This window comes from Lathyrus oleraceus, chromosome 1 (assembly GCF_024323335.1).
Source record: "Lathyrus oleraceus cultivar Zhongwan6 chromosome 1, CAAS_Psat_ZW6_1.0, whole genome shotgun sequence".
NCBI lineage: Eukaryota > Viridiplantae > Streptophyta > Magnoliopsida > Fabales > Fabaceae > Lathyrus > Lathyrus oleraceus.
In genome coordinates, this window is record NC_066579.1 from 165,719,860 (window position 1) to 165,791,948 (window position 72,089).

The 72,089-nt window shown below is 37.1% G+C and overlaps 2 protein-coding genes across 2 annotated transcripts; both read left to right on the forward strand.

Annotated features, from left to right (window-relative positions):
- The first annotated feature begins 4,616 nt into the window (after positions 1–4,616).
- LOC127124887 (mitochondrial import receptor subunit TOM20) lies at positions 4,617–7,445 on the forward strand. Its single transcript, XM_051054176.1, has 6 exons — positions 4,617–4,825; positions 5,288–5,366; positions 5,985–6,154; positions 6,262–6,309; positions 6,520–6,609; positions 7,142–7,445. Exons 1-6 carry the CDS (start codon positions 4,727–4,729, stop codon positions 7,271–7,273), a joined length of 618 nt encoding a protein of 205 aa, XP_050910133.1. The 5' UTR covers positions 4,617–4,726; the 3' UTR covers positions 7,274–7,445.
- Positions 7,446–13,090: 5,645 nt separating this feature from the next.
- Positions 13,091–18,571, forward strand: LOC127124903 (proteasome subunit alpha type-3). The gene is made up of 10 exons (XM_051054177.1): positions 13,091–13,354; positions 13,532–13,571; positions 13,664–13,747; positions 14,381–14,454; positions 15,533–15,619; positions 15,711–15,795; positions 15,920–15,966; positions 17,008–17,073; positions 17,289–17,379; positions 18,290–18,571. The coding sequence occupies exons 1-10, from the start codon at positions 13,251–13,253 to the stop codon at positions 18,359–18,361; spliced, it is 750 nt and encodes a 249-aa protein (XP_050910134.1). The 5' UTR covers positions 13,091–13,250; the 3' UTR covers positions 18,362–18,571.
- Positions 18,572–72,089: the final 53,518 nt, after the last annotated feature.

The following is a 72,089-nucleotide window of genomic DNA, read 5'->3' on the forward strand; positions in this document are numbered from 1 at the left end:
TCCAAACTTTTGATGATCCTCCAAGCCTAATTTGATCCTCCAAGAATGGTTATGTAATATTATCCGACGAGGTGTCTTCCTCGTTAGGGACGATACGAAGACCTCACCTAGAAGAGATCATCTTGAGGGTACCACTGTTTGACGAGCCTTCGTCACGATGCGACATTCTCAAGGAGGGTCTATGACTCTAGGAACCTACAGCCGTAGACCTTACCTATGTGGTTCCTTTAATCAGAGATACCAATTATTTACCCATTATTATGACTGAACTGAATACAAAATGTACATGTGATCCTGAACGTTACATTACATTTTCCTTGCATATCAAAAGACAAAAAGGTCACGCATTCGCATTTCATCAACATGCATATCATATAAACAAACTCACTCTGTCTTTTGTCCACAACTAGCAGGCTGACTTCCCGACACCCATACTGAATCCTTGATAATTCCTGAAGGACAATAGAGTGCTTAGAACATAATCAAGTTGAGCTGAGAAAGGATATGAACAACATGAAAGGCAAGATGGACCAAATGTTGGAAGCTTTGTTAGCTCAAACGAAGAACTATCTCCAACATGCTGTTACAGAGAATTTAGGTCCCACATCATGTTTTACCGTGATGTCCAACCCAATATACGTTTTTCCACCTGACTATGCTCCTCCACGAGTAAACATTCCTACTCAGGCTTAGCTTGTATTTGTCATGGTATCTAATGAGGTCCCCATTAGGCAGGAGAACCTCATTGTTCCCATTAATGAGGAAGACCTTTGGTATGCATTCTTCATGTCAAATTCTCAGGGCGCACCCCAGATAATGCCATTGATTGATCCTGCTAATGAAAGGCGCAATGTCCTTGAGGAGAAATTCTGAGCTATGGAGGTGTATGTCACTCATGGGATTGATGCCATTGATATGTGCCTAGTGTCAGGACTGGTGATCCCTCCGAAATTTAAAATACCCTGCTTCAAGAGGTACACATGTCTTAGCTTCCTAAGGTGCCATTTGATGATGTTCTGCCAAAAAATGGCCTTCTATACCCACGATGATTGATGATTCATTATTTTTAGGATAATTTAAGTGGGGCATCATTGATTTAGTATATGGATTTAGAAAGAAGTTGTATTTAATCATAAAGGGACTTAGCCAATGCCTTTCTAGAGCAATACCAATACAATTTGGACGTGACTCCCAGTCGCATGCAGTTGCAAATCTTATCTCAAAAGAGCAACGAATCTTTCAAAGAATATGCACAATGATGGAGAGAATTGACAACTCGTGAGCAACCACCTCTCTTAGATAAATAATTGGTTGATATGTTCATATGTAATCTACAAATGTCTTATCTTGAAATAATGATAGGCAATGCGCCATCGAGATGCATCGAAAGCATGCTAAAAAGTAGAAAAATCCAATACGCCTTGAGCAGTTAGGCTAGCGAGATTGAATCCCTCAGCAGTTCCCAAGAGGAAGAGAAGGATGAAACTAATGCAATCATGGCAAGTTTCAGGTATTCTCATGGCGCACTAGCAAGACCTTATGATCCCCCATCTTTTCAGAAATCACCATTTACAGTGCCACAATATCTTTATAGGCAACCAGTAACGCCCAAAGTTCTATACCAACAATAATGGATTGCTCCTCATTCAAATCGGCGAGCCCATGGTCGTGGATATCAGAATCATTATTAGAACCAACTCATGCCTCGAAACAATATGGAAAGAAGGAATGCTCCCCTAGATCCAATTCCTATGACACATAGTCAACTTCTACCAAATCTGATTCAAAGCTCGCTGGTGGATCCCAAACCTCTCAAGTCGTTGCCACAACCATTCCCACATGGGTATGATCCCGATGTGTAATGCAACTATCATGCTGGATCAATAGGGAACTCGACTGAAGACTGCAAAGCTTTCAAAGCTAAAGTACAATAATTGATCGATAACAAGTACATAGCATTTTTAGAAGGAAACCTAGTGGTGAACGTCAACCTCTCACCCAAATGAGTTCTAAGACGTTAGAAAGTGCCTCATAAAGCCAGTGGATCAGATAGGAAGTCATCCTCGATGCTGGCAATCATTGGATTGTTTTATCATTTGCATTTGTAATTTCTCTTTCTGTTAAATGCTACTTGTTTTTAAACATTGTTGTTTTTTAATGATAATATTAATGAAGTGATCATGTATTTTATGAATCAATCATTTCGTACTCACTGGTTTTTCTTCTCTTATATAAAAAATTGCATCCATAATTCTCCACTTCACTTTCTTTATCAAATTGTTGTTTTGACAAAGATTGGAGGGAGGACGACAAAAACAAAATACTCAAATTGCTAATGGTATACTTTCAGATAAAACTTTGTTGACGATGTAAGGCATTGTTTCGAATCCTCAAACACTTAAGAGATGAGGAGTTAGTCCCTAGTCAACCACTTCAAACCTAGAAGTAGATGTTTCTTTCGGATCTAAAAAACCTTACGTTTAACCTGGGGCAAGGTAGTTTGTTTAGTTATTCTGACTACGCATTTGAATTATAGGAGAATATATCCCATCTAGGGATCAATCACATGCTATTCTTCGCACATGTCCTGAAGTGTCGAAGAACTCATAAAAAATCTGAAAATTTATAGAGGTTGTTCCTCATCAACCAATAACATGGCAGTAATAAGTCTCCCCAAACCAAAAAGAAAAAATCAAAAGAAAAATGAATTCGTTGATAGGGGAAATCATGATACCTTACACTCGGAGAATTCGTTGGCAGAGATCAAAGGTACTAATAAACACAGGAAATACTAACAAAACATGAGAATTAAAGATGATAAAAATCTCAAAAGGGAGAATGATAAAGGAAAGAACAAAAAAACTAACGGGGAATATCAAGAGATTACCTTGAAGGACAGTAAAACTAGCCTTAAAGGGAGTTGTTCAGATAAGAATACCAACTTAAATCACCATGTTAGCACTAGGGAGAATGAACACCTCAATTCCGGTAACAAGAACAACAAATGGCATTATATACCATATACAATTAATTAGAGAAAACCCATTCGCATCCTCGACATACAAGAGCAGCAACATGGTGATCAAAATAACGATAAGAAAGACAAAATAAAAAATAATGACAAGGAAAATAAAATTGACAACAAAGGTAAATGCAAGCAAAAAACCTACAATAACTAGGAGACTAACAAAATTGCTCAAAAAAAGGGACACACTATGGCTCACCCTGTAAACATCAATAAGGAGACGAATCAAATTGTGAATCCTAGAAAAAGACAGTATAAAGTAAATAATACAAAGAGCAAAAACAAATATGAAGAAAAGGGTACTCACCATCATTAGTATGCTAACAACCTGAGAATCACAAAAAATATTATGGTTAGCAACAAAATGAATAACACATATCACATAGAAAAGGAAATAAAACCGCATAAAGTTAAAAGGAAGCACAAAACCACTTACACCAACAAAACCCATCAACATCTAGAAGAGCAATTAACTGATAGCGAGCATACAACGACCCACGATAACATGCAGAAACCCATCAACGACATGCAAAAGGATAATTAGAAGAAAAAGAAAATTAGGAAAAAAGGGAATAATAATATTAACATGCAAGAGGAGAACAATATGAACAATAACAAATGGAACATTAGAAGTACTTGCTCAAACAATCAGCCCAAATAAGATGAAGAAAAACAAACTGATAGCAACAAGAACCAAGCTTTTGATCCAAATTTGAAGCTCAAAAGCAACATGCAAGTGGTGGAAAGGAAAATCACTGAAGCTACCATGATTGAATCAAAAGCTCGAAAGGCAAAAAAGAATAATCAGAGGGGAATACCTAAATCATCACTACAGATGTGAACACGACAATGGAAGGAAAGTGGAATATGGGCACTACTTGCATAAGGCGAATGGTACAATCAAATCGGAGATAACATGACAGATGGATGGTTATCCTAAATCTATGGCGGCAGAAGCTCAAGCCATTGTCCATGCACTCACGGTGGCTCGCATGATAACCCTGAAGGACATTAGGGTTCTAACGAACTGCTTAATGTTTGTGAAAAGAGTGACAGACTACAAAGAGAACAAAGCAAGAGTTTGGGGATACCAAATAAAACCCATTGTTGAAGCCCTAAAAAAATTTGATCATTGTGAGATGGGCCATATACCCGGAACCCAAAATATTATGGCCCATAGCCTTATGCATAAGGTCAAATCTTAAAAAATAAATAATAATAATAATAATAATAATAATAATAATAATAATAATAATAATAATAATAATAATAATAATAATAATAATAATAATAATAATAATCGATTAACCGAATCCATTACATATTTATACCCGATTTTAAAGACTATTTACCATTAAAAAATAGTAGAACATCTATTATAATACTCATTAGAGAGTGTACATGATATCATAAATTAACAATTATTTTGAAACATAAGAATTATTTGTAATTTTTATAAAACAAAAAGAATATTCATTTCACCCAGAGTGCTCTAATCATATTAATAAATTTATTTATTGAAACATTTAATAATTTTATTTATTATAAACGAGATAATTATAAAACACACTCTATTAAAAAAAATTAAGACACTGATTTGTTTTACAAAAATAAGGCTAAAGTCCCATATATCACCACTGCTCATCAGTCCCTAACCTCAAACAACACTCAAAACCCAAAACCCTAGAAACCGGCGATTCCATGGATTTGCAATCGAACGATTTCGATCGCCTTTTGTTCTTCGAGCACGCTCGTAAAACTGCTGAAGCTGAATACCTTGCCAACCCTCTCGATGTTGACGTTCGTCTCTATTTCCTCCAAAAGAAAATTCTTTTTTTTTCTTCCATTTTTATTGTGAAATTAAGAAACTTTCTTTTGATGGATCGATTCGTTCTTGTTTGATTTATTTTGTTTTGGTGGTTCTTCAGATAAATCTGTTTTTTTTGTTGTTGTTGATTTTGTACAGCTATGAGTGAATTGTTGCATTGGAAATTTTTTGTATAATTTTTCGTAGATATGGATGAGTTCCTGTGTTGCAAATTTGTGTAGTATAAATTTTGGATTTTTTTGGTACATATGGATGAGTTTCTGTGATGGAAATTGTGTGTGAGTTTTGGAATTTTTATGTTGGAAATTTAGTGTTTTATTTTTTGGTACATATGGATGAGTCTTGATGTTGGAAATTTAGTTGATTTTTTTGGTACATATGGATGAGTCTTGGTGTTGGAAATTATGTATAATTTTTGTTTTTCGAATCTGCAGAATTTGACAAGATGGGGTGGAGCTTTGTTAGAGTTGTCTCAGTTTCAGAATTTTCCCGAGTCAAAGAAGATGACCCAAGGTGCTTACTCTCTATGCTCTAAGTTTATGTCGGTTGATTTTACTTATTATTTTAGATAGAAAATATGAAGGTTTTTGTTTAAAGCGTTTTGAGTTATGTTTGAACTTGTGGTATTAGTGGGGGTTTTTAATTTAATTTTAGTCTTTAAACTCGTAGAAGATGTGAAGTGTGGAATTTTTATTAAAATGATGTGGGGTAATGGATGTCGTATTAAAACTTAGAGGGTCATATCATGTGAAATTTGAATTTGGGTATTGGCTCTCTTTTGGTGTAAATACTTATGAGTTTTAAGGATTCAGCTGCACCTTTTTAATGGCTAAGAGAGACGTCAAATATGCAATATTCACAGATTTGACCTGAGAGGATATGTTCGAATACAGAAACACGTTTCTTGCTGTCCATTAATTGAAACGGATGGATGACAATTGGACGATTCATTTTTTGAGTCTGATCTCAAACTAAAATTTGAGTCATGCGATCTTGTATCTAATGGTTTTAGCTGACTGCATTGGCTCATCATATTTTGACTCCAGCATATCTGATCGTTACTCTTGAACTTTTGGTTTTGAAATTCATTTGTATTTTCTGGATTTCTCACTTGAGAAACATGATTTGCAGAGGCTATTTCAAAGCTTGAGGAGGCCATTTCTCTGAATCCCAACAAGCACGATGCTCTTTGGTGCCTGGGAAATGCTCTCACTTCGCAAGCATTTTTAAACCCAGACCCGGATGAAGCTAAAGTTCATTTTGACAGGGCAGCTGTGTACTTTCAACAAGCTGTTGATGAGGTACAGTTTTAGTTCAGTCAGTATCAATAAATATTGAAATGTGGGAAGTATTTTACTTGTTGACTTGTAAAAATACTGAGTAACAGAGTGATTTTTGTTTTATATAGGACCCTTCAAATGAACTTTACCGCAAATCATTGGAAGTCGCTGCTAAGGTATGTTCTGTCATGATGCAATCATTTTAAGCTAAGATGTTCCTCTCTATTATTCTTAGTTTTACGTAATTTGGTCTTTTGGGACGGTATATAATTCTTCCTTCTCGTGCATTCTTTCTTGCTACTATATAATCTTGCTTTTTCATTAACGAAATCACTTTGTCTTAAACTAGTCACTGAACCTTTTCATTTACTGATACCTTTTTTAAGGCTCCCGAGCTACATGTAGAAATCCATAAGCATGGATTAGGTCAGCAATCAGCAGGGTCGGCTGGGCCTTCTTCTTCTTCTGGTGCAAAGGTAACAATAAATAAAAGTTAATGTTGTCTGTCTTTACTTTGATATTGTTTTCTATTGTTTATTTTTGTTGTGGTAAATGCAATGCAATTGTGAAGTTTTCTCTTGTACAATGCGATGCAAGACAATGTAAATGAACTGTTTTTGCAATATAATAAAAAAAAGTAGAATTCATTGTTTTTTCTTCAAAATTTATGTTTTTCAAATTTTCATTTTTTTTCCTGCCTTGAAATTGTTTTTTAAATGAAGATAAAGGAATTAGGTGACTTGGTGTTTTGGACACATTTTATGCGATGAGTTTGTAGGTTCTACCATTAGTGCACCAAATTGATATATATTGATACTGTAATTAGTGTATATGTGTGTTTTAGATTGGGTTTGTATCCAAGTGAATTTGCCTTTTTGGTGGAGATAATAAATGCTTTTCTTTTCCGTAGTAAACATAAAATGAAAATTATTTTTTATGGAGATGGAGATTATGTTCATATTTTACCTTGTTCATTTTTCACCTAATTTATTTGGTTATATTTTTCAGACTCAAAAGAAAAAGAAAGACAGTGATCTGAAATATGACATATTTGGATGGATAATCTTGGCTGTTGGCATTGTTACATGGGTGGGGTTAGCAAAATCGAACCTTCCACCACCGCCTCCTCCTCCACGATAAGTGAACCCATTTCATTTAATTTGATACATTGTTGGTTATTGAGAATCACATCTGATTTCGGCAGCAACTTGTTGTTTCGTTTTTGACTGTTGTAATATTTTTCATGGTGCAACCATTTATCTACCCATCATATGAAATTTTATCATATTATTATAATTGGGTTGAGTAGTTATCAATGGTGGTCTATAACACCCAGAAAACTGGCTGACATATTTGGTTTGAAGATATTTTTTATACACTAATAAAAACATAAATTTTTGTTCTTTAACAAAAATCCAGCATTGTATTTAACATAATATTAAGTTATAGATATATGTTTTTCAGTTGTATAAACACTTCATTATAAACAGTCATTTTAGTAAGTATTCAAACTTACTCTAAAAAAGTATAAAAACTTAGAATATGGTAATTGGTTTTTAAATATTTTTAAACTTTTATTGTGTATTTGAAGGTTTTGTAAAAAGTTATGATAATCAGTTTTTTTTAAATATTTTTAACTTTTATTTGTATATCAGAAGATTTTGGAAATGAGTTTTAATAATCATGTTTGTGTTAGGGAAGATTTAAGTGAGGTTCCGTAGGTCGTTTTTTAAAAATATTTTTAATATTTATTGTGTAGTTGAAGATTTTGTAAAAAGATTTTTCAATTGAAAAATAATTTTGCTAGATTGGAATACTGAAAAAAAATGATAGTGAGAAAAAATAAACTGAATAATAAACTATTTATGCGAGGGGCAAGGTATAATGTAGGGCTGGGAATAAGTAACGTGTATGGAGTAAAATTTTCGTAAGTGGTTCGGGTATGATATTTCATTTATATGGATAAAATTTGGGTATTTAGAAACTTTGTAAAAGACTAGTCTTGTTTGAAATTACTCAGATGGATACGTAACTGAAGAAATCCTTAAATATGTAAAATGTTAGATTATTTTATAAGCTTATTGAACAAAAACATTAAATTTTCTTCAACTTTTTTATTGTAATTTTGCAATGAAAAAATCATAGCTGCAAAATGATTACTTATCAACATAAAGTTTTTTTCTACCAATCCACTATTATATTTTTGATTTCGTGGTGGTGATTATAAGAATTAATTTTCTCTTGGGATAAATATTAAAAAGATCAAGCTGTGTGTTTGGTTTGTTAGTGGACAAATTTGATTTTGAAAGAATTGAGGTAGGTAGAATTGATTTTAGCATCATTTATAAGAATTGAATACATTTATACAAAAGAAAGTTGAATACCAAATTTCAGTGTAAAATTTACATTTAAATTTATATATTATAAAATTCTTTTGGGCCAGTTTGTTTTGACTTTAAAAAAATTGATTTTTTCTGTGTATTTTTGAAAATGGATTCTACAAAAATGTTTTTCAAAATATTACAAGTTTTTTTAATTTATTTTTTATAAATTAAAAGATTGAATGACGTTCATTCAATAACATAAATATACATTATTGAAGATCAAAACATAGTCAAAATCATAATTTTTTTTAAAAATTGTATCTCAAAAATGATTTTCATGAAAAGTTATTTGAAATAGCTTCAAAATTAAGTGATTTTTTGAAATTTTGATATCCAATTTTTTTTCGATAAAATGATGAAATAACTAAAATAACATTTTAAAAATAATTATTCAAACCAAATTTTCATTTGAAGCTTTTATGAAAAGTTTCTTTGTAAATTTTTTTTACACTAAAATATGTAACACTATAAAAATCATTTTAAAAAAAAGCCAAAACAAACGGGTCCAAAATCCAACTTCAAGTAGAATCAATTTTTTGGAGGTAGAATCAGTTATACCAAACATCTTAAAATAATTTCATAATTAAGTTTACACCTTTAAAAAGCCAAACCAAATATCCTAGAAGCAAAATTTAATCATATAAAAAAAATCAATTTTAACCAAACACACTAAAAAAAATCTACATGTGTTAGAGATTATACTAAAGAGAAATTTATTTGTCTAGCACCATGAATTATACCCACACTTCCGAGTGTTAACGAGTGCTCTAGAGACATTCTTTAAGACCTTAAAATAATAAATTTCTTGAAAATGTGTATATTTAATATTTTGGAAATTAAAATAGTTAATTTTTTTATAAAATCTTTTTTTTATCTGTAGATATGGTGCACCCCAATGTTTTCTCAAGACAATTGTTTCTCTGAATATCCAAAGTGTGGTTGTGAAGGCGATAGATGTTGACAACGACTTTAAACTCAAGGAAGAGTTTGAATCCCGTGATCAAATGCTTCAATGAATTCGTATAAAGGTCTCGAAACTTGGATTTAGTGTGGTTATGTCCGATAATGGTTCAGATAGAAAATACGTTTTTGTGACAATGATTTGGTGTGGTTATGTCCGATAATGGTTCAGATAGAAAATACGTCTTTGTGACAATGATTTGCGAAAGAAGCGGTAAATATATAACTCATCTCCGGAATTTTAAAAGAGACGACACTGGTACAAGAAAATATGATTTTTCGTTTAAGGTATGTGGTTACATATTGGCAAACAAAAATTGGAGATTTAATGTGATATGTGGTTTGCATAATCATGATTTGTGTTTAAAATAAACTGGTCATCCTAGTGTCTGTCGGCTCAAGTTGAAAGAGAAAAAATGTGTTGCTGACATGACCTTGAATCTTATTCAACCGAAAAATATACTTGCGACATTGAAACGAAAACGACCCAAAAAAAGATCAAATATCAAGCAAGTGTATAATATTTGGTTCCTCACTAACAATATACTTAGGGGGGATATAATTGAAGATGTGCAAGCGTCCACCTAGATATTGAAATGTAATATTATAGTTTATATTAAAATCATCATTGTAATGCTTATTTTATGTTATGAATGTTAATTTCATTTTGAAAAATTACTTTTCTGTTGATTATGATACTGATGTGTCTCCGAAGATGTAATTACTGAATCATTCTGGAGATGCATCTTCGGAATAAAATAAACAAAAAAAAGAGTAATTCAGAATACCTTTGTTAAGTGTGTGTTAGGGTGCGTTCGGAGATTCATCTCCGGAATCAGGGGGCATTTGTGAAAATTTAGATGGTGCATTAGAAATATCTAGGGTGCCATAAGAAATTCTCATAATAGTAGACCATTAATCAGAGCCCAATGATTGTGTTTTATCATGTGTATTTGGACTTTACCAAATTTATGCATGGAATTGGTTAAGGCATGCTACGTATTATTTTCCCATTCTAGTGAAAAATTAAAACCATTCTTAAAATCCGGAAATACATTTTTCGACGAACCCCAAATACATCAAATTTATACGTAAATGAGTCACATACTCATTTTTGTTAAAAAATAGTCCAAAAATATACTCTCGAAATAAATCAAGAAATAAACTTTTGAAAACATAAAGTCGAGAGAATTTTTTGCTGAAAAATCCACCACATGCTGCTAAAAAATTGATGGTTGAAAAATTTAATTCAAGTTCAAATAGTGAGAGCAAGCCTTTTTCACTCACAAAAATGCCTAAAACTTTCTCAATATTTACCCGTTCAAATACAAAAACACCTTCATCTTTGTTTAAATCGAATGCACTTTTCATTACAAAGAGTACAATGGCTACAACTACAAGTTTCACGATGGGAGACAAACTTTCGAGTACAATTACTCCTGAGTCTTAGAAAAAAAACATTTCATGCTCAGTGGTCACATGGTGAGTTGCTCTTGAGTTTGGGAACCAACTCTGATTGAGTTGGCCAAACTAATTGTGACTGTCAGATGTACCTACTCCTACAATACCAACACATGTGAGATAAGCTTGAGGATGATGCGAAGGACTTCAACCAAAACCTGATGGTGGTTCTCTTAAGGCAGAAGGCATCAATTGAATAGGTCCATAAGAGTGATTAAAGATTGGAGTAGAAGCATGCCATTGTTGAGGTCCGAAATTCTGACAAGAGGTTGCAGCAAAACTAAGCCATTGATTTGAGGTGTAAGTTTGTGGTGCAGGAATATAAGTGTTATGCAACTTATTCTAGTTAGGTCATGGCCACTGATTTTGGTGAAAATTATTCATAATAGCAGGCATAAGAGATGAGTGTCTGTGATAACATACATTTGCATTATGACCAGGTTTGGAGTAGATTTGGCATTACACTTTGGGCCTACCTCTATATCTGCCTCCTCTACCACGACTAAAATGCATGCCTATATGAAATTCACCTTTATTCTCATTGAATTGAGGCATATGATTGAACTAAGATGCATAAGTAACATCAGTATTGACCCGACGTAAGGATTGAGTTGCATTTGGTATAACTTGGGCAACATTCACAAATAGAGGTTCAATAAAAACATTTTGCTTAGCTTTATCAAGTTTTGCTTTATGTGAAATAAGCATAAATTCAACTTCAATAATTGGACATATAGTTGAACGATATTGAATAATAGATGCCAGGGCATTAAAATCCTCAGGTAAACCATCAATAATCGCCTCAAGTTGATCGCGATGTGAAATCAGATCATCAATTGACTCAAGAATATCAATTATACGCTGAATGCGAGCAAGATAAATAGTAATAGATTTATCACACTTCGAAATCAATTTCAGCTCAGATCGCAAATGTAGAGACTTATCATTTGTGTGCGCAAATATGTACTTGTGCACCTCATCCCAAATATGATGTGAATGAACACACCGAACAACACACGGTAACACACAATAGGATAAAGTCGTGAGAAGCCAGGTGAAAAGTAGCCAGTCTTGTTGCTCACACGTAACAAATGCAGGATTTTCGGTGTCATTCGTTCGATCATCATCAGTCAAGTAACGCAGAGGAACATCTGGATTCATAAGATATCAATGAAGTTTATGCGTGCGAATGATACCTTCAATTTGCTGTTTCCATGAACAAAAATTGTTCTCATCAAGCTTGAGCGTGACTTGTTGTGTAAGCGTCTTGAAAATGTTCTTCGAGTTGATCGTCGAATTGAGCGAAACTTCGGGTGCAATGTTTCGCGCCGTATTCACAGAGTTTTCATCGGAAGCCATGGAAATGGATCGAGTTTAAGCTCTAGATACCATAATAGAAACATAATTGTGTAGAAAAGAGGATAAGAGATAGGGAGAGAAGATTGATCTAACTCATTATGTTTTAAATTTCACAATTGTTAGTTACAACTCTTTTATTGAGAGCTATTTACGAGTGTGCCATAATTGTGCCGACTCAGCACAGTTAGTTACAATAATTTTAATATCTGAAGTCCTTGTTATACTCTAATAACCATGTGTTAATGATATTTATGTTTGAGATTATTTTAATGGCGTAAGTGATCATTACCCATTTTGATTAAGGGTTTGAAACATAAAAATTGGGGTTTATGGGCAATTATGGATTTATGATTAAAATAAGAAAATCACATGATTCGAATCACAAATTCCAAGACAAAATCACACTATTTGGTTCGAATCAGGAGTCAAAATGCTTCCTTGTTTCAAACCAAAAACACATTTATTCGAACCACACATCTAAAATTCATAAAAATAAACAACGACAATTACATAGGAGAAATTCTTCTCTAACCTAACTTGATATGTAATTCACTAAGAAGTGTATGTGATATTAGACTTTATTGTGAAATGTATTAAATAATTATCTATTTTAATTGCATAATTATTGTATCAATATGCACCAGTTGTTTTTATTAAATAAAATAAAGTTTAATTTTTAAAAATTTTTTTGTGTTAATTTTTAAATTTTTTTGTGTTAGTACATGAGCAACCATATTTGCTTTGGGGACATAGTTGCAATATTAGACAAATAACAAGCCCACATATGCAATTTCATAAACTTTCATTTCACTGACTCAGTTAACTCTTGAACAAGCAAAACCCTCTTTATATTTTCTTCTTCTCAGAACTTCACACAGAAAACTAAAAGTAGCAGAGACTCATCGAAGAAGAAGAAACAACCACATCTTCAAAATCATCAATCGTTCAACAAAATGAGTAGCATCGGAACAGGTTACGATCTATCCGTCACTACTTTCTCTCCCGACGGTCGCGTTTTCCAGATCGAGTACGCTGCTAAAGCCGTCGATAACAGCGGGTAGGTTAACCCTTTTCGCTTCAGCTTCGATTTTAATTCATCTTATGTAAATTGTTTAGATGTTTGTTATGGGTTCTTAGAAAGATTTGCAATCAAGGGTTTTGATGAAATGTAGATTTTGTTTTTAGGTTTTGTTTTGTTTGAGCTAGTGATCTTAGATTTGAAAAATTGTTGCAGGACTGTTATTGGGATCAAATGCAAAGATGGAATTGTGTTGGTAAGTTAATCTAGATGTAATAATAATATTTGGGTTTTCCTTTTAGGTTTTTGAATTTTTAGTTTATTTTGTGTGAATTTGGTTGATTTTAGGGTGTTGAGAAGCTTATTCCTTCAAAAATGATGCTCCCGGGTTCCAATAGAAGAATACACGCGGTTCATCGCCACTCTGGAATGGTACTTTGTCGTTTACATTTTCTTATTTGTTATCTTAACATCTTGTTACTGTTTTTCCTTCTGCTATTTTTGCTTTCTGTTATTATTTGTCATGATTTTGAAGGGTTTTTTCATGAAAGAGATGTGATTGACTTACATTTGTGTTTCAATTGCTAGTGTTGAAATATTGTGAAGAAGTACGAGTCTTGTGTACATATAGGGTTCTAATGTTTTAATTGTATCATGTATACTGGGGTTTATATTTGTTTGTTGCTTGGTAAGTTCCTATAGGATAAGCCTAAGAAATCATAGATTGATGGTATAAAACCTACATATTATATATAGAGTGGCTAAATTTGGAAAGCAATTAAGGGCTTTGCTCTCTCTTCTACTAATTAGAAGTCAATATTAGAAAAGTCAATGAAATAATCACGGTTCGATGGCCAATCTAGTGCTGTTTAGATGAAGCTCTCGTGTGCACCTTAGGTAATTGACTAAGCAGCCAGCTGTAACTGAGTTTGAATATTGTATTAATGATACTTTTATGATACATAGTTTTCTTTAGCATACAACGTTGTGTACTCGCGTGTCACATTCTAGTTATGATACTTTAAACTTCTTTTAATGTATGTGCAAATGTTTTTCCAATTTTAGGCTGTAGCAGGATTAGCTGCAGACGGCAGGCAGATCGTTGCCAGGGCTAAATCTGAAGCAAATAACTATGACAGGTTTGCTCTATTTGCTTGCAACCTTTATTTCTGCAGATCCTCTCCCTTTGTTTTTTCTAAACACATACATCATTTCATTGTGTTTATTGATTAAATATACCACCTTCTTGATTGAATTGGTGATGCTATAATAGACACCCTATAGTTGAAAATAACTTAACCTTGTTTTGATTTTGAAGCTAACCTAATTATTAGTTCTTTTCGTTTAGCTATATCTTTCTCAAGAAAAAAAAGCAGTTGTAGTAAGGAAATTAAACCAATTATATTTTAGGTCTAATAATCGAAACCCTGTTTATCGATTCAATGTTGTTTTGGTCCTTGAAGTCAATCTAACTATAATGAAATTGTCAAATAGAGCAGGAGGCAAATCATTTTCGGTTATTATCAACCCATATTAACTATGTAAAATGCTAAAACTATCGCAGTTTCCCTTTTTATTACTTAGTATTCCATAAAACTGATTACTATGTCCTGCACAAGACTTGACATGGCTCACTGACTGATGTTAATTTACCTAATGCTACCTGTGCTGTTACTCACAAATATTTGACTAAAAGCTTTTGTCCAAACTAAGATGATATGTTACAACTTACACATCAAAATAGATGCTAATATTTTGCACTGGATTGAAATAGAGCTCCTGGTGGAAGCCACACACATTACACATGATTCTGATACTCAAGTCTCCGGCATCGTTGCCTTTTACTGAATGAAATAATTAGATAACTCGAAATAGAGGTGAAAATTTGTTGAAACTTGAAATAGGTGGATTATTTAATGAGCATGCTTAATGTTTCTGTTAATTTTAGTTACATGTGTAAGTTGTAACTAGTTAAAGATCCCTTTGTATTTAGAGTATTCACAAAACACTGCTTGACGACGACGACCAAAGCAAGAGACAATGTAGTAACTAAGTCATTTCCAAAGTTCATAGTTTATATATTGTTGAATTATTATAGTTTTGACATACTATTTTGTGTAACTTGAAGTAAATCTCATAATTATGAGGTTTTCTTAATTGTTTGTTTGAAAGTTTTGAGAAGAAAAAGTGTTTATTCTGGGATATATTCCTTTTCAGTGTGTACGGTGACCCAATTCCTGTTAAGGAGCTTGCCGATCGCGTGGCTAGCTATGTGCACCTTTGTACATTATATTGGTGGCTCAGGTCAGCAAAACCGTCGGTCTTTTAGTCATTTTAAAGTTGTATTATTTTCTCTGTACGTCATATTAATAACTGATCTGTAATGGTGCTGCAGACCTTTTGGCTGTGGTGTTATACTAGGTGGTTACGACAGAGATGGACCACAGTTGTACATGGTTGAACCTTCTGGTGTCTCTTATGTGAGTTTACTTTATTTGATAGAAATATCTAGACTTCTCATTATTGCCGGAGCTACTAATAATTTTTTTGAAGTTCCACGTGATTATTTTTGTACTGATCTGTTTGTATTGGTATTTGTTTTAGAGGTACTTCGGTGCTGCAATTGGGAAGGGCAGACAGGCTGCAAAAACGTAAGTTGACAAGTAATACAGTTTTATATTTCAATACTAAACAAACAAGCTTCCTTTTCATTACTGTCTATGCTAGGGACAGTATAATCTTATTGCTTTACTTGCATCCTTTGCTTCCTGTAAATAGTATATATTTTTTCGATAAAACATGTTCCTTGCCATCTTATAACGAGTTTTTGTTACATGGGATCTATGTTTGTAAATTTTGACAATCAGTTACTGAAGGTTAAGCAAGATTGGAGTAAATCTTGCATGGAACTTCTCTTGCTACGCATAGCTTGTATGTAGACAATTATTAAAGTGATTGATAATGTTACCTTAGCCTTCAAGCCTTTCTCCTGTTCCTTGCAAGCTTTTTCTGTTCCCCCGTTCATGACTCAATCTGCATGCGTGTTATGTAACTTGTGCTTGGTTTAATTTTAGGGTGGTGGTAGGTGGACGCCCAATTGACACTCAGTATAAGTAGACTTTTTTCAGGACTCATGCCAAAATATACTTTACTAAGTAAAAAGGGTGTTGGGATTATGCATGTATGAAACATTGGGCTTAATGTATAAGGCCACTGCCATTGTGGTTTGAGAAGACTATAGACTTTTTCTTTTTATTCAAGAGGGTATAGACTTAAAATTCAAGCATTTTGTTTAATTATATGCACAAATTTGATTAAGGTTTCTCTATGTAACTCGGCATCATCTCCATTTCTTTGTGCAGTAGTATGGTGTAAATTGGATTATTTTATTTTGATGAATATAAAAAATACTGGTAATGTATATTTATCTGGAGGGAAGTCCAATAGTAGTGTAGGTATCATCATTAAGAGAAATTAAGAGAAATTATGTTGCTGTTTGATGCATTTAGCTGACCCAGCTAGTGAAAAAATGTTTGCTTCTTGAATGAAAAGTCACATATTGCATGTGATTTCTGTCTTATGCTGCATTTCAATATCAGTCTCCATATCCATATTTTGTTTTACAATGTTATTTTGTTATTATCTTGGCAGAGAGATTGAAAAACAATGTTATTTTGTTTTTATTTTGGCAGAGAGATTGAAAAGTTGAAGCTTGCAGATTTGACCTGCCGACAGGGAGTTATTGAAGTAGCTAAGATGTAAGTAGCATACGTATTGCTAGTGTTATTACTTTTTATAATCCCATTGTGAAACGTGCCCTATTTTGCATTTGCAAGCTGACTTATACTAGGATTTCCCTTTCTTTTGATGTTAGACTTTTTACCTTAAAAAACAGAATATTTTTCCTAGTCACTATTTAGGATAATTGTTACTTACATATATTTTTTTTGTTGCAATTATTTGTGCCAAACAGTATATATGGAGTTCATGATGAGGCCAAGGATAAAGATTTCGAACTCGAAATGAGCTGGGTGTGTGAGGAATCAAATCGTCAACATGAAAAGGTAAGCAAGGGTGTACTTTGGCTTACTTTTATGCAGTGACATTTTTCTTTCAATTATTCTAATTCAAATAATCTTTTTCCACATATTTTTCTTTGTTTTCATCTATTTGGTTTGTATTAGTTCCATTTATTCTGAAATTATCATGAATAAGCTCTTATACTTTTGATTCAGATTTTTAGGTTTCTGGTTAATTACACAATCTCCAGTATCATATTAAAGTCATGATTAGTATTTGCAATTAAGAGTAATTGAACAAGCCTTGAATAAGGCAATACTGAAATGTTCACATGGGGCTGGATATTGTTATTTATTTCCTAAAGGCTTATGTGATTCAATAATACCATGTAATTCTTCAAAGGGGGTTTTAAGTGAGATGTCTCATTTCCATGCTTTCTTTGATTTGAGTCCAAAAATCAATCGGGTCTTAACTGTTTTTTATTGTCTGAAAGAATGAAAAGCTAGTGATATTCTTAGTTTTTTGTATAGTTTTGTTTTTACGCGTGTTTGGATTGAGTATGAATTTGGCAAAATCATGACGGTGATTCCGTGATTTGGGTCAACGCTACACTTTTAAGTTTCAACAAAATCACGCTGCCACTATGATTTCGTCGAAGGCATGGTTAATCTAAACATGCACTTAATAAGTTTTATCAGATTGCAATTTAGGGTACTGGCGATTCGTTTCACTTAACTCTGAATTGGTGACTTAAGCCACCGGCGGATCGAATGTTAGATCAAGGTTATATTCTGAATAAACTTGTGTATTAAAGTGTCCTTCATTCATCACTCCCAAAAAACTTGTTTTGTAAAGAAGAAATGTATTAAAGCGTTTGCATAGAATTGTAGTAGTGTTTGGGTGTTTTTATATTTTGTTAATCTAATTATGTGGTATTAAATTAATGATATGCAGGTCCCAGAAGAGCTTCTAGAAGAAGCTAAGACAGCAGCCAAAGCAGCTCTAGAAGAAATGGATGCAGATTAACAGATTAAAACTATGTATCCCAAAGATGTATTTCATTAACTTGTAATAGAGCATTGAGAGCATCTATAGAAAATTCATAGGCTTTTAATTTGAAGACTGCTCTGAAAAATTGGATTCTTGTATGCTTCTTGATGATTTCTGTTGCTGTGGAGAACTGTTTCAAAGTGCTTTAAAGACTGCTCTTATCAATTAATTTAGTGTTGAATTCTATCCGGCTTGGCCACTCTGGTTTGACAAAATGTTGTATGAAACCAAACATATCTTAATTCTCTTACTCTGCACATTACTTTTCATGGAAGCATTTTATCTAACTGCGAACCAGCATTGTCCTATGAGGCATAACACAACAATTACATTTTCAATTTCTGTTAATTGAATAATCGTATAACATTGAAACCCAGGTTATTTCATTCAATTTGTGTGTATTGTTTCAACGGGAAACGGAAAAGAGTTGCTAATACAGTGGAAATCAATTCATAAATTAATGTTTGTTTTTCTTCTTCCACTGTGCATCTATTAGTTCTGGTTAAATAAAAAGCTTATAACTAGTAATTTAATATATATTTACACATGCATGCATATGCTTAATTTCAAGGCTGAAAGCCAGGTCTGTGGTGGCTTCATCTTTGTAACATGTCACCCTTGCTTTAGCATTAGAACAACGTCTACCATTTCCAAACCCAGCGAATTAAAATGGCTGCATATATTCATGAAAACAATGAAAAGTGTCTGAGAGATGTCCATTGAACATTTGAAAAATCATTAATAAATGAAAAGATGAATAAAATTGTAAAATTTAACTTATCATTGTTTACCAACTTGCATTAAAATAGTGGTAGTTATTCAAACTGAAATAACTAACTGATAACACCTTCCTCGAGTGAATACCGTGATATCAACCGCTTAGTTTGATGAATGAATAGGCATCAAATGTATTATTTTTGCTTGAACTTTGTCCTGAACAATGCGTTCATAAAAAACAGAATTGTTGGCAATTTGAATAGCTGAATTATTATCACAAAAATTTGTGACTGGTTATGGATGTTGAATACCCAGATCTTGCAGGAGTTATAGCAACCAATGTGCTTCACATGCAAAAGCTCAGTGCTTGGCCTCTGAAAAAGATCTTGAAACAACCGTCTGTTTCTTGCTTTTCCAGCCAAAGAAAGAGCTACCAAGATAAAAGCATAAACTTGTGGTAAATCGGCTATAGTGTTATGACAAGATCTCCAATCCAAATAAGTGAAGCCTATCTTGAATAAAAGACCTTGGGCTGGTGCTTGTTTGATGAAATTAAGTATCCTTGGGGCTGCTTGTAAGTGTACATCCATTGCTTGGGATACAAATTGGCTTAATTTGCATATTATAGAATAACTAAATGTCATGTTTAGAATGTGTTTTTTTTACACAAATATTTAGAATGTGTTAACTATAAAAGTTTACGTCTTAGACTTCTGAAACAAGTAGGATTAGCCAGAGGTATGTCTACTTGGCGGAGATACCAATTATTAGTGGCAACCAAGGAAATGATAAGTCTAATAGTAGTTATCTTAACAACTGGGATGGAAGTTTCTAAATAAGCCATGCCTTCAATTTGACTAAAAACCTTTGTAACTAAGCAAGCTTTATACTTTTCAATAGATCATTCTATTGGCCAAAAAAATGATTTTAAAAATTCATTTGCACCCGATAGATCTTTTGTTAGGAGGAAGATGAGTTAAGTCCTATGAGGAATTTAAGTTCTCTTTCAATCGCATCGCTTGTTGCCAATTAGAATTAGTGATGGCTATAGAGTAAAAAGTTGGTTCAATTATAAATGAAAGTTTAAGATTCAAGGATTTATGAGTAAAAGATAATTTTTTTATAGCTGATAGCACCATTAGCAAAAGATAAACATTTATGCATACTATAAAAACAAGATTCATAAGGAGTCATATGTTTAGAAACACCAGTCAAAGTAAATATTTTTTATTGATGTTCATAAGAGTTTCATGAGGATGATGACATATGTGATAAAGCCACGAGTTAAGATTATTGATATTTTGGGACCTAAATATATTTGGGGAACAAGTGATGGGAAAAATAGGGTGGTGGGATGAAGTAAGAAAATATAACTCTAGGTGAAGATTAGATACGATTTCCCGGTATAACAAATTTATTAGAGTAAAAAAATGACATTTCAATACAATAAGATCTAATAAGCTTAATTATAGAAATAAGGTTAGTGTAAAATTCATGAATGTACAAGACTTCTATGAGATATAAGTTTAGGGTGAAATGGATATTGTCAGCCTTGGATGTGTTAATGTTGGAACTATTGGGTAATCTAATAATTAAGGTAGGGATAAATTTAAGATTTCTAAAAAATATGGACAATGGCACACATGACGCGTGGCCCATCATGTGTCCAAAATCTAGGTTTTGTTATTATTTAAAAGAGGTGGTTTAATAAGGATACATGATGAGTTGTTTACAGATGTGTGGAAATGATGAATGTTCGGAGATCTTGAAAGATGTTGTTACAACAAGCCAAAATATATTTATATTGTTTAGTAGTAAAAGAATTGCTCCCTTCTTCGTTGCAAGGATCAATAAAGTGTTCTCGAAGGTTTGTCTAGATTAGTGCAATTACTCACTTTCTTCTCCGTCACACAACCAATGACAAAGGCAAACAACCACTAAACCCTAGTGATCAACTTCAATCTTAACAAGAAGAAAGAATGTTGAATATTACAACTCAACTAGACAAGCCTTCTATACCAAATTATTGAAAGGTAGAGGTGTACATAACAATGTTGAATTTACAAGTCAACTAGACAAACCTTCTATGCCAAGTTATTGAAACATAAAGGTTTACATAAAAATATCAAAGACTCTTGTTAACCCTAACACTATAAAATCTTCAATGGGAATGCTTTCTTTCCAATGTTGGTTTCAGCTCCTTATATAGAAAAATAACTCTGGACTTTTATTCATGGATAATATCTTTAATTTAGTACAAAATTAATGCATAATCTGTTGGATATTTGATTTGTTCCTTAAATATCTCCAACAAGATATGATTTGTTTTAATTTAAATTTAAATTTAAATCTTCATTTAAATCCGAATTAATCTCTATCTAGCTATCAAACAAATAACTTAATCATATTGTTAAATTAATAACAATTAAACATAACTAAATATTCTAAAAAGATTATGTTAAAGCGCAACAGTCTAGCGCCTGTTGCATAAGGCCCAAATGTCGTACGAATATGCTAGAGCATCGCGCCCAACATGTATTCCTTTTGCAGTTCCATACAACTTTAGCAAGCTAGACCAATCTTGAACACTTGGACACTTCTCTAAGTTGTTGTTTTGATAAATGCAACCAATCCAATAGGAACAAAAACCACCCCCTTTGGCAAATTATGGTAAAACAACTCTTCACGATAAATAGCACTTCTTCCATGAGAGTAAGTGACAACTAATAAATGTATTGGATCTTCAGAGCATTTAAGCAGCAACAACTTCCATGTATCAGAGTTAAGCATCAACAACGTAAGTCAGAAGCATCAATACAAATGCTTACACATAGTCCATTCAGTTGCTCCAAACCAAATAAACAATCATGCAATCATTTACAGACTTAGTCATGCATGGATCTAGTATCACATAGTTAGTAGCATAATCCTACTAACAAACATATACCAGTATGGAATCATTCAAATACTTAGTCATGCATACACAATCAATTAGTAATTGATATATGAATATCAATGAATACTACTAACACAAATATATATGTTTTCACATATACCAGGACCAAATGTCCTACCCGATGCTCTAGCATGGAACATAACATTAGTATTTTCTGAATAATCATTACTAAACAATCACCAGGTTTATCTGCACACAATAGATGCACCACTTCATCTCATTACTCCCCATTTTTTTTCCATAATTTGGAAAAAGTGTTATTCCTTCAACTGAGTCAATATGGATAGAGAATAACATACATATAGGTCATTCATGAAGGGTATACACACTCAGATCATGAGAGAAAACTACCTGAATTAACATCCAAAGATGCACAACATTATATTCGTCTTAAAAGTACAAAGACAAATTAGACTATAGATCCTTTACAAATCAGAACAATACAAAACAAACGCACTGATACAAAATCTTTTGGTGACAACTCTTCTCAAATTTGATCTTTAGTCCATCCTCTTGCATTCATGAAGGTGACCCAATCATCATCTGCATCTGAGTCACTATCTTGCACATGATCCTTCTTCACAATATTCATCCTAATCATTGAAGTCTTCCTAGTAATAGTTGTTCCACTTGATGGTCCACCATGTGGTCCTCCAACACTTGCACGAGAGGAGGAACCAACTTCCTTGTTATTCTTCTCTTTGGCTTTCTCAGTTATCTCAATAGACTTGCTAGTGTTTATTATCAAACTAGATTAATTATTCTTAGTTATCTCCTGGTTCTAACTCATGTTGAATAGAAAACATCTTCGCAGGGTAGAAGAAAGAGTAGATTTCACAGAAAAATAACGCTAGACGACCCTTTTTCTTGACACTATCAAAAGTCCAGATATAAGGAGTGATTGGAAACTGATAAATCACCCTGAATAAACATGCACCATTAATAGAGAGTATTTGGCTTGGTCTCCTTACACATTTAGCTTTGACTGCTATAGGACTTCACATATGCACACACCAAGTGCACTTCTCAATTGTTCAAAATAGACAACATCTAAAAGTGTAATGAATATGTCAGCTAGCTGTTTGTCAGTTGTAATGTGCTCTAAATTCACCACTTTATCCTCCATAAGATCCCTAATGAAATGATGGCGTATGTCAATATGCTTGGTTCTACTATGTTAGACATGATTATTTGAGATATTGACGACGTTCATGTTGTCACAGTACAATGTCATGACATCTTGTTCTACATTGTATTCTTTTAGCATCTGTTTCATCTAGAGAAATTGAGCAAAATGCTTCCAACAACAATGTATTCAACTTCAGCAGTAGATAGAGAGGTACAATTATGCTTTCATGCTGAACCAAGAAATTAGATTGTTGCCAAGAAAGAAACATCCACATGAAGAACTTTTTTCGTCATCAGCCATTCCAACCTAATTTGTATCACAATAACCTACTAGAATAAAATTTGTATCACGAGCGTACAATATGCCATAGGATTAGCTTGGTACCTAGCTATACACCTGTAACATATGTAATATCGAGTCTACTAGCTGTGAGATATAACAGACTTCATATCATGCTTATGTAGAGACTTTGATCTACATCCACTCCATTATCATCCTTTAAGAGTTTCAAGTGAGTTGCAGCACGAGTTCTCTTATGGCTTGCATTGTCAAGACCAAACTTCTTTACTATATTCTTAGCATACTTGCTTTGAATCACAAAAATATTATCCTCCATTTTCTTAACTCGTAGACAAAGAAATAAGTGAGTTCTCCTATAAGACTCATTTCAAACTCTGAATGCATTTGTTAAACAAAATGCTGGACCATCGTGTATGACATCCCACCAAACACTATGTCATCCACATAGATTTAGGCTATCATCAACTTCCCTCCATCATTCTTCACAAATAGAGTTTTGTCTATTCCTCATCTATTATATCCATGGTTGATCAGAAAATCAGTTAGTCTTTCATACCATGCTCTTGGAGCTTACTTCAATCCATATAGGGATTTCTTTAAATTGAACGCATGATTTGGAAAGTTAGGAATAATGAACCCCTTAGGTTTCTTAACATTTACCTGTTTAAGAAGACACTTTTAATATCCATTTGAAATAGTCGAAAGTTCAACATGCAAGATATTCCTAGTAATAGTCTTATGGATTTCTGTCTGGCCACTAGGGCAAAAATTTCATCAAAGTCTACTCCTTCTATTTGAGTATACCTTTGAGCAACTAACCTTGCCTTATTCCTTGTCATATTACCACTTTCACTAGATTTATTCTTATAAATCCACTTGGTACCAATGATATTCACATCTTCGGGTCTAAGAACTAGCTCCGATACATTATTTCTTTCAAACTGACACAATTCTTCTTGCATGATATTAATCCAAAATTCATCAGCCAATGCTTCCTTGACGTTTTTAGGCTTAATCATGGAGATAAAGTATGAGTTCGAAATGATTTCTTTGGATATTGTAACTAATACTTCATTCGAATTTCCTATAATGTTCTCTAGGGGGTAATCTTTATGAACTCTGATTGATGGTCCCTTTTTGATTTGGAGATCATCAGAATTAGTGATCTCAGGTACAATGTCAGACTCCTTTGTTGGGACATCGGTTGGTTCATCAGTTTTTTAAGGAGGAACCTCATATTATTCTTCTTCCTTATCTTCAGAAGTGTCATCAATAACTATATTAATGGATTCCATCATAAACTTGGAGCGCTTATTATACCCTATGGCTCTACTTTTTATGGAGTAACCAAGTAATATAACTTCCTCACTCTTGGGATCCATTTTTTTTCTTTGCTCTCTATCTTCCAGAATGTAGCACTTACTTCCAAAGACATGGAAATACTTGACATTTGGATTTCTCCCTTTCTACAACTCATACAAGTTTTATTTGGTTCCAGATCTGATGGTTACTCTATTATGAATATGGCAAGCTGTGTTCCTAGCTTTGACCCATAAGTAATATGGAAGTTTCTTGCCATGTAACATAACTCTGGATGACTCTTACAGAGTTCCATTCTTCCTTTCTACCACCCAATTTTGTTAAGGTGTGATTGGGGTAGAGAACTCATGTCTAATACCTTATGAAGCACAAAATTCATAGAATTTTGAATTCTCAAACTCAGTACCATGGTCACTTCTAAATTTAACATTTCCAATCCATTTCTCTCTTTGCAGGAGTTGACACAAATTTTTGAATACCTTAAATGTGTCATACTTTTCTCTAATGAATTTTACCAAGTGAATCTTGAGAAGTCATCCACATATACAAAGACATACCTTTTGCCTTCTAGACTTTCTACTTGCATAAGCCCCATTAAGTCCATATGCAATAGTTCAAGAAATTTTGTGGTGGCAAGATGCTGAAGTTTCTTGTTAGGCGTCTTAGTCTGCTTGCATATTTGGAATTCTCCATACGCTTTGCCTTCTTCAATTTTGAGTTTAGTAAATCCCTTCATAACTTCTTCTAAAACAATCTTCTTCATGTTCTTGAGATTGAGGTGACCAAGTTTTTGGTTCCAAAGCTTGGTCTCATCAAGTTTTGTCATCAAACAAGTTGTAGGATCCTCCTTGTTCAGAGATATCCATAGATAACAATTATCCTTGGACCTTGATCATTTCATATGCTATTGAATTAAACATCAAGTCTAATTAGTGTCATATGGATTAAAATGATGATTACCATGCCTTAGCTTATATTTGATATGCAATAGTGAAATTTATTACCATTAACACTTTAATCCCTTGTCCAATTTTAGCCTGGGAGTGGTATGATTGGAATAAGAGTATATTTCAATGGACCAATATCATATCATATCATAAATGAACACTACTACGTAAAGAAAATGGTGCAAGGAAAATTGTTAAATGCATTTATCCACTTAGTCATAGGGACTCTAATATCATATCATAAACCAACAATAATACGTAAAGACCCTTTCACCATGGTTGGAAAAGGGATACCATCACAATTGACTAGTCATGGTAAGGTAAGTGGTGGTAGTAAGTGCGCTACTTTCCACCACAAGCTAAGGTCCATTATGAAAAACTAGATAGCGCTACATTTCATCACAATTTGAAATTCCAAATGTGGTGATATGTATTCAGTCCACTTTTCACATGATTGGAACTTTCAACCATAGTAAAATGTCAGTCAACTCACTTTTTACCATGGTTAGAAGTTTCAACCGTGGTGAAAAGGAAGTAAGCCCAATTGTTTATTTTTGCCACATGCTTTGGCTGACTACATTGAAAACTTTCATCATAATATAAAATATCAAATATTTCTAACCCAACAACAATAAGAATAACAAGAAGAACAATAAGAACAATAATAACAACAAGAACAAGAACAAGAAAAATTGCAAGAACAACAAGAATAATAACAACAACAATATAACAACAACAAAACAAAATCAATACAATCATTAAATATTATATCTCAACAACAATAACAACAAAACAAAATCACCACAATTGTTATATATTAAATCTCAACAACAACAACAACAATAATACACAACAAGAGAAAAAGAACAAAAAAGCAACAACAACAATAACAACAACAAAAGAAAAATCAATAAAATCTTTAAATGTTAATCTAAAAAGCAATAACATTAAATATTTTACCTAACATAAGCAATAACATTGACAGTAATTTTCGTAAAACTAACTCAGCTGCAACATGTTGAATAAGATGTCCTAACATGTGGCTATGACATCTTGTCTGAAACAGGTTTTTACCTTGGTAATGTTTGTAGGGTTAACTGTCTACAAAATAATCTAGGAATATTATGCTTTCCCTTATGACGTTCGTGATTGAGGAATCAGAGATGCGAATTGTGGTTAACAAATTTTGTTTCCTAAATGTTAAGACATTTTAGGAAACTTTTGATTGATAACCTAATATTGTGAAGCTGGCGCTCGTGGAATAAAACGCCCAAATCCAATGCATTCTACGGATATAAATAGAATGTCTAAAAACCTAATTACCGACGAAGAAGAGAAGATAGTTGATCCTATTAGCGTTTGAGTGTTTGTGTTATTTGTGAGTCTCTAAAATATCATCTTGATATATAAGTAGGACTGTGTTAATTGGCTGTAAGCTTTTTCAAGCACTCATAACATTTTAAGCATTTAATGATTGCGTGTCCTTGAAGTGTGTCTTCTGATTTTCTTGTAAGTATTGAAATACCACTGCTGTGATTGTTAGGGAGGTGAGAAGGGTCTCACACCTAGGAGTATCTTAGGTAGAAGATAGGAACAGGTAATGATTAGGTTGTTTTATGTAAATTGGAGATAGTTTGCAGAAGGCCTACAAACTAATACTATTTAGTGAATTTCCTCCCTGATTTGGTAGCCCCTAGATGTAGGTGTTGTTGCACACCGAACTGGGTTAACAACTTTGTGTGTTATGTTATTTTATGTTCCTCTATATGTAAGTTGTCCTGTTAGTGTTCAGATATCAGTGTCTTGACATCTCATAGGACATATGATATCTGCATACTAGAATTTCAATTGCTATCCGAGCAGGCATCCTGCTCTGTTTCTAGGTGAGATTCAGGGAAAATATTTTATGGTACAATGGAAAAATAAGGAGGCTTTGTGAACAAACCATCCATTCTTGATGGAACTAACTATGACTACTAGAAAGCATGTATGGTGGCTTTCATCAAATCCATGGACAACAAGGCTTGGAAATCCATGGTTAAAGGATAGGATTAACCAATCATTAGATATAAAGATGACAAGATCACTGAAGAGCTGAAGCCTGAGGAAGACTGAGATGATGAATATGACAAATTAGCTCAGGGAAACTCCAATGAATGCTCTCTTCAATGGAGTGGACAAGAACATCTTCAGACTAATGAACAACTGCACTGTTGCTAAATATGCTTGGGAGATCTTGAAGACTGCTCATGAAGGAACCTCCAAGGTTAAGATGTCAAGACTTCAAATTCTGATCACCAAATTCGAGAACTTAAGAATGAAATAGGATGAGAGAATTCATGACTTTCACATGAATATCATTGAGATAGCCAATGCCTCAAGTGCTTTAGGGGAGAAGATGTGAGAATCCAAGCTGGTTAGGAAAATCCTCAGATCTCTTCCAAAGAGATTTGACATGAAGGTTACTACCATTGAAGAAGCTCAAGATATCAACAACATGAAAGTTGATGAACTGATGGGATCCCTTCAAACCTTTGAGTTAGGGATCAGTAAAAATTCTAAAAATAAAAAAAGTATAGCCTTTGTTTCTAATATTGAAGACCTCGAAGATGATTGTAACCTAGATACATATGAAGGGATATCTAATGTCAGTGTCTTACTTGGTAGATAATTCAACAAAGTGATGAAGAAGACGGTCTGAAAGATAAGAGATAATGTCAAGAACAAGTCATTTGACATCTCCAAAAATCAAGAGTTTGGAAGAAGGCCCAAAACTAAAGAAAAAACCAACCAAGGAAAAGGAACACAATGCCATGGATGTGAAGAGTTTGGTCACATAAGGGCTGAATGCCCCACAGTTATCAAAAAGCAGAAGAAGGGTCTGTGTGTCTCTTGGTCAGAAGATGATTCTGAAAGTGATCCAGAAGTGGAACCTACCAAATAGGTTACTGCCCTAATTCAAATTTATGAATCAGATGAAGACTATGACTGTGAAGAACTAACCTTTGAAGAACTCATTGAATCCCACAAAGAATGGTGCCTGAGAAGTGAAGAAACATGTAAACTGGGAGAAGATCAAAAGAAAACTATTGCTCAACTATAGGCTGGGAAAGTGGAGCATCTCTCTATCATCTCTGATCTGAAGGAGGAAATTGTACTACTCAATTCAAGAATTGACAATATGACTAAGTTTGTGAGAATGCTTAACAGTAGTTCAGATGTACTGGATGAAATTCTTCAAACTTGAAAGAATGTGGGAAATGTTCAAGGTTTAGGCTATGACTATCAAGGAGGAACGAACAAAGGAAAAGGTCTTGCATTGAACTTTATTCCACCCAAAGGACAACTGAAACAACATATGTCAAATCCAATGTCCCAACATCAACAAGGGTGTCAAGAGGTTTATTCAGGAAACAAGATCCAAAGATGGAAGTGTCATCATTGTCGCAAGTTTGGCCATATAAAACCTCACTGCTACAAATTGCATGGCTATCCTAAACCTGCTTTACAACTCAGAAGAAAGCAAACCATGGTGAAGCCAAAGAAAAGATGGATTCCCAAAAATGCTATGTCAGGTCTCAAAGCTCACACCTCCCTCGGAGCATCATCCAGAGAGGACTGGTATTTTGATAGTGGCTGCTCTAGACACATGACTGGTGTCAAGAAATTTTTGGTGAATATTAAGTCGTATTCCACTAGCTATGTCACCTTTGAAGATGGATCAAAAGGAGAAATAAAGGGGATTGGTAAGCTGGACTATTTAGGTTTGCCTAGTCTAGATGATGTTCTATTTGTTAAAGGACTGACTGCTAATTTTATAAGCATTAGCCAACTCTGTGACTAAGGTCTCAAGGTAAACTTCAATAAATCTGAATGTATTGTAACAAATGAGAAGGATGAAGCTATCATGAAGGGATCCAGATCAAAAGATAACTACTATATGTGGACTCCTCAAGAAACCGATTGTCTCTCCACTTGCCTAATGTCAAAAGATGAAGAGACTAAGCCATCACATTAAAAGATTGGTCACTTACATCTGAAAGGGATGAAGAAGGTGATGTCAAAGGAATTCCGAAACTAAGAATTGATGAAGGAAGAATCTGTGGTGAATGTCAAATTGGGAAACAAACAAAGATGTCCCAGAAGAAGCTTCAATATCTGACCACTGTCTCATCTCAAAAAATACGATTCCTCGCGATGGTCGCGGAAAAAATTAATGTTCGAACAGAGTCGCCACCGAACTTTATTTATCCCAATGAAGGAATAGGAAAATATCGATAAAACCTTTGAAAAATAGAATAATGGTCGTCGCAACCACATTCGGATTCGGGAGTGGATTACGTAAGGGGAAGGTATTAGCACCCCTTACGTCCGTTGCACTCGACAGGAACCTTTTAGTTCTAATTTGTGATTTGAATGTTAATTTATGTTTGTTTGTTATCTTTGTGTTATAGATATATTGAAAATAGAAATGGATGAGGACCTCAGAAAGGGAAATGGGAGGTTTTTTATTAGTGTGCTCGCGAAGATACATCAATCTCCTGCCTACGTATCCTTATGGTGCAATAAGGAAATCAGAGCATTCGTAGTTCGGGGAACTACGGTTGGTTGGTGTCTTTTAGTGAACGACTGTTTTAGATCGCGTTCTAAAGGCTAAACGTTGGCTTGTCTACTCTCGACGGAGGCTTAAGCACTAGTTTGTTGTGCGCATCAGAAAGGATTAAATAGTGTTCTTTTTGAAAAGATTTTTGATCACACGAGAGTGACAAGTTGAATTAATATGTTGGGTGTTTTGTTTGATTGGTTATGATCTCACAAGGGAGAGAAAAGATAGGTTTGATGTGTTGAGATTTTTTTGGTTGGATGACGATTACTCGGATAGTCGAGTAAGACAACTCGTATCCTAATAATCGGGAGAGGGAATAGGAGACTCTAGACCGCTTTTTGTTTCATCCTTAATTGTAAAAGGATTTGATGATAATTAAGGTGTTTTGAATGGATGACGAATACTCGGATAATCGAGTAAGATAACTCGTATCCTAATAACCGAGAAAGGGAATAGAAGATTCTAAACTGCTCTCTGTTTCATCTGAGTATTTATGAAAATAAGGTTGTATATGTTTGACGTATTTTAGAATGAACGACAAGTACTTGAATGGCTGAGTAAGACGACTCATATCCAAGCATTTGAGAAGAGGAGTTGAAAGCTCAAAACCATCTCCTTTTTCGTACAGTTTGTTATGAAAATGATTTGATTAAGGTATATGTTTGTGAGAAAATGACAATGGTTCGACTGACCGAGTAAGAGAACTCGTATTCAACCTATTGAGGAGAGAAGTTGAAGACTCAAAGTCATCTCCCTTTTCATTTAGCTTAATGTGAAAATAATTTGATTTAGTCGGGTTTGGAAGTTTGTAGAGGAACGACAATTATTTGACTAACCAAGTAAGAGAACTTGTATTCAAATAATCGAGGAGAAAAATTGAAGACTCAAAGTCATCTCCCTTTTCGTTTCTTATTTATAAAAGAATTTGACTTATTTGTTCTTAAGTGGGTGGAAGTTACGACTATTTGACTAACCGAATAAGAGAACTCGTATTCAAATAATCGAGGAGAGGAATTGAAAACTCAAAGCCATCCCCCTTTTCATTTCCAAATGAAATGTTGTTTGATTGTGATTGGATACGTTCTTTTAATTTTTAATGAAAATACTCGACATTGGATCGAGGTTTTGATTTTGTGTTTATGAATGAAATAAATTTTATTTTAGTGTATTGTTCTTCTACTCGATTAATTAATAACCGAATAGGTCTCATTGTAAGAAAGCCCAAGAGTAAGCTATGTGAGGTTGATGGCGATACTTAAAAGCGATCGACTTACAAGGGTATGGAAATGGGCTTGACTTGGAATCAAGAACTGTGTTTTAAATGGTTTAATGATTTGATGATGAAATTGAAATGGTTTTGGAAATGATTATGAAATAATAGTGGAAGAAATCGATCCATTTTTAATTAACAAAATCAATTGATTAAAATTCAGTTAAGTTGATTAAAATGATTAATCAAAGTTAATTAAGATTAATTATCAAAATTATTAAATTGAATCAAATAACCAAGTTAATTAAAATTAATTAATCGTAATTAACTAATTAAACAAAATTTAATTAATTAATTAATTATAATTAAAAGAGAAAGAAGTAGGTGACGATGTCGATTTAAAAAGGTTGAATTGGATTGGTGGTAATGTGCTCAAACCGGTTTGTGCGAAATGACAACATTATCAATGTCATCCGCAAAGTCATAACGCGGTGAAAATATTCTGTTAATATATTGACATTTTGGTGGCATATCGGCAGAAAATTGTCGAATCCGCGTATCAAAATCCGATTTAACGCAATGGAATAAAACAAGATAGCATAATCAAAAATTTTATTTACAAAAATATTATAGAAATTGATCCAAAATTTTCAATGGACAATAAATTTGCCACAAACAACCCGTGCACAATCAACATCAAACAAATGCTAAATCCATTGTAACTCAAACTAATCCACACAATAAGCATACTAATATACTTGGAATAAAAAACTAATACATATGGAATTGAAAAAGAATAAACTAAAACCATAAAGTTTACTGCATGTGAATTCCCTGCCACCAAAATCAAAATTATAGTTGGAAAACTACCAAATGTGCATCAAATTAATGTAATCTAATTATAAAGTAGTGGCAACAATGTATGGATTATTTACAATGAAGGTGAACTGAAAATAGCACAAAACAATACACCATCCAAATATGGGAATATTTTAGAATGGAACATATCAAAATAACGGCATGTGAGTAATGGGTAATCCGCGGATTAATTCCGATTTATCGGCAATAGAAACAGAAGAAACAAGATGGTCACAACATAATCAAAGCCAACCATACTATCATATTCACATACATATCACAATACTAAAAAACCTTAACTGTAAGAGAACAATGACGACGTCGGGATACCGAATCAGTATAGAACAACAATAGATTCAATCAAAAAATCATATGGAACTTTACCGAACATAATAGTGTGGGTTGAGGATGTTATCACTTGTACCGGTGTTGCCAGAATCGTAAAATCAAAGCGAAATGGAGGTGGACTCGTATGGTTGTTGTTGCCGGTTCAGGTTAGTGTTGTATGGGTGCTCAGTTTGTTGGTCGTTTTTTCTTCGATGCTAGAACCTGTAAAAGATATAAACAGAAACTTATTGTAACACCCCGATAAAATATGATAATTATTTAAATTAAGTTAATAGTATATTTATTAATTTAATTAAATAATTGGATTATTATTGGAATATTATTTGGAATTATTATTATTGGAATAATAAAGTTGGAATATATATAAAGAGTTCCATTTGGTAAAAAGGGTTTTTTTTCACGTGAAAACCAGAGAAGCGACAGAAAGTGGAGAAAGGGAGAAAAGAGAAGAAACTGAGAAAAGGAGAAGAAGAGGCTAGGGCTCAAGAGGAGAATTCACGATTGTTGAAGGTCAAAGAATCAATTGCCGGATTAACTCAGGTAAGGGGGGTTTATCGTCGTTTAATGGGTATTATGGGTTAACATGTAATGGGTAGTAATAAGCCATTGAATTGACCCTAATTTGGATGATGGATGCTGCAAATTGTGATGAACAAATTACGTTAAAACTGTAATTGAATCTATATTTGGGTGAGTTGTAAATTTCTGGACGTGTTGTAGCACCTCAAATTTGCACCTATCATTATGCATACATTTTCATATTAGGTCATGGTATATCATGATCCATTGCATAGCATTTGCATTGTCCCTCAGTTGCCTCAAGAGCAAGCAATCAAGAATTAGGTCAAACTAATCTCCTGATCAGTCAACCAAGCAAGCAAAGGAATTTCTAATTGAACCAAGGCCTTGGGGTTTGTCCAACAAGTTCACATGGCTTAGAGGTCTATTTGAAGTCAAGTTCTCAAGGAATTAGGGTTTGGAGGTCAGCAGTTCATACACAGACAGTCAAAAACCCTAAAAAGTCAACTGTTGGTCAACTGTCCATTTAATCAGTGATTGAATGATTGGAATTGGTTTGTGAGAGTTCATTCATGTCCAAATAGTCATCATATATCATGCCAAACACCATCATGGAAGAATTTGAAGCCAGATCATAAATTTCCCAAAATGGAAACTGGGCCTGTAACTGAAAACTGCCATAAATGGAAAGTTTTGATCCTCAAACTTACATCATGATACAAGCCTCAAATGAATTTTTGCCCAACATGAAAGTTGAAGATCTTGTTCTCCCATTTCCAAAAAGTCCTAGAACTCTCAATTCCCATGTGTGGTTGGCAAGTTATGATCGAATCGATTTCAGAAAATCTTGAACTTCAAAGGGCCATATCTCCCAAACCGTTTGGCCAATTTTGGTGGGGTTTTTTCCTACAAGTCACATTTGATCCCCTCTTTCCAAAAATATAAATTTCATGAGCCAAAACTTCACCAATCAAAATGGCATATTTTGACCTTTTTCATTTGAATGTAAGTTTGACCAAGAGTTGACTTTTTGACTCAAACATTTTTTCAACATTTGGCCAATTGGAACAGCTCATAAATATCATTTTAGGTGTGTTTGCAAAGTCAAAATTGTGCAGCACATGTGAATTTTGCTTGGTTGCTTGAATTACAAGAAAAGTACCATTGCACCATGCTTGTCCTTGCTTTCCACAACCATGCTTTGTACCAGCATCATTATGCAGCATTCTTGACCATTTTTTTTCTGTCATGGTGAGCCTCATTGTGCAGCCATACACCAACAAGTACACATAGCCATGCTTGCTCACTTGAATTTTGGCAAAAAGGACATGTCCAATTCATGAACCATACCTCTTGCAACCTTGCCTTGTACTACTCTCACATAGCAGAATTTTTTCCATCATTTTCTGTTTGGACACACACATAGCAGCAGATCACACTCTCTCTCAAAGCCTCACCCTGCTGTGCAACTAAAAGAACACCTATACCATGCCATACTTAATGCAGCAGAATACAAGCAATTATTCTGTCATGAAGAAGGACATTGCCTTGCTAAAGAAGCAACACTGAACAACAGTTTGGAGGATGGATCTGCTGTCATTAAAGGACAGCAACAGCAGCCAACAGCAGGTTGGAGGAATGGGAGTTTTTTCTGTCATTTTGGGAAGACTAACTGCTGCATAATAAAAACTTCATATGGTAGAAATGCATCCTGGGCCATTCGACCAGAGGGCTATCAAAATTTCCAAAACAAAAACCCTGCCATAAAACCAGCAGCAAGGCATGGCATAACATCTGCAACCAACCATCACATAACACTGCAGCAGCAATTGGCATCACACAAAAACCATTAGCATACCACAACACTTTCACTAATTCTAAAAACCTAACCTTGCCTTGCATCTCACAAAACCTGTCAATTCCTAAACCAACAAACTAGGATTGGCTGCAACAGGACCAACGAGAAAACTCATTCATTGAGACTCACTCTGCCATTCTGCATCTTCAAAACCTTGTCCACCACAACCAACTCAGACTTGGCCTTGCCTTCACAATCCTGTCACCATACCCTGCAGCAGAAGAAAAGCATGGCATTTTTGATCTTTGAGAAAAAGGAGCAAACCAACCAATCTTTCAATCATCTTGTTGGACCTCACTTGCATTTACCATAACAAACACTCTTCATTCATCATTCATCCAAAGGAGCTGCAATGACTTTGCTGGCTTGGCATTTTTCAACTGGCTATCAAACAACAAAACCTGGCTTGGCCTGAGACAACATTTTTCCATCATCTCCTGTCATGTGAAAACCCTAGGGTGGCAGCCACAAACCAACATAACACAAACAAAATCACTCTCAAAAGACTCATCCTTGGCACTTGTCCCAATTTTCTGTCCAAAACACCACAGAACCTAGGCTTTGCAGTGATGTTTCACTATCCACTCATCAAAATGAACTAGCCACAACCTTAAAACAGCAGAAAACTCATACTCTCTCATTCTTGCTTTGTTGCGCATAGTTTCTTTTTGATCAAAACCTGCAAAGACTCGAGCCTCCCTTCACTGCATCATCACCTGGACCATCTTTGGAAGTATTTCTCCTCATTAAAACTCAGCTGTATTGTATTTTCTGTTTCTGTTTTCCTCAAGCCATAACAATGGTGAATCGAGTTTTGAGGATTTCCAAACATAGCTGAGCTTACCTACTTCAAGTTCTCATCATTCCAAAGCATAAGGAAGGGCTGTTTCAGGCTGCAACATCAAAACAAGCACTGCATCTTGGTTTTCTTCACAACCAAGTAAAAAACTCGAATCCCTTTTTTCTCTTAACCATGCTATATTTTTTGTAATCCTTGCCTTGCTGATTGTTGTAAGCCTTATATTATTTGATTTAGTTAACAATGTTGGAAGAAATCTGGAATTTCATTTTCATGAACAAGATTGTTTTCCTTCGATTTGGCTTGTCTAGGGTGATTTAATGAAAATGGATAGCACATTCATGTTGTATGTTGCATATTGATTCTATTGATGTGCTGGTTTGGTCATGCTGGGTGTTTTGAAAATCCAAGTTGCATAGTGATGATGAATGCTTGCTGCTGTTAAACCTTATCCCTGCCCATGAAAATCCTTTTGAATGGCTGATTGTTATGTTTGTTCTGTTGTTAGTGATGTTGCATAAGGATGTTACTTCATGGCCATGCTGGATCATTGTTGCTTCTGTTATGTTTGGTTGTTCATGACTGTTTTTATGATGATGAAATTGATGATACCCTGTAGCTGCAACCTTGAACTGTCCAGAAATTTGCCATGCTTGTGTTTATTAGTTGCTGGATGATATTACCTAAACCAATACCATGTTGATTGTGTGCTGATTGAATTTTGTTTGGATGTTGGTGACAACATGAGCTGCCATGCTAATTGAACCCTGTTGCTGCTACAGCCAAGCACATAAACCTTAGCCATTTCCAAGATTCCTGTTGGCTGCTGTTGTCTGTTATTTGCATGAACCATTACCACTTGCTTTGCTTTTGTTTGGTGGTCGAATTTTGTGATGTTAATGATGAACATAAGCTGCCATACTGATTATGCCCTGCTGTTTGAAGCCTTCTGAACATGCTTAGAGAATCCATGTGGATGATGAATGCTGCTTTTGTTTAAACCAGTTACTTTGTCCATAATTATGCTATGCTGTTGTATGCTTGGTCTAGTTTTGTTCATAATGCTGACTGCTTGAATATGCCATGCTGCTTGTTTGAAACTCTATGAACATGTCCAGAAATCCACCTTGGTTCATGTTCTGTTTGTTTGTGTTGAATGCTGATGAGATTACCATGCTGCTTGCTTGATGCTTATTTTTGAATGAGTTCATGATGATGATGGTTGTATGCTGTTGTTCTAGAACCCTAAACATTTCCAGAATTCTCCCTTGGATCATGTTTGTTCTGTGGATTGGTTAATGTTGTATGGCCATTGTTTGCTTGCTGTTGGTTATGATGATAACATGATGATGATGAACTTGGTTGATGATCTTGAAGCTGAAACATGAGCCTTGCTGTGTTAGAAACCCCTAGGGTTTTAGAAACTCAGAAAATTTAGGTTGTTTGGCTGTGCACTGTTTCATTGGCTGAGAGCCAATCAAAACATTTCGTTTTGCAAGGCCAAAACGCAGCACTTCAATAAGTGACTGCAGAATTACCATTATGCCATGCTGTTGACTATGTTGACCACTTTGCTATGCTATTTTGTTCATATTGCTTCAATTATTTCCTCATCTTCCACAATTCATTTCTCTTTCAATTTTCACCCAAAAATTATGAATTTTTTTCCTCATGTTCATGAATGTGTCCTCTATTTTATGGTGAATTTTAATTAATTTTTCATTGGCTGGATTTTTAATGATAATTATTTTCCCAACATGTATGCATAAGTGATACATTGTGCCAAATCTTTTGTGAAATTGTCATTTTGTATCCAATGAGCTTGAAATTTTTTGTGGTGAAACTAGACACCTTTACCTTCATTTCCATATAAAGTTTGTGCATTTATCATGTGTGGATTGAGAGTTATGATTTTTGAAGTTGAAGTGTACATTTGGTGTCACAACATGATCATGCATTTTCCCTAATTTCATTACCATGCTTCTTGACCTCCAAATGACTTGATTTTTCGCATGAGCCTACTCTTGTATGTCTAGTTTACTTGTGATTTTTCTTGGATTTAATTGAACTATTTTCCATTTGTTTGAGATTTTTCTTCCCTGCCTAGTCAAATGTTGACTTTGTGTGACACATGTTCCCATTTCATTTGTGAAATTCTCATACTTTATTAGATGGACATGAAATTTTGCATGAGATAACTAGACATCCTCATCTTTGCCATGGTTTTGATCCCATTCATTTATCATACACCATTCTTGACTTATGATTTTTCTAAATTGATGCATGTTTGGTTGACTTCATTGAGCATGTTCAAAAGTGCTTTGACTTTCTGATTTTTATTGGCTGCCTTCCACTTGCCCAAATGGGATGAAATTTGACATGCTTACCATGCTATGTGTTAGGATTGATCATGATTTATTTGATGATTTTTGGAAATGTTTAAGATTGCTTTTGAGTTAAGTCTTGCTGTTGACTTCTATGAGCTTCTGTGTGCCATGTTTTGACCTAATTTGATCATGAAATGATGATAGTGATTGATATGAGTGTGAACCCAATTGGTTGTGTTTCTTAATTGTTTGAGCATGATTTTGGATACTTACCCCTTGCTGTCTTGACTTTCTCATTCACTTTTGACCCTAGGCTAGCCCTAGTGGTCCTGTTACTCACCTTTGAGTTTGTGATTTCAGGTTGACCATCAAATGGCCATTGAGACCAATTCTTTTGACTGAGCTTACTTGAATAGTGTTGTCTAACCCCCTTGTTTTGTAGGTGGCTTGGCTCACATGCCTTAAGCCTTGTGCCTTGCACATCCATGTGCCTCCAATTGACTGTTGGTGTCTGTTTCTGTTTTGTTTTGTTTGAAGTTGCATACTAACATCTGCTTGACTGTTTCAGGTGCTTTAGTTGCTTAGTTCCTTGTGAACTTTTTGCTTTGCTTTGCTTGTATAAGCAATTTGCATTGAGGTATGCCTCTTTTACTCCATGTAGTCTGGAAGACCTGGCCTGTTACTTGGCCAGGCAACTGTCTGAAGTCCTCCTTAAGAGGCAATGTTTGTGATTGTTTACTTTTGTCCTTGCATAGAGTCAAAGTCCTCCTAAGTGAAGAGGCAATTGGTGGAAGGTAGGGATATGCAATCTATCCCCCACTATTCAGTGTGTCATCTGTTTTGCTCACACCACTGTGTTGATGCATTACAAATAAAAACCCAAGATCTTGTACAACTGTACAGTTGAGTCAGTTTTAATGTGTAGAAGGGTTCCCACTTTCTGAACCCACACATTCTTGTCTTGAGCTCTCCCAGGCCAGGGATAAGAGCTGTGAGGTCTCATCCTCACTTCATCCTTTCATCTGCTTCACCTTAGCCCCTCAATGGCAAGGTTAAGAGCAACATTCACCCAGTTCCAGAGGTTTGTTTGTTGAGGTTGATATGACCCCTTGACTAAAACCTAACCCTTGTTTGAGCCACTTGTTTGTGTATAGCGTGTGCTATCTGTGCTTGTAGGATTGTTTGACTTGCTTCCTGTGCAAGTTAGGATAGTTTGACTTGCTTCCTGTGCAAGTTAGGATAGTTTGACTTGCTTCCTGTGCAAGTTAGGATAGTTTGACTTGCTTCCTGTGCAAGTTAGGTTTTGCTTGGCTTGCTTCCTGTGCAAGTTAAGTGTGTGTGGCTTGCTTCCTGTGTGAGCCATACTTAGGATAGGTTGGCCCTTGTGCCATTTAGCTAGAAACCATAACTTAGGGTTGATTTTGCATGACAACATCTAGGCTCGAGTCGTAGTTTCCCTAGTTGTGTCTCCCTCTGTTATCTGGTTAGGCTAGTCCTTTATCCCTGCGTAGGGGAACTACATCGCCCTGATCTTCATACCAGATGAAGTATGTAGGCAGGAGATTGAGCTGATCTCTCCGGGCGCCCTTTTCTTTTTTTTGTGTGTGTTGTCTGACAGTTGCTAGGCTCGAGTGCCTGACTCCTTAGCAATCTGTTGTCTGTTTGTTTGTGTGTGTGTTTGACAGTTATATGCTGAGTCCCCGACTCCCTATTAACTTGTTGTGTTGTTGTGTGCTTGGAAGCTGATGTAAGTCCATCGAGTGGCAGTTAGGTTCCAGTGTGCGTGCGTTTGGTTCGGATGCTGATGTAAGTCCAGTGATTGGCATTCAGGCTCCACGTTTGCCTCTTTGTGTGTGTTTTAGGTTCGGATGCTGATGTAAGTCCAGTGATTGGCATTCAGGCTCCACGTTTGCCTGTGCTTTGTTTGTTTGTGTGCGTGTCAGCCGAGCTACGAATGCTCTGATTCTTCTCTCGTCCGAGAAGATACGTATGCATAGGATGCGACATCCTAGCGAGCATGTGTCGTCTCCCTAGTCCGAACTACTTCGACTCTGATGTCTATGCCTGATAGACTAAGTAGGCCCAGGATGCGATATCCTGCCGAGTCAGTTTCAGTCAGTCTCTTGCGTTTCTTTCAGCCAGTGTGTGTGAGTATTTGAGCAGTGTTTAGCAACCAATTTCCTTTCTAGTGTGCGTGGATCCCGTAGAGTACTACGGATGCGTAGGGGTGCTAATACCTTCCCTTCGCATAACCGACTCCCGAACCCATACTCTTTGGTCGCGAGACCATGTTCTTTCCCAGGTTTACTCTGAGCGTTTCCTTTCCCTCTTTTGGGATAAATAACGCACGGTGGCGGCTCTGTTGTTCTTTCTTTTCCCGCCGGTTTTTCGCGCGATGCGACAGCTGGCGACTCTGCTGGGGATAAAGAGAAGTTGACCTGTGCTGGTCCATCTTCCCTGAGCGAGTCTCTCCTAGCGCTCTCTAGGATAGGGTTGGGTTGCTATTGGCTGTTATTTATTGCATTCATTTGTATATATTTGCATTTACTGTTTGCATTTATTGTTTGCATTATTGTTTGCATTTATTCATATTCATCTGCTGGTTGTGTTGTGTTTCTCTGTTTGGGGTGGGAGTTACTCGAGGTAAAAGGCCCAATACCCAGGCTATGAGTGAAATCTAGGAAACCTAGGAATAGAGTGATTCATGGGAAGTGGGTGGTGTACGCCACTTAGCGGAACATTGACATCACGAGCAGTTCAGACCCTGGTGGGATATTATCGGTGCATACATCGGGTGTGCACAGGATGATATTCTGCGAAAGGTTATTTATGCTGCGTTTCTCTCGACCTTACCCTGGCCTAGACTACGCCCGTGAGTGGGAAGGGTTATTCATTACAGGTACCGTTGGTGACTTTGGTTCTGTTGGTGACTCTAGTTCAGACAACAGTGTGATCAGTTTGACCATAAGTTGGATTTATGTTCTGATCTTGACTGAAGCTTCGACCTAGTCAGAGTTTGCACAACCAGCCAGTCCAGTCTGCATCATGTGCATCATAGCATATTTATTTTTCAAAAGAAACGCAATGAAAAAAATCAGAAAAAAATCAAAAAAAGAAAATTTTCAAGGAACTCAAAGGAGTTTATTTGCAAAAAATTTCAAAACAGGAAAAAACCGGGAAAATTTTTTCACCTGATATATCTGAGGAGATATTCTCATATATGATCAAAATGCTAAATATTTCAAAGTTTGCAAATAAAACCCTCGAGTTCCTTTGAAATAAAAACAAGCATATGCATAAACACTCCATGCATCATTTGCATCAGCAGGTTCTGTTCTGGTCTCCTGTCCTGTGGTCTGACCCTGCGATCTTCATTTATTTTGAAGACACACTTTGCCGGTATTATACCAGAGCCATCTCTGCCAGATTGATGGATCATCCTGAGCAAGAGAATTGTGAACTCAGAGAGATATTTGCCAGACGTTGTACTGTTGATGGATTTATTCCTGGTTAACCGATCCCGGGCTGGCATTGGCTACTATTCTGGGGCATGCAATGAGCAAGGTCTGTTCAAGAGTGGAGGATTCATCCATGACGATCAACTTGAAGAAAAGGATGCTGCTATCTTGGAAGAGGACGCAGGGGATTTGAACAATTTCATCATTCCTGGAGGTGTCTGCCACAATTGGGTCACTGTGGGCTTTCTTACAGTTGTTCATAAGTCTTTGTAACAATCACTTTGTTTAAAAACCCTTCTCCCATGCCAAAAGGAGAAGTGATGACATTGTTGGCAACATTTTGTGCAATGATATTTTCATTCAAATAATTCATGTTAAACATTTGTTTTTCCAATTGTTTTCCCTTTTCGCTTTTTGCATGAAATTGGTGATCACAAAAAACCTTAAAAACAAGAATAAAAGCAATCTTTTCATCTGCATGACGATTATCTTGTTTGATTTTCAAAGAGCTTTTCATATCAAAATCATTATGCAGGTTGTTTCTCAAACCCATTGAACATAATGATCGGACGTCATCTCCCAATTTTGAATTCCCTGTATTCGAAGTGGACGAAGATGATGTTGAAGGGATTCCTGACGAGATTTCCCGACTTCTTGAGCAAGAAAAGAAGATCACTCAGCTGCATCTCGAGAATCAGCAGAACAGCCAACTGGGGCATTATCAAAAAAAAAAGAGAAAAAAGAGAAAGAGGAGGGTGCAAAATCAAAAAAAAAGGAATCAATCAAAATCAAAAGAAATCAAAAGAAATCAAAAGAAATCAAAAGAAATCAAAAGAAAGAAAAAGAAAGGAAAGAAATAAAAGAAAATAGCACCCTCAAAGTCCCAAGTTGGCTGATGCTAAATTCGATCAAAAAGAAGAGATCAACTGCCATGTGTCATGGTCAGTCATATCAGCAGAGAGTGAAAAAGCATTCAACAAGAAGGTCAAGCCTCGTGTGTTCCGAGAAGGTGACCTTGTGCTCAAGAAAGTCTTGTCTTTCGTACCCGATTCCAGGGGCAAGTGAACCCCAAGCTACGAATGTCCATATGTTGTCAAAAGAGCCTCTTCAGGCAGTGTTCTGACACTTACTACAATGGATGAAGAAGTTCACTCGTCCTGTGAATCCTGGTGCAGTCAAGAAATACTTCGCCTAAACAAAAAGAAAAAAATCAAACAGCTCGCTAAGTTGAACACCCCAAAGGGCGACTTAGGCAAAAATGAGCGTCTCGGTGGATTGAAAACCTGAAAGGGCGATCCAGGCAAAAGTTAGAGACATTGAAAAAAAAAAAAGAATTTGCATCCCGCTAGATTGAACACCTCACACTGGGGCAATCTAGGCAAAAATTAGGGATTTGGCAAGTAACTGCACCTTGACAAGACTGTGCTCTATATCTGTCATCCGTCAGGAATTCTCGATTCGTCATCGACTGAAGCTCTGAATACATCGAAAATTCAGAATGGTAGAGGAAAGGTCATTATGTTCAATGTAGCCCTCTCCAATATATATCACCAATTTCAAACTTGTACAGATCTATGGAGTCTCGCCCTTTGCAGACTACCATTCCATCACATTGATTTGAGCTTTTATCCAATTATTTGCATTCTTATTTGTTTCAACTCAACAAAAGTTTTGCATGTTTTAATTGATAAAGTATCATTGTTTTCAAAATAAACAAATTTTTCAAAATTGTTCTTAAACAAAGTGAACATTCACAATGATGGAAGGATACCTAGGAGACCCACAGTGCTCTCCCGGGGGTGATATGATTACCAACAGGTAAGACAATTGTTCGTATCCCGAGCATGACTGTATCTTTGTCCTGCAGAACCTCGTATGGTCTCTCCTCAGTGAAGTTGCCCGATGTAGTGTTGTTTGAAGTTGTTCATCTTCATGTTCCCGGCAGTACAGATTCTTCCTCCAAATCCCTGTTAGCTCTATTGTGGGGCATCCCCAGTAGAGTGTTGTTTGAGCCCTATCGTGGGGCATCCCCAGCAAGTTTGCTGTTTCGGACATTATTGTGGGGCAGCCCCCCTAGCAGAGTGTTTACTGAAGACTTCAACTTTCGCCTCTCTAGCAGAGCAGTCTTCCTCTCTCCCCCAACATGGGTGTTTTTCTTTGAAGATTCAGTACCTGGTGGATCGACATCCCCGTAATCCGACATTCCCTCAGATAGATCCCCGAGTGGAGCGGGTTTTATGAAATACATCTCCAGCAGTGATTCTCCTACATATGGATTGGTTGGGTCGTCCCTAGTGGAGTAGTATTTATTTCTCCAGCAGAGTTCATCCCACCAGTGGATTGGACGGGTTTCTGTATTAGACTGATATCTGCATCCCCAGCTGAGTTGATTCTACCCGTGGATCGCGTGGGTTATCCCTAGCAGAGTAACAGACATTCTCCAAAGCAGGGTTTATCCTATCTGAAGATTGGTTGAGTCTTCCTCCCAGTGAAGTCGCTTTACCATTCCCCAGCACAGTTCCTGGAATTCCCTGGTGTTGTCTCTGAAGGAGACGTGTGTTTATGCATTCATCATTTAGATAAGCATAGCATATTGCATCATTAGTGCATAGCATTTCCATGATCATGGGGCATTGTGTAAAACAAGAAAAAACTCATGCATCAACATAGCAAGCATATTCATTAGCCCTAGGCCGTGATGACCAGCCGAGATTGGGTTGTTGGAAAGAGTTTAGCATCGCGCCATTGGATCGGCTTCAGGATTGGGTTCATCAACATGGTCGAGAGGTTGGTGTTTTCCGAACAAGTGATTCCTCGGTCGAGCGGGTATCCCCAGCAATGTTACTCCCCAATGGTTAGCATCTTGCCAGCTTGGGTCTTTTTTCCTTAAGCAGATATGGGTGTGTCCGATCTCTCCGTGTAGAGTCTACCCCTTAAGCAGAAAGTGTCAATCATTTCCTGCCATTTCCCCACTGAGATACATCCTCGTGGATGACGGTTGCTTCCGTTCCCTCCCTAATGGGATGGGTTTTCCCTATTGAGTTCTTTCCTCATTAGGATGAGTCTTGATTCAGTCTGCCTTTTTGGATCGATCCTAAATTGGCTTCTTGTTGACTATCTCTTGTGCTGCCCTGGGGCATGAATGAATAGTCGCTCACTAACCGGCACTCATTCATTTCATCCTCAGCGGAATCTGTTGGCCTCTACCACCAAACCGGTAGCTGTAAGTCCTATCTTTGTGGTTTTCTACCCACTAGCTGGTAGTTGTAAAATCCCACTTCCCTCCCCTTGTTGGAATTAACCCTTTGTGCTCATCCCGATGATGACTGGTTACTTTTCCGTGGTTTTCTGCCTACAAACCGGTAGATGTAATCCCCTCTTTGTGGTATTAATGGTCTTGTCCCCTTTGGATACTTGCTTTGATCAAACAGTATTGTCCCCATTGGGTCTTCACTTTCTTTTTGGATACTTGCTCCAAGTTAGCAACTTTTTTGATTGGTCATCTTTTGCATACCTAGTCTGGTACCCAGATGCCTTTCTTTTCGGTCGATTATTCATTTAGCAACCCACAACCCGGTTATGGATAATCTTCCATGCAAGTGTATTATCTACGTTTTGACGGCTTTAGATAATATGTCTCATGTTTTTCCGGTATTCAGACCGAAGGAGTTTCCGACGATCAGGTCGATGTACTCATGGCACAAGGCCGATTTTCCGGTATTCAGACCGAAGGAGTTTCCGACGATCAGGTCGATGTACTCATGGCACAAGGCCAATTTTTCCGGTATTCAGAACGAAGGAGTTTCCGACGATCAGGTCGATGTACTCATGGCACAAGGCCAATTTTCCGGTATTCAGACCGAAGGAGTTTCCGACGATCAGGTCGATGTACTCATGGCACAAGGCCAATTTTCCGGTATTCAGACCGAAGGAGTTTCCGACGATCAGGTCGATGTACTCATGGCACAAGGCCAATTTTCCGGTATTCAGACCGAAGAAGATTTCTCCTCTCCGTTGGTGTCGATAAACGTCGAGTTTTTCCCGATCATCCGTTGATGATTTGGTTGTGTCCTCCTTCCCAAGTGAAGTATCCTCCTCTCCGTTGGTGTCGATAAACGTCGAGTTTTTCCCGATCATCCGTTGATGATTTGGTTGTGTTCACTCTCCCCAGAGATTCCTCCTCTCCGTTGGTGTCGATAAACGTCGAGTTTTTCCTATTCGTCCTATGACGTCTAGTTGTACCTGTCCCCATGTGGACTTACCTCTCCGTTGGTTTCGATAAACAACGAGTTTTTCCCAGTCGTCCGTTGACGTCTGGTTGTGTTTCTCTCATTCCCATTCATCTGTAAATGTCTGGTCGATCTTTTTGGTGTCTGTAAACATCATCTTTCGATGTCTGTAAACGTCGAGTCTTCCCATTCATCAGTAAATGTCTGGTCGATCTTTTTGGTGTCTGTAAACATCATCTTTCGATGTCTGTAAACGTCGAGTATTCCCATTCATCTGTAAATGTCTGGTCGATCCTTTTGGTGTCTGTAAACATCATCTTCCGATGTCTGTAAACGTCGAGTTTTCTCCCATTCATCCGTTGATGTCTGGTCGAGTCTCCCCAGTCATTCATTAATGTCTGGTTACCTCTCCGTTGGTTTCGATAAACGTCGAGTTTTTCCTGGTCATCCCCAGTTGGTTACCTCTCCGTTGGTCTTGGTAAACGTTGAGTTTTTCCCATTTCGTCCGTTGACGTATGGTTGTATCCCTTCCATTCATTCATTAATGTTTGGTTACCTCTCCGTTGGTCTTGGTAAACGTTGAGTTTTTCCCATTTCGTCTGTTGACGTATGGTTGTATCCCTTCCGGTCATTCATTAATGTCTGGTTACCTCTCCGTTGGTCTTGGTAGACGTCGAGTTTTTCCTAGTTGTCCGTTGGCATCTAGTTGTGATTTATATTCCCATTCGTCATCGTTGTGATGTCTGGATGTGGCCATACCCTTTGAAAACCAAAATATACCCAGCAATAAATATCAAATCCCAGTGGACGTTTCCATTGGTGGATCCCAGTACTGTGCAAATTCTACGGTTCTTTGGTATTCAATCCCTGTTTACCCTGAAAGTCTGACAGCCGTTGCTATCATCCGTTCGGGTTCCCAGCTGATTGAATAGGGGCAGCTGTAGCACCTCAAATTTGCACCTATCATTATGCATACATTTTCATATTAGGTCATGGTATATCATGATCCATTGCATAGCATTTGCATTGTCCCTCAGTTGCCTCAAGAGCAAGCAATCAAGAATTAGGTCAAACTAATCTCCTGATCAGTCAACCAAGCAAGCAAAGGAATTTCTAATTGAACCAAGGCCTTGGGGTTTGTCCAACAAGTTCACATGGCTTAGAGGTCTATTTGAAGTCAAGTTCTCAAGGAATTAGGGTTTGGAGGTCAGCAGTTCATACACAGACAGTCAAAAACCCTAAAAAGTCAACTGTTGGTCAACTGTCCATTTAATCAGTGATTGGATGATTGGAATTGGTTTGTGAGAGTTCATTCATGTCCAAATAGTCATCATATATCATGCCAAACACCATCATGGAAGAATTTGAAGCCAGATCATAAATTTCCCAAAATGGAAACTGGGCCTGTAACTGAAAACTGCCATAAATGGAAAGTTTTGATCCTCAAACTTACATCATGATACAAGCCTCAAATGAATTTTTGCCCAACATGAAAGTTGAAGATCTTGTTCTCCCATTTCCAAAAAGTCCTAGAACTCTCAATTCCCATGTGTGGTTGGCAAGTTATGATCGAATCGATTTCAGAAAATCTTGAACTTCAAAGGGCCATATCTCCCAAACCGTTTGGCCAATTTTGGTGGGGTTTTTTCCTACAAGTCACATTTGATCCCCTCTTTCCAAAAATATAAATTTCATGAGCCAAAACTTCACCAATCAAAATGGCATATTTTGACCTTTTTCATTTGAATGTAAGTTTGACCAAGAGTTGACTTTTTGACTCAAACATTTTTTCAACATTTGGCCAATTGGAACAGCTCATAAATATCATTTTAGGTGTGTTTGCAAAGTCAAAATTGTGCAGCACATGTGAATTTTGCTTGGTTGCTTGAATTACAAGAAAAGTACCATTGCACCATGCTTGTCCTTGCTTTCCACAACCATGCTTTGTACCAGCATCATTATGCAGCATTCTTGACCATTTTTTTTCTGTCATGGTGAGCCTCATTGTGCAGCCATACACCAACAAGTACACATAGCCATGCTTGCTCACTTGAATTTTGGCAAAAAGGACATGTCCAATTCATGAACCATACCTCTTGCAACCTTGCCTTGTACTACTCTCACATAGCAGAATTTTTTCCATCATTTTCTGTTTGAACACACACATAGCAGCAGATCACACTCTCTCTCAAAGCCTCACCCTGCTGTGCAACTAAAAGAACACCTATACCATGCCATACTTAATGCAGCAGAATACAAGCAATTATTCTGTCATGAAGAAGGACATTGCCTTGCTAAAGAAGCAACACTGAACAACAGTTTGGAGGATGGATCTGCTGTCATTAAAGGACAGCAACAGCAGCCAACAGCAGGTTGGAGGAATGGGAGTTTTTTCTGTCATTTTGGGAAGACTAACTGCTGCATAATAAAAACTTCATATGGTAGAAATGCATCCTGGGCCATTCGACCAGAGGGCTATCAAAATTTCCAAAACAAAAACCCTGCCATAAAACCAGCAGCAAGGCATGGCATAACATCTGCAACCAACCATCACATAACACTGCAGCAGCAATTGGCATCACACAAAAACCATTAGCATACCACAACACTTTCACTAATTCTAAAAACCTAACCTTGCCTTGCATCTCACAAAACATGTCAATTCCTAAACCAACAAACTAGGATTGGCTGCAACAGGACCAACGAGAAAACTCATTCATTGAGACTCACTCTGCCATTCTGCATCTTCAAAACCTTGTCCACCACAACCAACTCAGACTTGGCCTTGCCTTCACAATCCTGTCACCATACCCTGCAGCAGAAGAAAAGCATGGCATTTTTGATCTTTGAGAAAAAGGAGCAAACCAACCAATCTTTCAATCATCTTGTTGGACCTCACTTGCATTTACCATAACAAACACTCTTCATTCATCATTCATCCAAAGGAGCTGCAATGACTTTGCTGGCTTGGCATTTTTCAACTGGCTATCAAACAACAAAACCTGGCTTGGCCTGAGACAACATTTTTCCATCATCTCCTGTCATGTGAAAACCCTAGGGTGGCAGCCACAAACCAACATAACACAAACAAAATCACTCTCAAAAGACTCATCCTTGGCACTTGTCCCAATTTTCTGTCCAAAACACCACAGAACCTAGGCTTTGCAGTGATGTTTCACTATCCACTCATCAAAATGAACTAGCCACAACCTTAAAACAGCAGAAAACTCATACTCTCTCATTCTTGCTTTGTTGCGCATAGTTTCTTTTTGATCAAAACCTGCAAAGACTCGAGCCTCCCTTCACTGCATCATCACCTGGACCATCTTTGGAAGTATTTCTCCTCATTAAAACTCAGCTGTATTGTATTTTCTGTTTCTGTTTTCCTCAAGCCATAACAATGGTGAATCGAGTTTTGAGGATTTCCAAACATAGCTGAGCTTACCTACTTCAAGTTCTCATCATTCCAAAGCATAAGGAAGGGCTGTTTCAGGCTGCAACATCAAAACAAGCACTGCATCTTGGTTTTCTTCACAACCAAGTAAAAAACTCGAATCCCTTTTTTCTCTTAACCATGCTATATTTTTTGTAATCCTTGCCTTGCTGATTGTTGTAAGCCTTATATTATTTGATTTAGTTAACAATGTTGGAAGAAATCTGGAATTTCATTTTCATGAACAAGATTGTTTTCCTTCGATTTGGCTTGTCTAGGGTGATTTAATGAAAATGGATAGCACATTCATGTTGTATGTTGCATATTGATTCTATTGATGTGCTGGTTTGGTCATGCTGGGTGTTTTGAAAATCCAAGTTGCATAGTGATGATGAATGCTTGCTGCTGTTAAACCTTATCCCTGCCCATGAAAATCCTTTTGAATGGCTGATTGTTATGTTTGTTCTGTTGTTAGTGATGTTGCATAAGGATGTTACTTCATGGCCATGCTGGATCATTGTTGCTTCTGTTATGTTTGGTTGTTCATGACTGTTTTTATGATGATGAAATTGATGATACCCTGTAGCTGCAACCTTGAACTGTCCAGAAATTTGCCATGCTTGTGTTTATTAGTTGCTGGATGATATTACCTAAACCAATACCATGTTGATTGTGTGCTGATTGAATTTTGTTTGGATGTTGGTGACAACATGAGCTGCCATGCTAATTGAACCCTGTTGCTGCTACAGCCAAGCACATAAACCTTAGCCATTTCCAAGATTCCTGTTGGCTGCTGTTGTCTGTTATTTGCATGAACCATTACCACTTGCTTTGCTTTTGTTTGGTGGTCGAATTTTGTGATGTTAATGATGAACATAAGCTGCCATACTGATTATGCCCTGCTGTTTGAAGCCTTCTGAACATGCTTAGAGAATCCATGTGGATGATGAATGCTGCTTTTGTTTAAACCAGTTACTTTGTCCATAATTATGCTATGCTGTTGTATGCTTGGTCTAGTTTTGTTCATAATGCTGACTGCTTGAATATGCCATGCTGCTTGTTTGAAACTCTATGAACATGTCCAGAAATCCACCTTGGTTCATGTTCTGTTTGTTTGTGTTGAATGCTGATGAGATTACCATGCTGCTTGCTTGATGCTTATTTTTGAATGAGTTCATGATGATGATGGTTGTATGCTGTTGTTCTAGAACCCTAAACATTTCCAGAATTCTCCCTTGGATCATGTTTGTTCTGTGGATTGGTTAATGTTGTATGGCCATTGTTTGCTTGCTGTTGGTTATGATGATAACATGATGATGATGAACTTGGTTGATGATCTTGAAGCTGAAACATGAGCCTTGCTGTGTTAGAAACCCCTAGGGTTTTAGAAACTCAGAAAATTTAGGTTGTTTGGCTGTGCACTGTTTCATTGGCTGAGAGCCAATCAAAACATTTCGTTTTGCAAGGCCAAAACGCAGCACTTCAATAAGTGACTGCAGAATTACCATTATGCCATGCTGTTGACTATGTTGACCACTTTGCTATGCTATTTTGTTCATATTGCTTCAATTATTTCCTCATCTTCCACAATTCATTTCTCTTTCAATTTTCACCCAAAAATTATGAATTTTTTCCTCATGTTCATGAATGTGTCCTCTATTTTATGGTGAATTTTAATTAATTTTTCATTGGCTGGATTTTTAATGATAATTATTTTCCCAACATGTATGCATAAGTGATACATTGTGCCAAATCTTTTGTGAAATTGTCATTTTGTATCCAATGAGCTTGAAATTTTTTGTGGTGAAACTAGACACCTTTACCTTCATTTCCATATAAAGTTTGTGCATTTATCATGTGTGGATTGAGAGTTATGATTTTTTGAAGTTGAAGTGTACATTTGGTGTCACAACATGATCATGCATTTTCCCTAATTTCATTACCATGCTTCTTGACCTCCAAATGACTTGATTTTTCGCATGAGCCTACTCTTGTATGTCTAGTTTACTTGTGATTTTTCTTGGATTTAATTGAACTATTTTCCATTTGTTTGAGATTTTTCTTCCCTGCCTAGTCAAATGTTGACTTTGTGTGACACATGTTCCCATTTCATTTGTGAAATTCTCATACTTTATTAGATGGACATGAAATTTTGCATGAGATAACTAGACATCCTCATCTTTGCCATGGTTTTGATCCCATTCATTTATCATACACCATTCTTGACTTATGATTTTTCTAAATTGATGCATGTTTGGTTGACTTCATTGAGCATGTTCAAAAGTGCTTTGACTTTCTGATTTTTATTGGCTGCCTTCCACTTGCCCAAATGGGATGAAATTTGACATGCTTACCATGCTATGTGTTAGGATTGATCATGATTTATTTGATGATTTTTGGAAATGTTTAAGATTGCTTTTGAGTTAAGTCTTGCTGTTGACTTCTATGAGCTTCTGTGTGCCATGTTTTGACCTAATTTGATCATGAAATGATGATAGTGATTGATATGAGTGTGAACCCAATTGGTTGTGTTTCTTAATTGTTTGAGCATGATTTTGGATACTTACCCCTTGCTGTCTTGACTTTCTCATTCACTTTTGACCCTAGGCTAGCCCTAGTGGTCCTGTTACTCACCTTTGAGTTTGTGATTTCAGGTTGACCATCAAATGGCCATTGAGACCAATTCTTTTGACTGAGCTTACTTGAATAGTGTTGTCTAACCCCCTTGTTTTGTAGGTGGCTTGGCTCACATGCCTTAAGCCTTGTGCCTTGCACATCCATGTGCCTCCAATTGACTGTTGGTGTCTGTTTCTGTTTTGTTTTGTTTGAAGTTGCATACTAACATCTGCTTGACTGTTTCAGGTGCTTTAGTTGCTTAGTTCCTTGTGAACTTTTTGCTTTGCTTTGCTTGTATAAGCAATTTGCATTGAGGTATGCCTCTTTTACTCCATGTAGTCTGGAAGACCTGGCCTGTTACTTGGCCAGGCAACTGTCTGAAGTCCTCCTTAAGAGGCAATGTTTGTGATTGTTTACTTTTGTCCTTGCATAGAGTCAAAGTCCTCCTAAGTGAAGAGGCAATTGGTGGAAGGTAGGGATATGCAATCTATCCCCCACTATTCAGTGTGTCATCTGTTTTGCTCACACCACTGTGTTGATGCATTACAAATAAAAACCCAAGATCTTGTACAACTGTACAGTTGAGTCAGTTTTAATGTGTAGAAGGGTTCCCACTTTCTGAACCCACACATTCTTGTCTTGAGCTCTCCCAGGCCAGGGATAAGAGCTGTGAGGTCTCATCCTCACTTCATCCTTTCATCTGCTTCACCTTAGCCCCTCAATGGCAAGGTTAAGAGCAACATTCACCCAGTTCCAGAGGTTTGTTTGTTGAGGTTGATATGACCCCTTGACTAAAACCTAACCCTTGTTTGAGCCACTTGTTTGTGTATAGCGTGTGCTATCTGTGCTTGTAGGATTGTTTGACTTGCTTCCTGTGCAAGTTAGGATAGTTTGACTTGCTTCCTGTGCAAGTTAGGATAGTTTGACTTGCTTCCTGTGCAAGTTAGGATAGTTTGACTTGCTTCCTGTGCAAGTTAGGTTTTGCTTGGCTTGCTTCCTGTGCAAGTTAAGTGTGTGTGGCTTGCTTCCTGTGTGAGCCATACTTAGGATAGGTTGGCCCTTGTGCCATTTAGCTAGAAACCATAACTTAGGGTTGATTTTGCATGACAACATCTAGGCTCGAGTCGTAGTTTCCCTAGTTGTGTCTCCCTCTGTTATCTGGTTAGGCTAGTCCTTTATCCCTGCGTAGGGGAACTACATCGCCCTGATCTTCATACCAGATGAAGTATGTAGGCAGGAGATTGAGCTGATCTCTCCGGGCGCCCTTTTCTTTTTTTTGTGTGTGTTGTCTGACAGTTGCTAGGCTCGAGTGCCTGACTCCTTAGCAATCTGTTGTCTGTTTGTTTGTGTGTGTGTTTGACAGTTATATGCTGAGTCCCCGACTCCCTATTAACTTGTTGTGTTGTTGTGTGCTTGGAAGCTGATGTAAGTCCATCGAGTGGCAGTTAGGTTCCAGTGTGCGTGCGTTTGGTTCGGATGCTGATGTAAGTCCAGTGATTGGCATTCAGGCTCCACGTTTGCCTCTTTGTGTGTGTTTTAGGTTCGGATGCTGATGTAAGTCCAGTGATTGGCATTCAGGCTCCACGTTTGCCTGTGCTTTGTTTGTTTGTGTGCGTGTCAGCCGAGCTACGAATGCTCTGATTCTTCTCTCGTCCGAGAAGATACGTATGCATAGGATGCGACATCCTAGCGAGCATGTGTCGTCTCCCCAGTCCGAACTACTTCGACTCTGATGTCTATGCCTGATAGACTAAGTAGGCCCAGGATGCGATATCCTGCCGAGTCAGTTTCAGTCAGTCTCTTGCGTTTCTTTCAGCCAGTGTGTGTGAGTATTTGAGCAGTGTTTAGCAACCAATTTCCTTTCTAGTGTGCGTGGATCCCGTAGAGTACTACGGATGCGTAGGGGTGCTAATACCTTCCCTTCGCATAACCGACTCCCGAACCCATACTCTTTGGTCGCGAGACCATGTTCTTTCCCAGGTTTACTCTGAGCGTTTCCTTTCCCTCTTTTGGGATAAATAACGCACGGTGGCGGCTCTGTTGTTCTTTCTTTTCCCGCCGGTTTTTCGCGCGATGCGACACGTGTAGCTTTTTACGGAATCGAAATCGGAGGTCCGGAAGTCCTCTGACGGCGAAAAATGCGGTGGATTCTGCATTCTGTTCGTGTTAGCGCAGGAACAGCTTTCTGTCTTGCGTTAACCGGTTAACCCAGGGTGTTAACCGGTTAACACTGTTATGAATTATGAGAAATTGCTGTCTGTCTTGCGTTAACCGGTTAACCCAGGGCGTTAACCGGTTAACACTGTTAAAATGTGCCAGGAAGCGTGTTCTGTTTTGCGTTAACCGGTTAACCCAGGGCGTTAACCAGTTAACACTGTTGGAAAAGTGAAAAATTGATATTTAAATATTGTGAACATATTTGATGATTGGCCTATATTGGTGTAGGATATAGTAGGGATCATTTCCCGTTGTTTTGAGCAGTATAGGTATTAGTAGAGTGTGCTAATACTGTGGTTTATTATTTTGGCATGACATGATATGATTATGTGATAAATATGCTGATGATGTGTGGTGGTGTGCATAATGCTGTGAATATATCTATTATGTATGCAATTGTGGATGGACTGTTTATGGCTTAGAGTGTGAGCATATGTCCATTGTGGAGTAATGTTGATGGTTGCATGCTAGGTGATTTAGCGTGCATAGTATGGCCTTTATGGTGGTAGCTAATTCCCATGGTGAGGAATTAGTGAGTGAGTTATTGTGGATTGTTGTTGATGTTTGCATGCTAGGTGATTTAGCGTGCATAGCATAGCCCTTGGGGTGGTAGCTAATTCCCATGGTGAGGAATTAGTGAGTGAGTCACTAGGTCTCAAATGAGTGGGACTAGTGAGCTTGGTAGCCGTATCTGGGTTTGATCGGTGAGGTTGAACTATGTGTTCACGAATAGTCGGTACCGCATGCATGGAGTCTCATTGCATAATGTATGTATGGCGTATAATATGAATGGATGTATTCCAATATTATACGTGTGTTTTGTGTTGGGTTGAGTATGATTATGATTTTGAGTTGATGTTGCCGTTGCTGAATGTGTGATCTGATTTGGGTGATGAAATGTGTTAAATTACTTAGCATTACATGATATTTTATAATGCTTATTATATCGATTGAGGAACTCACCCTTACAACTATGTTTCAGGTAACGAGCAGTGATTGAGTAGAAGCTAGTGCTTGGAGTCTAGTGTAGTTCCTTAGTGGGTCATGCTCTGGTAGATGTAACATCGGGACAGGATGTTTTACTTTGTTTTCATTTTGGTTGTTGAACAACTTTACATGTAATGTGTTACATGGTTTGCATGATTGATTAGATCTCTATCCGCTGCGAATTATGCAATGTTTTATTTTGATGAATAAATGAGCATGACAAGTTATTATGGTGAATGGTGTGAAGTGTCAAGTGTGACACCCTTAAATTACATATCTACTCTGATTTATATTTTGTTGAATTAATTAATTATTGGGGTATTTAGAAGGGTGTTACATTAGTGGTATCAGAGCATAGTCGGTCGAGTCGAGTCGTAATTATTCTGTTTCCCTGTACGTGATAGGTGTTGTGTAACCCTATCAGTACTTATTGTTTTAGCTTGTTGGGTTTTCAGAATAGAGATGGCTGGAAGAGGTAGAGACGATGCTGCGATTGCTGAGGCTCTGGGTATGCTAGCTGGAGTACTTGGAGGGAATCCGAATGTTGTGGGAATGGGAGCTGCTCGTCAACTGAGTGAGTTCCAGAAGAACAATCCTCCAATGTTCAAGGGAGCATACGATCCAGATGGTGCTCAGAAGTGGTTGAAGGAGATCGAGAGGATCTTCCGAGTGACTGAGTGTGCCGATAACCAGAAGGTCAGGTTCGGTACGCATATGCTGTCAGAGGAAGCAGATGATTGGTGGGTTGCTGCCCGCACTGAGTTGGAAGCTGCTGGGGATGCTGAGATTACTTGGGCGGTGTTCAGAGAGAGATTCCTGAGGAAGTACTTTCCAGAGGATGTCAGAGGAAAGAAAGAGATAGAGTTCTTAGAATTGAAGCAGGGCAATCGGTCTGTTACTGAGTATGCTGCTAAGTTCACAGAGCTGTCGAAGTATTACACTCCCTATGATGAGGCTACTGGGGAATTTTCGAAATGTGTGAAGTTTGAGAACGGGTTACGTCCTGAGATCAAGCAGGCTATTGGGTATCAGCGGATTAGAGTGTTTTCTGACTTGGTTGACTGCTGCAGGATTTTTGAACAGGATACCAAGGCCAGAGCAGAGAGCTATCAGCAGAGGGTTGATAGGAAAGGCAAGAATCAGAATGATCGTGGGAAGCCGTATGCAGCTGGCAAAGGTTTCCAGAGACAGAGTGGGATGAAGAGACCTAGTGGGGGAGACTCCAGTGCCCCTGCTAAGTGTTACAGATGTGGTCAGGCGGGACATCGTTTCCATGAGTGTACCAGTACTGAGAAGAAGTGTTTCAAGTGTGGCAAAGGTGGTCACTTGGCTGCAGAGTGCCGGTTGAAGACTATGACTTGTTTCAACTGTGGAGAGGTGGGTCATATTAGCCCACAGTGTCCTAAGCCGAAGAAAGAGAACCAGTCGGGAGGCAAGGTCTTTGCTTTATCGGGTTCTGAGACTTCTGCAGATGATCGTTTGATCCGAGGTACGTGTTATATTAATGGCTTTCCTCTTGTAGCTATTATTGACACAGGTGCGACTCATTCCTTTATATCTTTGGATTGTGCTGTGAAACTTAAATTAGAGATATCTGAGATGCCTGGGAGTATGGTGATTGATACTCCTGCGAAGGGTTCAGTGACTACTACTTCAGTTTGTTTAAATTGCCCTTTGAGTATTTTTGGTAGAGACTTTGGGATGGACCTCGTGTGTCTTCCCCTAGTGCAGATTGATGTTATCTTGGGTATGAACTGGTTGGTGTTTAACCGAGTTTATATCAACTGTTTTGATAAGACTGTGATCTTTCCTGAGATTGAGGAAGGAAAGAGTTTGTTTCTATCAGCAAGGCAGGTGAATGAGGCAGTAGCAGATGGGGCAGAGTTGTTTATGCTGTTAGCGACTTTGGAGGCTAAAGATAAACTGGTGATTTGCGATCTAGCCGTGGTATGTGATTTTCCTGATGTGTTTCCTGAAGAAGTGAATGAATTACCTCCAGAGCGTGAAGTTGAGTTCTCGATTGATTTGGTACCTGGTACTAGGCCGATATCGATGGCTCCGTACCGTATGTCTGCTGTTGAGTTAACTGAATTGAAAAGTCAGTTGGGAGATCTGTTGGATAAGAAATTTATTCGTCCGAGTGTGTCACCGTGGGGTGCACCAGTGTTATTGGTTAAGAAGAAAGAAGGTACTATGAGGTTGTGTGTGGACTACAGGCAACTGAATAAAGTGACGATCAAGAATCGGTATCCTTTGCCGATGATTGATGATTTGATGGATAAGTTGGTTGGTGCGAGTGTGTTCAGCAAAATAGATTTGAGATCGGGGTATCATCAGATACGTGTGAAAACTGAGGATATTCAGAAGACTGCTTTCAGAACAAGGTATGGACATTATGAGTATTCTGTAATGCCTTTTGGTGTGACTAATGCGCCTGGGGTATTTATGGAGTATATGAATAGGATTTTCCATCCGTACCTAGACAAGTTTGTTTGGTGTTTATTGACGATATTTTGGTGTATTCGAAATCTGAAGAAGAGCATGCTGAACATTTGAGAGTGGTTTTAGGAGTTCTACGAGAAAAGAAGTTATTTGCTAAACTGTCCAAGTGTGAATTTTGGTTAGAAGAGGTTAGTTTTCTTGGTCATGTGGTTTCAAGAGGTGGTGTTGCTGTTGATCCTTCTAAGATAGAAGCGGTATCTGAGTGGGAAGCTCCGAAGTCAGTTTCTGAGATAAGGAGTTTTATTGGACTGGCAGGTTATTATAGGAAATTCATTGAGGGATTTTCTAAGTTGGCGTTACCGTTGACGATGTTGACTAGAAAGGGGCAAGCGTTTGTTTGGGACTCAAAATGTGAAGAAGGTTTCCAAGAGTTAAAGAGAAGGTTAACTACTGCTCCTATTCTGATATTACCAAGTCCATCGGAACCATTTGAGGTTTACTGTGATGCTTCATTGTTGGGTTTGGGTGGTGTTTTGATGCAGAATAAGCAGGTTGTAGCTTATGCTTCGAGACAACTGAAGGTTCATGAGAGGAACTATCCGACACACGATTTAGAGTTGGCAGCTGTGGTATTTGTTCTGAAGTTATGGAGGCATTACTTGTACGGGTCAAGATTTGAGGTTTTCAGTGACCATAAAAGTTTAATGTATTTGTTTGATCAGAAAGAGCTGAATATGAGACAGAGGAGATGGTTAGAGTTTCTGAAGGATTATGACTTTGGTTTGAATTACCATCCCGGTAAAGCAAACGTAGTGGCTGATGCATTGAGTCGGAAATCATTGCATATGTCTATGTTAATGGTTAAGGAATTGGATTTAATTGAGCAGTTTAGAGACTTGAGTTTGGTGTGTGAGAGTACTCACAATAGTGTTAAATTGGGAATGTTGAAGTTAACGAGTGGTATTCTGGATGATATTAGAGAGGGTCAGAAATCCGATGTGCTTTTGGTTGATAAGTTGACTCTAGTGAATCAAGGTCAAGGTGGTGAATTCAGAGTTGATGAGAATGGTGTTTTGAAATTTGATAATCGGGTGTGTATTCCGGATGTTACCGAACTTAAAAAGAGTATTCTTGAGGAAGGACATCGTAGTGGCCTGAGTATTCATCCTGGGGCTACGAAGATGTATCATGATTTGAAAAAGTTATTTTGGTGGCCGGGAATGAAAAGAGAAATTGCGAGTTTTATTTATTCTTGTTTGACTTGTCAGAAGTCAAAGATTGAGCATCAGAAGCCGTCTGGGCTAATGCAACCGTTGGCTATTCCAGAGTGGAAGTGGGATAGTATCAGTATGGATTTTGTTTCTGGTTTACCGAGGACAATTAAGAATTTTGAAGCTATTTGGGTGATTGTTGACAGATTGACAAAATCGGCTCATTTCATTCCGATCAGAATGGATTATCCGTTAGAGAGATTAGCTGAGTTGTATATTGAGAAAATTGTAAGTTTGCATGGTATTCCGTCGAGTATTGTTTCGGACAGAGATCCTAGATTTACATCGAAGTTCTGGGAAGGTTTGCAGAGGGCTTTGGGAACTAAGCTGAGATTGAGTTCTGCATATCATCCGCAGACTGATAGTCAGACTGAGAGGACGATTCAGTCACTGGAGGATCTTTTGAGGGCTTGTGTTTTGGAAAAGGGAGGTGCTTGGGATTGTTATTTACCTTTGATTGAGTTTACCTACAACAATAGTTTTCATTCGAGCATTGGTATGGCACCGTTTGAAGCTTTGTATGGTAGGAGATGTCGGACACCTTTATGTTGGTATGAGTCCGGTGAGAGTGCTGTGGTTGGACCGGAGATTGTGCAACAAACTACGGAAAAGATTAAGATGATTCAGGAGAAGATGAGGATTGCTCAGAGTCGTCAGAAGAGTTATCACGACAAGAGGAGGAAGTCACTTGAGTTTCAAGAGGGAGATCATGTGTTTCTTCGTGTTACTCCGATAACTGGGGTTGGTCGAGCTTTGAAGTCGAAGAAGTTGACACCTCGATTTATTGGTCCTTATCAGATTTTGGAGAGGATAGGGGAGGTAGCCTATCGTATCGCTTTACCGCCGTCACTTGCGAATTTGCATGAGGTTTTTCATGTGTCTCAATTGAGGAGGTACATTCCTGATCCGTTGCATGTGGTCCAAGTAGATGATGTACAGGTGAGAGATAACCAGACTGTTGAAACATCACCTATGAGGATCGAGGATCGAGAGTTGAAGCAGTTGCGGGGTAAAGAGATTGCTTTGGTAAAGGTAGCTTGGGGAGGACCAGCAGGTGGCAATGTGACTTGGGAACTTGAGAGTCAGATGAAGGAGTCTTATCCAGAGTTATTCGCTTGAGGTATGTTTTCGAGGACGAAAACTCTTTTAGTGGGGGAGAGTTGTAACACCCCGATAAAATATGATAATGATTTAAATTAAGTTAATAGTATATTTATTAATTTAATTAAATAATTGGATTATTATTGGAATATTATTTGGAATTATTATTATTGGAATAATAAAGTTGGAATATATATAAAGAGTTCCATTTGGTAAAAAGGGTTTTTTTTCACGTGAAAACCAGAGAAGCGACAGAAAGTGGAGAAAGGGAGAAAAGAGAAGAAACTGAGAAAAGGAGAAGAAGAGGCTAGGGCTCAAGAGGAGAATTCACGATTGTTGAAGGTCAAAGAATCAATTGCCGGATTAACTCAGGTAAGGGGGGTTTATCGTCGTTTAATGGGTATTATGGGTTAACATGTAATGGGTAGTAATAAGCCATTGAATTGACCCTAATTTGGATGATGGATGCTGCAAATTGTGATGAACAAATTACGTTAAAACTATAATTGAATCTATATTTGGGTGAGTTGTAAATTTCTGGACGTGTAGCTTTTTACGGAATCGAAATCGGAGGTCCGGAAGTCCTCTGACGGCGAAAAATGCGGTGGATTCTGCATTCTGTTCGTGTTAGCGCAGGAACAGCTTTCTGTCTTGCGTTAACCGGTTAACCCAGGGTGTTAACCGGTTAACACTGTTATGAATTATGAGAAATTGTTGTCTGTCTTGCGTTAACCGGTTAACCCAGGGCGTTAACCGGTTAACACTGTTAAAATGTGCCAGGAAGCGTGTTCTGTTTTGCGTTAACCGGTTAACCCAGGGCGTTAACCGGTTAACACTGTTGGAAAAGTGAAAAATTGATATTTAAATATTGTGAACATATTTGATGATTGGCATATATTGGTGTAGGATATAGTAGGGATCATTTCCCGTTGTTTTGAGCAGTATAGGTATTAGTAGAGTGTGCTAATTCTGTGGTTTATTATTTTGGCATGACATGATATGATTATGTGATAAATATGCTGATGATGTGTGGTGGTGTGCATAATGCTGTGAATATATCTATTATGTATGCAATTGTGGATGGACTGTTTATGGCTTAGAGTGTGAGCATATGTCCATTGTGGAGTAATGTTGATGGTTGCATGCTAGGTGATTTAGCGTGCATAGTATGGCCTTTATGGTGGTAGCTAATTCCCATGGTGAGGAATTAGTGAGTGAGTTATTGTGGATTGTTGTTGATGTTTGCATGCTAGGTGATTTAGCGTGCATAGCATAGCCCTTGGGGTTGTAGCTAATTCCCATGGTGAGGAATTAGTGAGTGAGTCACTAGGTCTCAAATGAGTGGGACTAGTGAGCTTGGTAGCCGTATCTGGGTTTGATCGGTGAGGTTGAACTATGTGTTCACGAATAGTCGGTACCGCATGCATGGAGTCTCATTGCATAATGTATGTATGGCGTATAATATGAATGGATGTATTCCAATATTATACGTGTGTTTTGTGTTGGGTTGAGTATGATTATGATTTTGAGTTGATGTTGCCGTTGCTGAATGTGTGATCTGATTTGGGTGATGAAATGTGTTAAATTACTTAGCATTACATGATATTTTATAATGCTTATTATATCGATTGAGGAACTCACCCTTACAACTATGTTTCAGGTAACGAGCAGTGATTGAGTAGAAGCTAGTGCTTGGAGTCTAGTGTAGTTCCTTAGTGGGTCATGCTCTGGTAGATGTAACATCGGGACAGGATGTTTTACTTTGTTTTCATTTTGGTTGTTGAACAACTTTACATGTAATGTGTTACATGGTTTGCATGATTGATTAGATCTCTATCCGCTGCGAATTATGCAATATTTTATTTTGATGAATAAATGAGCATGACAAGTTATTATGGTGAATGGTGTGAAGTGTCAAGTGTGACACCCTTAAATTGCATATCTACTCTGATTTATATTTTGTTGAATTAATTAATTATTGGGGTATTTAGAAGGGTGTTACACTTATCACAAGCCAAAATCAAAGTGGGGACCGGGATGAAGACGTACCGAAGTTGGTAATCGCGGCGAGGTTATGAGTAGTTGATGAAAGGTGTCGGCGTCGTAAATGAGAGGCGGTATTTGACGGAGGAGGTGATTGGTTTAGTGATGTTATGAAGAAGAAGACGCGTCGGAGGTTGGCGGCGCGGTGAGGATGGGTGTGGATGGTTTGACGTTGTAGGGCGGTCGAAGGTGGTTTCCTTGGTGGCTTGTTCGGTTGACCGCCATTTTATCGTGTTGCGTTTGAAATGGTGGCGACGACATCGGTAAAAAGTAGGAGGTGCAGCGGTCGGACTGTAAAACCCCGCTTCCTCTTTCTGTCTTCTTTGTGTTTTTCTTTGTGAGATTTTCAATGAATAGTTGACTTTTCAGTAGAAAAAACAAGGTTGTTGTTGAGGTTCAGGAGGAGAGATTGGGTGGTTTAAGGTTATTGTTAGAGAAAAAAAATGAAAATGAAAAGAATGTGTTATGGTGTTTTCAAATGAAGGGTAATGTGTGAGAGAGAGAAAGCGTGAGGGAGAGAGGAAACGTGTTTCCGAAAAATGGGAAATGAGTCTGATAGGTACATAGGAATCCAATGCTAATTTCGTTTATATTTTTTTAAAAACAATTATTATTATTTAGAATTTCCTATTTAAAATTTCTAATAAATATTTTGATTTGAATAAATTCTAATTATTTTAGTTGAATAATTAACCTAACAAAAATAGTGATCGATTATAAATATAAGTCGGATAAAAATTTTCTTGAAAAATTAAATCAGACACACTAAAATGATCAGCACAAAATATACTTATTAAAAAAATACAGCATTTCTTCAAATTCTGAAATAAGTTTGCATCAATTAAAAGGCTCAGGTGGGTCAAAACGCAACTGAAACAGCTGCTGAAAAATACAACGAACACACCAGGTTAAATTACGTGAACTGTAGATTAATAATACTGGTGTCTGTAATTTTAATTCTGAAACTTTTTACCCGCTGATTTTACATGTTCTTGAGAAATGATTTAACTAATTTGTCTGTATTTTCAATAAATTTATTCTGACTGATATTTTAGATTTTATTCATGATGAAATGCATATCATGTTGTGCGTATGATGCAAATTAAAAATGAAATCAGATTTACGAAAATTTAAATATGGTCGGACAAAATTGGGGTATGACAGCTGCCCCTATTTAATTAACTTGAACCAGAAGGTAAGAATGACAGCAGTCTTCATACATTCGTAGTGGAAGGTAATTAAATACGAAAAGACCCGAATTTTGTCCTTTGAAAAGCAAGGAAGAAATGCAGACCCAAAAATGTAGTGAGAAATATAGTAAGAAAAGGTTATCGGAAGGTAAAATGAAATAGTTAAGACTCTCTGGGAATCGTCAGAACAGTACCTTGGATATCACGGCTGAGATTTTTCAACAATGGAATGATACCTCAACTGTACCTAAGACTTTCCGAGCATATTAGCAGAACTGCGTCTTGATTTGAACACATGAGATTCTCTGGGCATCAATGAAGCAGTATCCCATATGATATAATCGAGATATTCCGACAAGGGAATGATACCTCAATCGTATCTAAGACTCTTCAAGGATACTAAAGCAGTATCTCTAAAAATGAATGAGACTCTTCATATTGATGAAGCAACATCTCGAACAGCAAAATGAGATTCTCTGTATCGAATCGAAACAACATCTTATATGATAGAATTAAGATATTCCGAACAAGGGAACGATACCTTAATTGAATCTAAGACTCTCCTAGGATACTTAGAGCAATACCTCTAAAAAATTTGAAATGAGACTCTTCATATTGATGAAGCAGTATCTCAAACAGTAAAAATGAGATTCTCTGTATCTAGTCGAAGCAGCATCTTATATGATAGAATTAAGATATTCCGAACAAGGGAATGATACCTTAATTGAACCTAAGACTCTCCGAGGATACTTAGAGTAGTACCTCTAAAAAATCTGAAATGAGACTCTTCATATTGATGAAGCAGTATCTCAAACAGTAAAAATGAGATTCTTTGTATTGAGTCGAAGCCACATCTTATATGATAGAATTAAGATATTCCGAATAAGGGAATGATACCTTAATTGAATCTAAGACTCTCCGAGGATACTTAGAGCAGTACCTCTAAAAAATCTGAAATGAGACTCTTCATATCGATGAAGCAGCATCTCAAACAGTAAAAGTGAGATTCTCTGTATCGAGTCGAAACAACATCTTATATGATAGAATTAAGATATTCCAGCAAGGGAAAAATACCTTAATTGAATCTAAGCCTCTCCGAGGATATTAGAGCAGTATTTCTAAAAAGAAATCTGAAATGAGACTCTTCATATTGATGAAGCAGCATCTCAAATAGTAAAAATGAGATTCTCTGTATCGAGTCGAAACAGCATCTTATATGATAGGATTAAGATATTCCAGCAAGGGAAAAATACCTTAATTGAATCTAAGACTCTCCGAGGATATTAGAGCAGTATCTCTAAAAAGAAATCTGAAATGAGACTCTTCATATCGATGAAGCAGCATCTCAAACAGTAAAAATGAGATTCTCTGTATCGAGTCAAAATAACATCTTATATGATAAGATTAAGATATTCCAGCAAGGGAAAAATACCTTAATTTAATCTAAGACTCTCCGAGGATATTAGAGAAGTATCTCTAAAAAGATCTGAAATGAGACTCTTCATATTGATGAAGCAGCATCTCAAACAGTAAAAAATGAGATTCTCTGTATCGGGTTGAAACAACATCTTATATGATAGAATTAAGATATTCCAGCAAGGGAAAATTACCTTAATTGAATCTAAGACTCTTCGAGGATACTACAGCAGTATCTCTAAAAAATCTGAAATGAGACTCTTCATATTGATGAAGCAGCATCTCAAGTAGTAAAAATGAGATTCTCTGCATCGGGTCGAAACAGCATCTTATATGATAGAATTAAGATATTCCAGCAAGGGAAAAGTACCTTAATTGAATCTAAGACTCTTCGAGGATACTAGAGCAGTATCTCTAAAAAATCTGAAATGAGACTCTTCATATTGATGAAGCAGCATCTCAAACAGTAAAAATGAGATTCTCTGTATCGAGTCGAAGCAGCATCTTATATGATAGAAATAAGATATTCCAGCAAGGGAAAAATACCTTAATTGAATCTAAGACTCTTCGAGGATAGTTGAGCGGTATCTCTAGAAAACAAATGAGATTCTTCAAATTGATGAAGCAGTATCTCAAACAGAGAAATGAGATTCTTCAGATAAATGAAGCAGTATCTCAAATATTCGTCTATTGGGGGAATTTTAAGAAAAGACTCCTTTTGAGGGAGACATACTGGAAATGCTCTGCAGGGGAAAAACTCATAAGAGACTTTTTAGGGTAACCTCTGTTTGGGGAGCAATGATAGAAAAGAAGATGTTGGGAATATCATTATTAATCATAAAGTTAAAAAATGGTTTGCTGAGAAATAATCCCACGAGCATATGTAGGGTAATAACTTTATTTGAAAATGAGGAATGTCCAAGATATACATGAATGACCTTGGATCCTGATATTTTATATTTGATTTTTGTATGATGTTCCTCTTTAGGTGGGAATTCCATGCATGGGATGGTGCATGGGATGTATGCAGGTATGCAATTTGCTGGGGATATTTGGCTGTGCATGTAGGAATGCAAATGATTTTTGTTTTGTTGAAATTCCATTTTGTGGGAGTGTTATGCATGAGTCTGTTGATGATTGATATGACTGTTTTTTTTTTAATTTTCTATTTGGTAGGAAAACCATGTATGGATGATTCGTGTGATGCATGTGGGAATGCAACCAGATAATTGGATATTTTTGTAGGGTTTAATTCTTGATTGCCAACGAGGTTGGACTTTAAATGGGAACTTCCAGATGAGAACTGGTGAAGGAGATTGAACTGCCAAATAAGGACAACACTTGAAGGATATGTTACCAGACGCGAATTGGTGAAAATAATTGAAATGTCAGACGGGACTGAATTTGTTTTTGTTTGTCAGACAGGAACTAATTTTTAAAGTAGGCTACCAGACGAGAACTGGTGAAAATAATTGAATCTCACACGAGAATTGGTATCGAAATAGGTGACCTACCAGACGAGAACTGGTATTAAGAGATAATTTACCAGACGAGAATTGGTATTAAGAGATAATTTACCAGATGAGAACTGGTATTAAGAGATAATTTACCAGACGAGAACTGGTATTAAGAGATAATTTACTAGAAGAGAACTGGTATTTGGCAAATGATTTGTCGTACAAGAACTAATTTTTGATATAGTTTTCCAGACGAGAACTGGACTTTGGAATAAGTTGCCAGACGAGAACTGGACTTTGAAATAAATTTCCAGACGGGAACTGGGCTTTGAAATAAATTGCCAGACGGGAACTGGTTTTTTGAAAAAGGTTTGCCAGATGGGAACTGGGCTTTTGAAATAAGTTTCCAGACGGGAACTGGGCTTTTGAAATAAGTTGCCAGACAGGAACTAGGATTTGAAATAAATTGCCAAACGAGAACTGGACTTTGAAATGCTCAAGCGATGTTGGGCTTTAGTGTCAGATTTTGTATTTCAAGGCTTTTTGATGCCAGGTTCATGTTATGGGGTTAGACCCGATGAGTTTTATGCATGGTTTTATTTTAGAGCAAAGTGACATGACTAATGCATGATGATGATTTATGTAATGATTTGCAGGTTTTCAAAATGCCCCTGCGTGGGTGTTGGAAGATAAGGTTCTTTCCAGAAAGGCTTCTGTCTGTCAAAAGGTTATTTTATGGGGTGGTAGCATGATTCCCCGACACTTGTCTCGAACTTTATGGTTGCTGAGGTGCGAAAAAGCTTTTGCTTGAACTGCTTGAAAACATGGAGAGGACTCGCTCCTGTATGGCTCATCTTGCCCCAATGTGATGGGTCTATGCAAAATGTTTACCTCAAAAGGATTTTGAAAGCAATTGTACCATAATTTGGAGATGGATTGCCCCAGAATTTTGATCCATGAAAGGATTTATTCTTGGTTAACCGACTCTCGTAGTGGTTTACTTTTCTATACCTTTGAGGTAGCTTGCTCCAGTATGAGCGTTGAAGCGACTTAACTCACCCTGACTGAACATTGAAGGGGTTTGCCCCTGGCCAACCTAACCTTTAGGTGATCTTCTCTAGTTAATAGAATTCTGAGATGATTTACTCTGGATCAAAATGATTCTTGAAATGAGTTGCCCCTGATTAACAAATGTTTGGAGATTGTTTAAGACTGGCCAATTCTCGGAGTAATCTTCCTATGATCAACTGATGTTTAAGTGGCATGCCCCATATTCATAGGTTCGGAGGTAGTCTTTATTCTGGTGAGTTATCAAGTTCCACTGGTTGCTCTTTGTTGAAATTTCAATGATGTCGAGTACTGAATTGCAATTAAAATTGTTCGCTTATAAATGGTAATTTTAATGCGATATTCATGCAAGTTTTGAAAAAGAATCATTTATTGGAATGATGTGATAGTATGTGACGAGTGGACCATGAGTCCAAATGTAATGCTGATTTAGCAATTTAAAGTGTGAAAGACACAACGAGAATAATGACATTGATGTTGAATATTAGCAAATCTTTAGGAGTCAGTTTACGCAACTTTGCTATAATATGCTTTCGGAAATAACCCTACCTCAATTAGGTCTTTTGAGGGTTGTAACATGGCTTGGTTCATGGTTATTGAAACAAAAGGATATAAGGCTCAAAGTTTATTTTAACCCACCCCTTCTTTATGATGATCTCCAATCCCACGTTCAATTAATTCGACACACACTTACTCTTACGAGATTTCAGCAGTGTAAGATCTTTTTGAAATGACAGTCACTTTATTTTGCTCTTCATGGAGATTGGTGACCCTTTGATTCTTGATAGGGTGGCCACTAAATCTTGTTTTTATTTTATTGAGGGTTTTCGTGACCTCCTTTAATTTTTGTTTTGATCCCTAACTTTTGCATTGACCGTTTTTTGAAGCTTTAGTCCATCGGGGTTGCCCCGGTTTTTGCCTAAGTCTCCTTTTGGGTGTTCGACTTAGCGGGCTTTTCTTTGATTTTTATTTTTGATAGGTTGTGACTGCCAAGTTAATGGCCATTGAAGAACAAACGCCATAACTTTTGGATTTTGCATGGTTCCTTCTACACTTTAGGATGTGTGCGAAGAACATCATGTGGTTGATCCACAAACGGGATGCTTCGTCTTATAATTTGAATGTGTAGTCAGATTAACTGAACACTACCCTGCCCCAGGTTTAATGTAAGGTTTTTTAGATCCGAAAGAAACACCTAACTTCTAGGCTCAAAGTGGTTGACTAGGGATTAACTCCTTATCTCTTCAGTGTTTGGGAATTTGAAACAATGCCTACACATCATCAGCAGGATTTTATCTGAAAGCATATAGTCAGCAATTATGCGTATCTTGCTTTCGTCATCCTCCCTCAAATCTTTGCTAAAACAAAAGTTATCATAAAGAAAAGTGAATGGGAGAAACACTGATGTATTTTTGTTTTTGATATAAGAGAAGAAAAATGAGCGAATGCAAGATAATTAATTCAAAACATGCATAATTACTTCATCAATATTACCATTAAAAACAACAATGTTTAAACACAAGCAACTTTTAACAACAAAGAAACTACAAATGCAAAAATAGAAACAAATCAGTCCAACGATTGCCAGTGTTGAGGATATCTTCCTGCCTGAACTACTGGCATTAGAAGATACTCTATGAAATCTTTGAACTCATTCCGACGAGAGATTAACATGCACCAACAGGCTTCCTTCTACAAAGGATATGTACCTTTTGTCGATCAATTGTTGCACTTTAGCCTTAAAAGCATTATAATCTTCAGTTGAATGCCCTATTGTTCCGGCATGATATCCACATTATACATCAGGATCATATCCAGGTGGGTATGGTTCTGACAATGTCCTGAGAGACTTGGGCTCCACTAGCGAGCTTTGAATCAGACATGGCAAAAGTTGACTGTATGACACATGGATTGGATCGAGAGGAGCATTCCTTCTTTCCAGATTGTTTCGAGGCCTATGCTGGTTTTGATGCTGATTCTGATATCCTTGACCACAAGATCTTTGATTTGTATGAGGAACAGTCCATAGTTGCTTGAATGGTGCTCTAGGCCTTGCCGGTTGCCTATAAGGATAACGTGGTGTTGGAAATGGTGATTGCTGAGAAGGTGAAGAACCATAAGGTATGACTGGTGCATCGTGAGAATACCCAACATCTGCCATGACTGCATTTGTTTCATCATCTTCTTCCTTTTGGGAATCACTGAGGGATTCTGTCTCGCTAGCTTGGTTGCTCGAGGAACTTTGGATTCTTCCACTTTTTAGGGCACTCTCGATCCGTTCTCCAATTGTCACTAAGTTAGCGAAGTCTGATGCTGCGCTGCTAATCATCCTTTCGAAGTATGGACTTTGCAGGGTGTCCCGGAATAATTCCATCAATTCTTTGTCTAAGAGTGATGGCTCAATGCAAGCCGCTAACTCTCTCCATCTTTGGGCATACCCTCTGAAGGATTCATTGTCTTCCTGAGATAAGGCTCTTAGCTGCATGCGGTCGGGAGCTATGTCCATATTATATTTGTATTGCTTCAAGAATGCGTTAGCTAGGTCCAACCATGATTGAACATGATTCCTTTCTAACTTCATGTACCAACTTAATGACGCCCCCAGTCAAACTGTCCTGGAAACAGTGAATCATCAACTTATCATCGTGGGCATGAGAGGTCATTTTTCGACAAAACATCACCAAATGGTGCTTTGGACAGCCATCCCCTTTGTACTTCTCAAATTCCGGTGCTTTGAATTTTACGGGTATAACTAGGCCAGGTACCAAACACATGTCTAAAGCATTCAGTTCAAGAGTATCTTGTGGTTGTTCAGCATTAACCACTAGGCTTGTTCCATGGGAATCTGGCATGGAGAATGCAAAACTGTGATACTCAACATCATCATGACGTGAGGAATCTTGAACAACATGACGTTCTTGTACAATAGAGTTATCAACTTGGGTTCGCACAAGCTGAGGTTGGGTAGGACCATTTACTGGACCTGGAATAACATTCTCTACGACTGCAGTCTGCTGAATGTTGTCCTTCCTCTTTTCTAAAGCTATCATAGCCTCCACAAGTTGGTCTATCTGGTTTTTCATCGAGTCAACATCCCCTCCTAATGCAATGTGATTTTGCTCCAATGGATCCATGTTTTTTCAAGAGCTACTTCGAGTCAGATATAAGTGTCGGGAAATCAACTGCAGATTATGGACGAAGGATGGATAAGTTTTTTTTTTGTATATATTTTGTGTGGAAAATGATATGTAATGCATGACGTTTGCAAATGCAATGATATGTGTATGAATGTAGTGACATGTTTAGGATCACAGGTTCAAGGTGTTCTCATATGGATTAGAATAACGGGTAAATGACGGGTATCTATGGTTAATGTAACCCCATGGGTAGGCTCTATAGTTGGTAGGTTTCCAGAGTCATGGATATTTCTTGAGGACGTCACTGCCGTGACGAAGACTCGTCGGACAATAATATCCTTAAGAAGATCTCGTCTAGGTGAGGTCTTTGTATTATCCCAACAAGGAAAACTCCATGGGGACTCTACTATACAACTCTCACGTCCAGGGTTCTAACAAGGTTCTCAGAGTCATAGATCGAGGTTGGAAATATTACTGTAAGATAGTAATATGTCCAAGGGATCTCATCTGATTGGGGCTTTCGTATTAACCCAACAAGTATGAAACTTCGTAGGTTAATACTACATAACCGCCGGATATAGTGGGTTAAAAGGTTCCTAGAGTCATTGATCCATCTTGAGAATACTATCATCGTGACGAAAACTCGTCGGGCAATAATATGTCAAGAGAATCTCCTCTAGGCGGGGTCTTCGTATCTTCCCAACAAGGAAGACTCCTTGTGGGCGTCCACTACGCAACCACCAACTTAATCTTATGGTTTTTCTCAGACTCGGGTAGAGAGCCTATCTCACAAAGTATCACCAATCAGAGAACCCCAATAATACATAACCAATAAAACACCAGAGAATAATTATGATAGCATAATAATAACAGAATAAATAAAAAACAAGTAAACAAAATTAACACACAATACATCAACTAAACTAAATTAGGCTTCACTCTCTTTTTCTTGGAGCTATTCCCCAGCAGAGTCGCCATTTGTCGCATCTCAAAAAATACGATTCCTCGCGATGGTCGCGGAAAAAATTAATGTTCGAACAGAGTCGCCACCGAACTTTATTTATCCCAATGAAGGAATAGGAAAATATCGATAAAACCTTTGAAAAATAGAATAATGGTCGTCGCAACCACATTCGGATTCGGGAGTGGATTACGTAAGGGGAAGGTATTAGCACCCCTTACGTCCGTTGCACTCGACAGGAACCTTTTAGTTCTAATTTGTGATTTGAATGTTAATTTATGTTTGTTTGTTATCTTTGTGTTATAGATATATTGAAAATAGAAATGGATGAGGACCTCAGAAAGGGAAATGGGAGGTTTTTTATTAGTGTGCTCGCGAAGATACATCAATCTCCTGCCTACGTATCCTTATGGTGCAATAAGGAAATCAGAGCATTCGTAGTTCGGGGAACTACGGTTGGTTGGTGTCTTTTAGTGAACGACTGTTTTAGATCGCGTTCTAAAGGCTAAACGTTGGCTTGTCTACTCTCGACGGAGGCTTAAGCACTAGTTTGTTGTGCGCATCAGAAAGGATTAAATAGTGTTCTTTTTGAAAAGATTTTTGATCACACGAGAGTGACAAGTTGAATTAATATGTTGGGTGTTTTGTTTGATTGGTTATGATCTCACAAGGGAGAGAAAAGATAGGTTTGATGTGTTGAGATTTTTTTGGTTGGATGACGATTACTCGGATAGTCGAGTAAGACAACTCGTATCCTAATAATCGGGAGAGGGAATAGGAGACT

What these genes read in the sequence shown, in the direction of transcription:
- LOC127124887 (XM_051054176.1), top strand. Translation starts at nt 4,727, where the DNA reads ATGGATTTGCAATCGAACGATTTCGATCGCCTTTTGTTCTTCGAGCAC. An exon ending in GTCAAAGAAGATGACCCAAG is followed by an intron (nt 5,367 to 5,984) that starts GTGCTTACTCTC and finishes CATGATTTGCAG; the next exon opens with AGGCTATTTCAAAGCTTGAG. An exon ending in TTCAACAAGCTGTTGATGAG is followed by an intron (nt 6,155 to 6,261) that starts GTACAGTTTTAG and finishes TGTTTTATATAG; the next exon opens with GACCCTTCAAATGAACTTTA.
- LOC127124903 (XM_051054177.1), top strand. Translation starts at nt 13,251, where the DNA reads ATGAGTAGCATCGGAACAGGTTACGATCTATCCGTCACTACTTTCTCT. An exon ending in AAAGCCGTCGATAACAGCGG is followed by an intron (nt 13,355 to 13,531) that starts GTAGGTTAACCC and finishes AAATTGTTGCAG; the next exon opens with GACTGTTATTGGGATCAAAT. An exon ending in GAAGCAAATAACTATGACAG is followed by an intron (nt 14,455 to 15,532) that starts GTTTGCTCTATT and finishes ATTCCTTTTCAG; the next exon opens with TGTGTACGGTGACCCAATTC.